The sequence below is a fragment of the Aythya fuligula genome, chromosome 1 (assembly GCF_009819795.1).
Source record: "Aythya fuligula isolate bAytFul2 chromosome 1, bAytFul2.pri, whole genome shotgun sequence".
Classification (NCBI taxonomy): Eukaryota; Metazoa; Chordata; class Aves; order Anseriformes; family Anatidae; genus Aythya; species Aythya fuligula.
In genome coordinates, this window is record NC_045559.1 from 43,029,256 (window position 1) to 43,094,441 (window position 65,186).

A 65,186-nucleotide genomic window follows, 5' to 3' on the forward strand; every position below is an offset into this window, starting at 1 on the left:
CCCGAGCAAACACCTCGGGGTACGGCTGGCACAGGCTGGGGGGCGCCCCGCGGGCGGCAGCCGCGCCGCTCGCCCCGCAGCCGGGCGGAGCGGGACCGGCACCGGGAGCGGGGCCCCCCCCCGGCGGTCCCGGAGCGGCGATGCCGGGGCCCGGGGTGCCCGGGGCGGGGCGGGAGCTCAGGAAGTGACACGGCGGGGCGGGGAAGCGGCGGCAGCGGGCATGGCAGCGCGGCGGGCGTGAGCGAGCGGCACCGGCACCGGCACCGGCACCGGGCACGGCACCGGGCAGCGGGCAGCGGCACGGCCCGCAGGTGGGGGGCCAGGGGCCGGGGGGAGGCTGCGGGGCGGCGGCTGCGGGTCTGGGAGAGCCGGGCTGGGGCTGAGCTCGGCTCGGCTCGGCTCGGCTCGGCCTGCTCCGGGCTCGCAGCCCGCTGGGGTCGCCCCCCTCGTGGCGGTGGCATGTCCCCACCGGGGCACCGGGCGCCCCGGGGGTGCAGGGGGCGAGGTGTCCCGGCTTCCCCCCGCGGTGCTGCCGCAGGAGAATTCGTGAAGTGGTTAGAAATGACTTAACGGGGGCTGCTAACCCGTATCCGTCACGCCGTTAGGGAAAGGGGGCCAAATTCGGGGACCGGGAGGGGGGCTGGGGGCTCCCGGCTGCAGCCGGGCACGGGGGGGCTCGGGGGAGCCTCGTCGCGTCCCTCGCGGGGTGCGAGGACACGGGGAGAGCTCTCGGAGCCAGGAGGGACATCTGCAGGGGGTTACTGCAGCCCCGATCCCAGGCTGGCCGGCCCAGGGCTGGATCCTGCTGTTACAGTGGGGTGCGGTGGGCAGGGGGCTGGGAGAGGGGCTGGGGGGGTTAGGGTGGGGTGGGGTGGGCCAGGAGGGGAAACTTGGTGAGGGTGAGCGTGGAGAGACAATAAAAGTTGTCTGGGTCTCCTCACGACCTCGTGGTGGGGCCCCAGCTGGTGTTAAGGTTACCTAAATTGGGGAGGATTCAGCTGATTTCAGTTCTGTAGCAAGGTTTGCGTTGGGGTATGTGTGGGGTGAGCGGCTCGGCTGTCACAGAAACACAACAGGCTGCAAGGGAGGTGGAGCTGTCGGCCGTGGGGTGGGTAAGGGACAGGGTTGGTGTCCCTGGGGCTCGTCTCCTCGCTCACCACGGGGTTTGTCCGTGTGGTTCCAGGCTGCGGTGTCCCACATGGGTCTCCTCGTGTTCTGCCCCTTTCTGCTGGTGCTGGTGCTGCCCGGGGGCAGCCGGGCAGACCTGGAGAAGCAGAGGGTGGACTCCGGCTTGGAAATCTGTATCCTTCCCCTCAGGCCCTCGCCTCCATCCTGCTCGGATCTGGCGGGGCCGGAGAGCGCTCGCACGCGTGAGGAGGGTCAGAGACGGCACAAAGGGGAAGGTGGGGACGGAGGGGAGAGGAGGGAAGGGTCTTCAGGCTGTGATCAGTGCTAAAAGAGCTCTGAGGGCTCCATCTCTGGGTGGGGAGATGCGGTGGGGCCAGGCTGGCGCCGTGTGCCCTGAGGAGCGGGAGCGCTGTGGCGCTGGCAGCGTGGGGCCCTTGACTGCGCTGCAGACAAGAAGCTGTTCGAGGTGAAGCGCAAGGACCAGATGAATGCCCTGAAGAACCTGATCGAGCTCAACGACGTGAACCAGCAGTACAAAATCATCGACATCATGCTCAAGGGACTCTTCAAAGTGAGCGTGGGGCAGGGGACGCGTTTGGGCTGCCCGTGGTGGCGCTGGGGAGGGCGGGCAGGGTGTGAGGTGACAGCAGGGGGCAGACAGTCGGGCTGGGAGCAGAAAGGGGGACGCAGTGGGGCACCCCCGGGGTTCAAGGGCTGGGGGAAGGACAGCAGGGCAGGGAGGAGTGGGATGGGGCAGTGACCGGGGGCTCTTGCAGGTGCTGGAGGACTCGCGGGCAGTGCTCATAGCTGCGGACGTGCCCCCGGATGGGCCTTTCCCTCAGGACGAGAAGCTGAAGGATGGTAGGTAGGGATGAAACCCCCCTGTGCAGACACCAGGCATCCCCTGGTCCCCCTGTTTCTGTCGGGGACCCTGTTGCTGTCTCCCTGACCCGTTTGCACTGGGGGTGCCACCCCTTCAACCCCGACCTCCCCATCTCACCACAGACGCGCTCAGGACCCTGTCCTGTGTGGGTGGACCATGTGGGTGGGTCAGCCCACAAAGCCCCCCATGCAGCTCTTCCTCTCGATCCCCTTTTTTGGGTGACACCATGAGGATCTAGGATCTCACAGCCTGCATCACCTCTCCCTTACCCCGTCTCCATCCTCAGCATCTCATGGCTGGCATCTGCTGGCAATGCCTGGGGCTGGGCCTGGCGTTTTGGGGTTTTGGGGTGTGGCGATGTGCAGGACGGGCTGCTGACGGGGCCGGTGCCTCTCGTCCCCAGCCTACTCCCACGTGGTGGAGAACACGGCCTTCTTCGGGGACGTCGTCCTGCGCTTCCCCAAGATCGTGCACCACTACTTCGACCGCAACTCCAACTGGAACAACCTCATCCGCTGGGGCATCGGCTTCTGCAACCTGACGGGCGTCTTTGAGCGAGGGCCCCACTCCCAGCTCCTGGGGCTGGTATGGCCCTGAGCCCCCCACCACTGCCACGTCCCTTCCCCACTGCCTGGGGGGCTGCGGGGAGAAAGGGAGGAAAAAAAAAAAGAGGGAAAGAGGAGCTGCTGGGGGGCTGCTGAGCACACCCCGTGTCTGAGGGGGTCCCATGTCTTGGGTTGGGGGCAGAGCAGAGGGGAGGGGGGCAGGAGCTGGTGGCAGCAGTCTGTGCTTTGCCCCGCAGATGGCTCAGGAGCTGGGCATCAGCGAGAAGTCCCCCGATTACCGCAATCCCTTCAAAGCCGACCACTCTGAGGTAAGGCAGCCGAGCTGCGTGGGTCCCCCTCGTCCCCTCATGGATGGTGGCAACTCCAGTGGGATTTTGGTGGGCTGTGCTCCACGGGGGGATGCGTTGGGGGATGCCAAGCTCCAACTCCACTCTGCAACAAAATGATGAGTTTTTAGTACTTTTTACAACGCCATAGCCTGTCCGCATCCCTTCCTTTACTGAGCAGGCAAAACACTCTCCGCATCCGTGCTGAGTTATCCTGGCACCTCCCTGGAGCCAAATTGTCCCGGTGTAGGAGCGGTGGGTTCGTTAGCAGCCCCCCGGCTGACCGTGCTGTCCCCCCCAGTTCTTCCCCAGCGCCGACACCTTCCAGAAGGCGCTGCGCGAGGAGGAGAAGCGGCGGAAGAAGGAGGAGAAGCGCAAGGAGATCCGCAAGGGCCCGCGCATCTCGCGCTCGCAGTCGGAGCTGTAAGCACCGGGCTGCACCTCCACAGGGCCGGCTGTGGGGCGAGGGCCGGGTCCTGTGCCCGCAGGGCTGCTCCCACCCGTGGGGCCGTGCCGCCTCCGCCCGCGGGTGGGCCGGGGAGCCCGCAGTGCTGCTGCTTGTGAGTTTTGGGGTGGTTTTTTGTGTTTTGTTTGCCCCGGTTATCCCCGGCCGCTGCCTGGTCGCTACCTCTGCCCGACCCCGTGTCCTGGGGGCTGTTTTCCCATACAGCCGGCGTTCCCGCTGCAGCCCCACAGTTGGGAGGCCGGCTCCCAGCCCCGCTGGTGGTGCCTGGCGGGGACATTGGGGTGCGGGGCTCCCCACCGAGCCCCCTCGGGGACCCCAAGCAGCAGCGGGCGCACCGCCGGGATGGTGCTGGGGCACGGGCTGCGCCGCGCTGCCTTCAGGGACGGGGAGACGGCCTTCAGCGCCTCGAGCAGGGGCAGCTGGAGCGGGGCGCGCCTCGTTTCTCCCGAATAAACCCCAATTATTGTTATTGTTTTTTTTTTTTTTTAACAAAGACGAGCCCGTCTCTGGGTGCCGTGTCCGTGGGCAGCGGGGCTGGGAGGGGGGGGCAGGAGCCGGGCCCGTGGGCGCCGCGTGCGCCCCACGCGCGTCCCGCCCGGCGCGAGGCGGCGCGCCTTTTCCGCGCGCGGCCACGCCCCCTCCCTCATGAATATTCAAACGCGGGGGGGGGCGTGGCGCCGCATGCTAATCGCAGCTGCTGATCGGTGACGCGCCCTCACGCCACGCGGCGCCGCGCGCGCCCATTGGCCGGCAGCGCCCTGGTCTCACTGACAACGCGTGGGGGGCGGCCGGGGGCGCGCCAAGATGGCGGCGGGACGGCGGCGAGAGCCGGCAGCCTCCGCCTGACGGGACGGGACCGGGACCGGGACGGGGGGGGACCGGGGCCATGGAGGGCGGCGGCGAGCTGGGCACCGACGGCATGGACACGCTGACCGAGCTGGGCGACGAGCTGACGCTGGGAGACATCGACGGTGGGTGCCGTGCCACGGGGCACCGGGGGGCATGGGGACACCGGGGGGACACCGGGGGACACCGGGGGGACGGGGTGCGGGTGGGTGGCGGGGGCATCCCGTTAAACCGGGTCCAACGGGGAAGGGGAAGCCTCGGTGCGGGGGGTGAGCCCCTGCTGTGGGCAGGGTACGGAGGGGGCTGGGAGCCGCTCGGAGCCCCCCCGGAGCTGCTGGGGGAGGTGGGATGGGGGGGAGCTGCTGGGCGGCTGCCCCAGCCCAGCGGTGAGCGGGCAGTGCGTTCAGAGAGAAAATAAAAATAATAAACAGGGGGGTTCTGGTCAGACACACGCAGGCGTCTCTCTGCTGAAGTTCTGTAAAGCCTTGTTTCCTTGGGGTGTTTCCCCTGTTTTCCCCTGAACTTGGAAGCGAGGCCAGGTTGAGGTGAGCCTTTACCCACGCCTCTTCGTGCCCCGGCTGTGCTCAGCGGGGAGGGACAGGGACGGTGACGGTGACGCGCAGCCATCGCAGGGAGGCTGCGTGGGGGAACGGCTCCTGCGTGGAGCTGCCCCTGTTCTTCCTTCCACAAGCGTTGGGCTGGAGCAGGGCTTGAGCTACGTGGTGGCACTTCCAATATATTAGAGGTGGGTTTGTGTCCTGGTCTCTGCCTGGATCCTGAAGCCCTGCAACACGTTGTCAGAGCGTTCTGCCTTTTGTTCCGAGGCGCTGGCCACCTCTTGGCTCCTGCCCGGAGGTGTGAGGCTGGCGTCGTGCTACCCCTGGGGCTTCGGGAGCACCCGCGGCTGCCTCGTGTGTGTGTGTGTGTGTGTGTGTGCGCTTCTGTGAGTCCTGCCCCGGTGATTCATGCAATAAAAACGCCCCGAACGTTTCCCTCCTTGCAGAGATGCTGCAGTTTGTCAGCAACCAGGCGGGGGACTTCCCGGACCTGTTTTCGGATCCCTTGTGCGGCACCTTCCAGGGCGGCAGCAGCAGCAGCACCACCACCAGCAGTAGCAGCAGCAGCAGCAGCGGGACCCTGGACCCCCCGCGCCCGTATGGCCAGGCGCCCCTGCAGCCCTTCCCACCGCCCGCCGCCTCCCCGCAGCTGCAGAGCGTCCCGGTGAAGGCCCCCCCGCAGCGCCCGGCGCCGCTGCTCCAGCCCCGGCCCCAGCTGCAGCCGCAGCTCCAGCAGCAGACGGTGATGATCGCCCCCACCTTCAGCTCCGCGCCCCAGACCAGGATCATCCAGCAGCCCGTCATATACCAGAACACCGCCACCAGTTTCCAAGGTAGGGGGTTGGGGTGGGGCAGCGCTCGCAGCACGTGCGCGGTTCTGGTACCTGTAGATGGTCCCACAGGTGGCCTTGGCCATGGTGAGCCTGAAGATCTTGCTTCTGCGGGATCTGTGGGGTGTTTCTTCTCCTGTGTATGTGGCTTTGACGGAGTGAGCATGAGCAGCTTTCATAAACAAGATCGTAAACTGTCCTGTGCCACCTCTTGGTGTCCTCTGTTGTGGCATCTCCTATGGCTGGGTTGGACCCCCCAAGACCCAAGCAGGGAGGTGCTGGTTAGGCGTGCTGTGTAACCTAACAGAGGTGATGGGCCCTGAGCTGCCAGACCCGCAGGGTTTTGGCTTCATTTTCTCTCAGCTGATGCTCTGTGTGTCTTGGCAAGCTGCTGTTTGAGGTGCAGCATCCTCACACAGGAGCTGGGTTCTGAGCAGCCTGTGGGAAGTGTTAGGTGGGCTCTGCCTGGGGAGAAACTTTGGGAAGAGGAGGAGTGAATCGGGGAGCATTTACACTCTCCAAAATAAGGACCTGGGCGTTTGCGGGCTGTTCCTGACCTCTCCCCTGCTTTGCAGTCCTCCAGCCTCAGGTGCAGAGCCTGGTGACGTCCTCGCAGGTGCAGCCGGTGGCCATCCAGCAGCAGGTGCAGGCGGTGCAGGCGCAGCGTGTGCTGACGCAGGCTGCCGGTGGCACCATCCAGACGCTGGCGCCGGCCACGGTGCAGACGGTGGCTGCGCCGCAGGTCCAGCAGGTCCCAGTAAGTGCAGGGGGCGTGGGGTGCTCCTGTGGGTACGGCCGGGAGGGCCCTGGGGGGAGAAACCTCATTTAAATGAGCTTCCTTTGAGTTTTCCCTGCTACTTTTTGTCCTGCTCCTTCTTTTTCAAGTCCGCTGCCACTTACTGAGAGACTGACAAAAAGGGGATGCTTTATTTTGGTTCTTCCACCATGGTTTATTTCACTTTTTTGTTGCTACGCTGTCATATGATCTTGTTTTAAAACCCACGTGTGAGGGCAACAGCTTTGTGTTTCTGTGTTGGATAAAAGTGGTTTTGGCACTCACCATGGAAAAGTTACTCTGGTTTAACCGTATTAAGTCATCCGTAATGTTCTTTACGTGTGAGCACCAACAAGGTACTCGAAAAAGGAAGCACAAGTTGTGTTATGGCAAAATAACTGTTGGTTTGATCTGCTTGACATCCTGTTCAGACCCTCTCATTTTGAGGGCTTGCACCAGGTTCTGGCATGTCCAAAAACCGTCCCAGTGATACAAGGTGCGAGGTGGAAGAAATTTGTAGTGGTTCTGCTGGTAGTTCACCCACTGAGATGTGGCATTACACTTCTGCCATCGCCTGCCTCTGCCTACCAAGATCAGCAGAGGAACGTGTGCCTACTCGTCCCTTCATCCGTGGCTGTTTCCACGCAGGTTCTGGTCCAGCCCCAGATCATAAAGACGGACTCCCTCGTCTTGACCACACTGAAGGCGGATGGCAATCCCGTTATGGCTGCGGTGCAGAATCCGGCGCTCACAGCGCTCACCACTCCTATTCAGACCACAGCTCTGCAGGTACCACCCTGAATGTTTTTTTTTTTCTTCTTCCCCTTTCTGGCGTTATTTCCCCTGGTAGGAGAAGGCGGGTTGGAGTTTAGTGTTCATCGGTGATGCGGATGGGAGGGTTTCCAAGTGCTGCTCTGGTCGTGTCCAAAGTGAGTAATACCCTGCTTCTGCCAAGGCTAAATACACAGATTGTACATTTTTGGCAGCCTCCCATGGCCAGTAAGCGAAGACCAAGGGCACATTTCTGTTTACCTTTTTCTGGTATTACAAGGAGGAGAGCGTGACCTAAGAATTCCATGCGGTTTTTAACCTCTGTGGAAGACACTGAAAGGTAGCTGACTTGGAATAGCTGTGGACCTTCTTTTCTCCCTCAGTAGCAACTAATAGCAGTGTGTTGAACATAAAAACTAATTAAACTACTCCTCAAAGGGCGTTTGCAGCGAGGATTCAGTATCATTCAAGATGGCTCCTGTGCTTCAGGGTCATAACTTGTTACTCACTCGGAGAGGCTTGTGCCCCCAAAGATGCTTTTATCATGGTCCTCTGCGTCCTGCACAGATCCTTCTGTTCAAATATTTACTGCTGGAGACAAATAAGCTTGCAAGTCTGGACTGAAGTTCTGACTTCCGCATAACATAGTAGGCGTGCTGTGTACTTGTTAGCAGCCAGCCTAAAATTGCTGATTTGCTTGCTTTTAGGCGGCACTTTCACATGGAGGTGAGGTTCATGTGAGTGTGTCTGTCAGACGCACAATCCACAAAATGTTCTGAACACATTGAAATTTCCTGGAGATTATCCAAAGAGAGGTGGAAGACTTTAAGCTGAAACTTGATAAATAAGTGAAATGAAACAAAATTAATTTCTACTATCCCAGTTAGAAGACCATTTCAGAGTCAAAATTGTTCCTACATTTCTTTGTGGCTAGTTTATTCTCATTTCCATCAGTCTGACTTCTAGTGTAAATAACTCTTCCTCTCCCTAACAGCTTCTCTGATCCTGGTTGTACTTTAGAGGCCAGTTGTACCTTATTTTACTAGTGTAAGTCATCTAAATTCTTTTCTTCATGCTGATGATCCTAGAAGCACCTCTGTGCAACCGTTCTGGTGGGATTCATCTTTTATTGTGGAGCACATACTGCTTTGGTTTGGTGGAGATGCTCTGTCTACACTTAGGTGACCAAGTCTGAACTTTTCACACCAGCATGTAACACTTGTTGCCTTATTTTCTCATCTTAAGGCATTTTTGTAGCTTAAAGTCGTCAGGGATCTACTTTTTTCCTCATATAATCTAACTCAAATTAACTGCATCACTCAAGCCAGAGTTTCTTTCCATAGTTAGAACCTTTCTAACATCATTGGTTCAGAGGTAATGTTGCTTGTTGATGGTCTAACAACTTCCTTTGTCCACGGAAGAGGTGGACTTGGAGAGGTGGGGCAGAAAGATTTGAGGAGCAAGAAAGGACCTTGGTCCATTTCTCTGTTTAGTTAGTGGATGAAAAGAGCATGGTATTGGTAAAAGTGTTGGGGTGATGGTATCCTTGGAGAGGAAGAGGTCCTTGGGGAGACACTGGCCTGCCTCTTTGTTTTTGAGCTCTGTAAACTTTGCTGAATTCTTTTTACTCATTTTGCTCTTACCATGGTACATCTCATGTATATCAGCTAATTGCTATTGACACTTCTTATGCCTTGTCCCTGTAGACCCTCGTTGGGAGCAATGGGACCATTCTGACCACGATGCCAGTGATGATGGGGCAAGAAAAGGTGCCTATCAAACAAGTTCCCGGGGGTGTCAAGCAACCAGAACCACCTAAAGAAGGCGAGAGGAGAACAACTCACAACATCATCGAGAAGCGTTACCGGTCATCTATAAACGATAAGATCATTGAGCTGAAGGACCTCATTATGGGGACAGATGCCAAGGTAAAGATGTGGAACCTGGTGTCATGAATACTTGTGTCCTCGGGTGCTTGTTGCTCTACCAAATGGAGCAGCTGGGTACGTACTGCTGTTAGTGGTGTGCATGCATGTGTTGGGATAAGACTTGTGGAATACTTGTGCAATGGAAAGCTTAATAATTGCACTCAGGAAAGGTCACCTGTAAAATGTTGTTAGCAATACTGTTTCTTGGAAATCAGAACAAACACATAAGGTATAGCTTGCATTAGGCCTAGCTTATATAGGTGTTCTATGAAGAATGTCAAAGTGAGCGTCTTGATAACTCTGCCAAACCAGAACTTGCATCATCTATGTTTCCTTTTCCTTGTAACTGCACTAGGGAAGTAGGGTTGAGGATTTTTTGCTTCTGCTGCAGTTATGGTTTTTCAAAAAAAATAAAAGAAAGGTTGAATGCTGCTATAAAATCTAAACCAGTGTCTTGCACAGAGCTTTCCAACTGGATTCCAGTAGATACTGAGTTGGAAAAGCTCCTGTTCACTCAAATGTTAGAAACTTTCTTGCACCACTTGTGGCCTGTGTTCAGGGCTGTGCTGTTCGCTTTTCCCATATTGGCAGAAAGAACGGTGATGTTCTTGATACCCATGTCTTTACATGGCCTCTGCACAAGCACGTGCATTACTGAAGTCACCTTCTGTTGCTGGGTCAAAGCTTTAGGTTTTAAAATATTGGTTATGTAAAGTGGCTTCAATTCAAAATGTTAGGGCTGTTTCCAAGGTAGACTTGTCAGCCTCTTCTGGAAGGGTGTTTCTTCATGGGAATGGACAAAGGACTGAGGCAGAGATAGAACTGGTTATCTCAATTAAACCACGTTATCTCAGTTGACCGTGGTTAACTGGCAGCAGCTTGCTCCATCCCAGAAGAGAGCCACTTCTTCACTTCAAAACTATGGTATTTCTAAGGACTATTTCTGTTTGAAGTTGAGACATGAACTCTTGTAATTTGAATATTTATCTGTTTCCACTCTACTGTCTTTAAAAAACAAATCAACAACAGCACCTTAAATCTGAAGTTGAGATCTCTCTTCTCATAGAGAGAACTTAAGTAAAAACTTAGAGATCCCAGGTACAGTGACTCAAGTCCTGTTGTCCAGTCCTTGTGTGCCTTTCCAAGTAGGATACCTTGCCATTATTATTATTTTTTCTGCTGCCAAGAGGTTCTCAACACCTTTTTGTTTGTATTCATGATATGAAGGGTTGTGGTACCCTTATGAGCATGAGTGGGCCTTTGGGAGCTCGGAGGATAAACTGCGTTCTGCTTGTCTGAATTCCTTGCAGATGCACAAGTCTGGTGTCCTGCGCAAAGCCATCGATTACATTAAATACCTGCAACAGGCCAACCATAAACTGAGACAGGAGAACATGGTTCTGAAGCTGGCTAACCAGAAAAACAGTAAGTTGTGGAGGCTGCACAGGAGGGAGGCGGTCAGCAGGGACGTAGGCTGCCTCTTACAGTTTCTTGTCGTTGGCAAAAGTAGATGGGTGCAGACTGTGGTGAGGGTGGCAGTATTCCTGCAGGGGCAGAGCCAATCTGAGCGAGACTGGCAGCATGCAGGATGGAGAACCATGTGCATAATGCGCTCTGATTCTTGCAGAGCTGTTGAAGGGCATTGACCTAAGCAGTCTGGTTGATAATGATGCAGACCTGAAGATAGACGACTTCAACCAGAACGTTCTGCTGATGTCTCCTCCGGCCTCTGACTCGGGATCCCAGGCTGGCTTCTCTCCCTATTCCATCGATTCGGAGCCGGGAAGCCCGCTCCTTGACGATGCAAAGGTACTTGTGACTGGATTCATCAAATTCAAGGCGTCTGCTTCAGGGATATGTAGGGGCCAGAGTTTGAATTCTCCTAACTCTCAAGAGTGGAGCTGGCAGATATCTGCCAAGCAGAGCTATAGGTGTCAGAGAAACATTGGAAGGATGAGGAAGGTGCATGGGTGTGTTTTTTGTTTTTATTTTTTTTGAATGATTGAGATTGTTGCCTGAGCTGTATTGTCTGAACCATACTGTAGCTGCTAGAAGAACTTAGATTGGACTTTAGCTCCTGTAGCTTCTCTGTGGACTCATGGTGAATAAGTCCCAAACTCCTGACCTGAAACGGTCCATGGCTCTCAAGAGATGCCCTATGATTACAGCAGGAGAACTTGGAGAAGAGAATGCCGGCTCAGCTGTGGGTAATGGGACTGTGAATAACCACAGTTACAGGGATCTATTAGCTACCTTCAGTTGATGGACTCATTTTGTGGGTATCACAGAACTGGGTCCTGAGGGAGACCCTCAGAAGAGAAAAATTAGTCCTGGCCTAAAGCAGGGATCCAGTTAATGGTAACTGGAATGATTGGGAGCAGAAGGAAGGTGAAGGCATTCCGGTACTTCAGTCTTTTCTTACTAGGGCAAACTCCACCAGAGTTCTTACCGATCTTGGTCTTAAACAAATTTTAAAACTTGTTCTCTTTCCTTCTTCTCTACCCCTCCTTTTGCATAAGCGTTTTTTGTTTTAAAGAATATTAAGCGTTTTTTCTTCTTCCTTTTTTCTCTACTACAAATTCTTTGAAGGTTAAAGACGAGCCTGACTCTCCTCCTGTGGCCCTTGGTATGGTGGACCGCTCTCGAATCCTCCTCTGTGCCCTCACATTCCTGTGCCTCTCCTTCAATCCTCTAACGTCCCTTCTGGATGCCCGAGGAAGCCCAGAGTCTGACAGCCTCGTGCGCCACGGCTCTGGCAGGAGCGTGCTGACCATTGAGTCAGGTAACGAGTTAGGGTGCTACGAGTTGGGATCTCTCTGAGGGATCTTCACCTTTAGTTTGTTTTTAAGGCAGATAACTGATTTTTGTAACTTATTGAGTATTGCCTGAAGAATTACTTCAGGAACGTGCTGCTGTAAGGTGTTGAAGCTGGCTTGTTTCTTGTCCTTATTCCATGCCATTTGCAGTTGAGAGGACAGCAGCTTAGGTGAGCGTGGGAGGTTCTGCAGGCATCTTGTCACTTCCCCAGCTGGTCAGCGTGCTTCAGTGTTGCTTTGTAAACTTAATTAAGTCTGGAAAACAACACTGAGATATTGAATACCCATGGGTGGATCTGATAGCTTGCCTAGGATGTCTTGCGTTAAGGTAATTTTAGAAGTGCTGACTCAGTTTTTGTAAAACAGTCTTGTAAAAATAACAGTTGTGATTTGGTTAGGAGTGCTGGGGCTTGGAGTTGCTGAGGAGGTGTCGATGCAGGTGTTCTCTGATTAAGATACCGCTTGTAGTATCAGGTTTTGCAAACAGAGCAATACATCCTTGTTGGTCTGGGTGAGCCCACGCTCATCCTGTTGCAAGCCTTTCAGTGTGCGGATCAGCTTCTCACTCTCCTTTTGGGATGCCCGTTGCAGATGCCGGTGGGTGGTTTGGCTGGATGATGCCCACGCTGATCCTGTGGCTCGTGAACGGAGTGATTGTCCTGAGCGTGTTCGTGAAGCTCCTCGTGCACGGAGAGCCGGTGACCCGCTTGCACTCGAGGTCGTCGGTCACCTTCTGGAGGCACCGCAAGCAGGCAGACCTGGATTTGGCACGGGTAGAGCTGGGCGCGGGCAAATGTGACCTAACGAGGCAGTGCCTGACACTTGCAAGAACGTGGTATTTCTGGGTGGTAGCCGGTCTGATTTTCTGAGAAGTCAGTGGAGCTTTTTTGTCTTGAGCAAGTTGCTCTTCTCCCTCGGCCTGAATTAGTGAGGCGCAGGCATTGGGGTTGTTAGAGCGGCCTGGGTTCTGTCCTTGTGCCTTGCTCCTGGGTCTTGTGGCAGCTTTTGGAAGCAGGGTTTTGGTTCCTGTCCCAATTCTGGCAACCAGTCAGTGCTGGAGAGAGTCTTTTCTGTAGCACAGGCGTGTTTTGATGGTAGCTCAGCGGAAGCTACCAGCTGGGCCAGATCTGAAGCTGGTGTAAGCTGCCCTCATGTTTACTGGAATTACGGTGGCTTCCTCATCTGAAGACATTTCCCTAGCTTGCATATCAGTTTGCCTTGCTCCCGATGCCGAGGAGGTCCCAAAGCGTGCCCGTGGCTGTGCTTTTTGTGGCTTCACCTTTGGCTGTGATGTCCGCAGGGGGATTTCGCTGCAGCGGCGTCCAACCTGCAGACCTGCCTGTCGGTCCTGGGCCGAGCGCTGCCGGCTTCCCGCCTGGACCTGGCGTGCAGCCTGTCGTGGAACGTGATCCGCTACAGCCTGCAGAAGCTGGCGCTGGTGCGGTGGCTGCTGAAGAGGACCTCTCACCAGTGGCGGGCCAGGGAGGCCACGGCAGGCTCTGAGGACGAGGCCAAGACCAGCGCCCGGGATGCAGCTCTAGCCTATCACAAGCTCCACCAGCTCCACATAACAGGTAGGGGCTGAGGCACCAGAAACTGGCCTCAGTGAACTAAGTGGAAAATCTCAGGGCTGCTCCTGCGAAGAAAGGGCTCTGCAGGAATGGCTGAAGCAACAGCAGTGTCCTGCTATGTGCTCACCAGCCTGCAGAGGTGGCTTAAGGTCTGTCCCAGGCAGCAGCTGATTGGATCCAGTCGTTTTCTGCCGCTTGGTTCAGTCCTGTCACTTGGGAATGTGATGTGAAAGCAGGGGCTAGGGTTAATTGTTTGGAAAAAAGTCAAATTTCTGAAGCTGTGTGAAGCGCAGATGGCCAGTTGGTGTTGATGCGCTTCGAAAACCTGGGCATGTGCACATGTACTGAGGAAGTGCTTGAATGTTCCTTGTGAACAGTTGTTTTTGCTGCTTCCTTGGCAAACTAATTTGTAATTTTAATAGGCTACAAGCCCATCGGAAATCCAGGTTAAACTTCCTACTCTTGCTGTGTGAACTGTAGTTATGCCGCCATGGACAACAATAAAATGCTCTTGTATTTAAGAGCGTCTGTGTAGATATCTGTAGAGGTGTGGACTGCAAAGGAGTTCGGTTCTGAAATGGTGATAAATATAGTGAGATAAAACTTATGGATGTTTTGTTGGGGAAAGTTTTAGCTATGGAGGGGCATTCTTGCAGAAGCACAGCTGTAAATGTCACCCTTAATATCTGTGGAGGGAAGATTTGGTTATAGCTGCTCTGTTGTGGGAATGCAGACTAGGTGTGGGACTTGGGGTATCAGCTGGTTCTTATTTGTCTGCCTGGGACAGTGCCCCTACAAACTGTGTTGTTATCAAGTAGCTGGTGCTAGCGTGCCTCGGGTTAACCATTCTCCTGTCTCTTCTGGTGCAGGTAAACTTCCCTCCAGCTCCGCTTACTCTGGCTTGCACATGGCCCTGTGCGCCGTGAATCTGGCCGAGTGCGCGGAAGAAAAGATCCCCCCCAGCACCATGGCCGAAATCCACCTGACGGCCGCCGTTGGCTTGAAGACCCGCTGCGGGGGCAAGCTGGGCTTCCTGGCGGTGAGTGATGGAGTCCCCTGCACCTCCAGGCAGAGCTCTGGGAAGGGCTGCGAGCAGGCACAGCTCCTCTGTTAGCGCTGCTGTTCTGCAGCCCTGGTCCCTGGTGGTGTGTCTTTCCCTGGGTGCTGTTCTCAGCCCTCGTCTCTCCCTTCCCTAGAGCTACTTCCTGAGCCAGGCTCAGAGCCTGTGCAGCTCGGAGCGCAGCGCCATCCCTGACTCGCTGCGCTGGCTGTGCCACCCCCTGGGACAGAAGTTTTTTGTGGAGCGGAGCTGGACGGTGAAGTCTGCTGCCAAGGAGAGCCTGTACTGCACCCAGAGGAACCCTGGTGAGAGCCGCTCGTGCTCTGTCTGCATGACCTCTCTGTGCTGTGTTTGCCCTGATAATTAGTAAATCTGATGGCTGATAGTAAAACCTGTTGTTAAAAAGGCCTTCAAAACTCCCTCTTCAGAAGTCTTTGCAGTAATTCCCTCAGGAATTTCCCTCTACCGCTCTTCCTCTTGCTCCTAAAATGGGATTCTTCGTTACAGCTGCCCTTGTCTCTATCAGGAGGCGTGGCTGCCACTACAGATAAGAAAAACAGTTTGTTTTCTTTCTCCGTAGCGGATCCCATTGCACAAGTTCATCAGGCGTTCTGTGAGAACCTGCTGGAGAGAGCTGTGGATTCACTTGTGAAACCTCAGACTCGGAAAGAGGTGGTGGGACAAGAGGAGGAGGAACAGTGGTAAGTTCCTGTGCTGGGGACTGCTTGGGGCAGCTGTAGACTCTGAAAACCGAGCGGATGATCGTGAACTGAGTGCTCTGAGGCCAGCGGAGTGGTTAGTCTTTAACCAGGGCTTGACATGGCAAGCTGAACCTGACTGCCACAGCTTATCAGCAGGGTGAGCTCTGCCTCTTTGTATGAAAACCCCTGCACTCACAGGTGCAGTTCTGACTCGTTACCAGCTGTAACGGGGATTTCTGCTGCTGTCCTGATCGATTCTTGAACTGGGTGGCACTTTCTCTGCCGAGAGCACAATGTTCAGAAACGCTAAAATTAGCGTGGCCCTATCGCTTCGGTTGACCAGAGCATGTGTCCAAGGCTGTGGGAGCATAAAGGCTTGGCATGTTAGAGAGTGACCCAGCTGGCTGCCCGCGTTACGCATGAGAAGTGTTTTCGTAACTGAACAAAGTGCTGTGTTTACCAGCAGTGAAAAATCAGACTAACCTCCGGCAGGAGTGGGAGAGCAGATGCTGGCTGAAATTGTCGGTGGCTTCTGCCAAGTGATCTCGCCCGATGAAAAATGAAAATCTGTGGGGATCGGAGCAGCTTTTTGTGCTGCGCCACGTCTCCCAAAAGAGCCGGGGTAAACGCCTTAGGTGGGAAGGTGACTTATTTTCTCTGGATGTGTAAGAGAGAACTGTGTACATTTAGCTTTATTTTCCATCTTGCATCTGTTTTCTAGCGTAGTTGCAGACAGGGAGCAGCAGTTCAGTCTAATTGCTTGCACAGTACAATTGCTTGTGGTCACATGCTGCTGGTGGTGAGAAAAGGTAGGAGGACTCGTATGATTGACGTGGGTTGTCAGTGTGCTTGTGGAAGTCCCGTCCTGTCCCTGGGAGGACTGTCTGCACCTAACACAGCCAGCCGTTTTTCTCCCTCTAGGGGCAGGAGCTCAGGATCCTCCTTTGTAGCATGTCCAAGGAAATCAGATCACCACCACATACTCCACTTTCTCTGACCAGCACTGTGAATGCATTGTCACTTGCATTCAGATACATTTGCATATATGCAAATAGTCACTAGCAGGAGCGTCGTTCGGCCTCTTCTGGAGGCAGTGATTGAAAGGGAGCCCGTAATCAACTCGTAACATATGTCATGTCCGTCAGCAGATACAAGGCACTGGAGGGGATGCTGGCAGCTTCTGTTCAGTGCTTGTGGAACGTGGGGTGCTAAGTGCTAACGTGGATCATCTTTCACTTGAAAAGTCTATTACATGCTCTAATCTTCTTGGTGTGCTCAGACTAGTCCCTCCCTTGGTAGTGGTGCCCCCTTTTTCAAGGACTTAGGGACGGGGGAGCAGGCTGTGCCCTGACTAGGGAGGGTAAGTCCAGAGTGGCAGCAGCTCTGGAGCAGCGGTGAGATGCCTGCAGGCTCCTCGCCAGGATGATCTGCTGGTGGTGCTCCTTGAACTGGTCTGTGCACTTCCACTCTGGGAGGTCTCTTCAGGTCCAACAGCGTTGCGTTACCTGTAGAGCTTGAAATTTCTGCCTCCACCTGCTGGCTTGCTGGGCCAGGCTTGTTTAAAAGCTCATCGGCTGCTCAGAAACAGCTTCAGGCTTTGGTGTGTCCTTCCTGATGTCACAGCGAAGCTCTGCCTTGCTTCTTGTTCCAGTGAGTTCTCCAGCGCGATGGAGTACCTGAAGTTGCTCAACTCTTTCCTGGACTCGATGGGAAGTGGAGCACCGCCCTTTGCCAGCAACTCTGTGCTCAAGTCAGCCCTGGGTAAGTCTGCCCAAACCAAAGCTCTGCCAGCTGCAGGAACTACTGCTGATACCCGTCCCCTCCACCCCACCACCTCCCAGGCTCCAGGCATGGCAGAAACGCAGTCTGGGGCGGAGTAGGGTTTTTGGGGGGATGCTTAATGAGTGCAGGAAATGATGGTTGGGGGTGATGAGTGCATATCCTTGTCGGGAGGGAAGTTGGGGTTTTTCTAGACAAGTAGACAGCGTAAGTTCTTGCTGACCAGAGGCAGTCTCAGCATCCCAGCCTGTTCCCCCCGTCAGATGTGGGGTGTTTGCCTGCTGCCTGGTGGCTCTGTGCTCCCCCAGCACAGCAGCTGCATCCCTGTGGGATGGGCTTGGCCTGCAGGCTCCCTCTGTCCCTGTGGTGGGGGCACAGGGTGCCACCCCGTTCCTCCAACCCGTGACTCTGCTCTCGTAGGCCCGGACGTGGTGTGCAGGTGGTGGTCGGCAGCAGTTGCCATGTCCATCGGCTGGCTCAGAGGGGACGACGCAGCTGTGAGGTCACATTTCACAGAAGTGGAGCGTGTGCCAAAATCCCTGGAGATGTCCGAGTGCGTAGGCTTCATACCACTCCCAAACTCCCCCCTCCTCCTTCCCTAGCCGTGGGCTGGCACTGGAGCTGTGCACTAGGAATGACTGGGAGGGGGCAGAATCACTTCGTTAGGGGCATCTTGGTTTTGCTCTAATTACACCTCACTGCCACCACCAGAATGCAGAGGTGTCCCAGCCCTCTGATCTCCAAAGAGAGCAAAACCACAACTTGGTTTCTCACAAAAGGGTGGTGAGGCCCTGGCACAGGCTGCCCAGAGAAGCTGTGGATGCCCCATCCCTGGAGGTGCTCAAGGCCAGGCTGGATGGGGCTTTGGGCAACCTGGTCTGGTGGGAGGTGTCCCTGCCCATGGCAGGGGGTTGGAACTGGGTCGTCTTTAAGGTCCCTTCCAACCCAAACCATTCTGTGATTCTGTGAAAATCAAAGCTTGCCCGCTGATGGAAAAGACAGTTCCACCTTCTTGATTCACATCGCGTGAAAGCTGCTTAGACAGTTTCCTTCCCTTTCTTTGTGTAGTTCAAGTAGGTGAGGAACAACTTCCATCTTTTGTCTCCCTCCCTAAGAAGCTGTGATCTCTGCTCCTGGAGGGGGGAGGCTGGCAGCTGATGCCAGCTGCTGTGTGAGCTCAGCCCTTGGGGCTGCCCCGCGGCACCGCTCGGCAGCAGCGCCCTTTCCCTTCCAGGAACGCCCTGGTGAAAGCCACCTTCCACCTGTGCAAAGCCATGCAGGCCTCGCTGTCGGGGAAGGCGGACGGGCAGCAGAGCTCGCTGGGTCACTGCGAGCGGGCCAGCAGCCACCTGTGGAACAGCCTCAACATGAGCAGCGGTGCCTCCAGCACCACCCTCAGCAACGTAAGGGCCGTGAGCTGCGGGACCGCGTGCGCTCTGTCGTGGCTGCGAGGCTGGTCCATCGCTTCCCCGTGTGTGTCTGCGTCCTCTGCTCATCCCGTGTCTGATAGGAACAAGGGGGATGCTTTCTCCTTTTCTGTCCCAAGGGCATTTAATATTTTCCCTCCCTGCTGCATGGAGGAGCACTGCATCACTACCCTGCCAATACCCGTCCCCCCTTCTGTTTGTTTCTTCTTTGGCCACTTTGAAATTGGCCCACGGAGAACCTCCATCTCTGTCCTCCGAGGGGAAGATGCTGACACCTGTGCGACAAGGACCTCATTATGTCAAACCCGCTCTGTTTCAAGAGCGCTTGAACCCTCTCTCCCGCAGAAGTGGGACTGTGCTGTGCTATTCCTGAGCGCGCGTGTTGCTTGTTTCTTTTTCTCCCCAGGGTTACCTAAAGCTGGAGCCTTCCTGTGCGGCACACGGGGGACGGTTCTGGTCCCTTCTGTCGCTCCTGGGTGGCAGCTGTAGTGCATTGTAGTTGCATTGCATGTGACGCCAGTAACTGTGCAATGTTTCTGCAGTGCAGTACAGAGGCACTCTCCACCTCCCCGGCACAGGTAGAGTCTCCCAAGGGCACCTAAAATACCGAGTGATGCTAGGGGGCAGCAACAGCTGGGGAAAAAGGGATCGGGGTGGGAAGGAGGCGCTGCTGCGGGTGGTGCGGGCAGCGGGTGGGCTGCCCTAAGCTGTGTGTCTGCCCCGTGGCTCTCGCAGGTGATCCAGCTGCTGGCCTGCGACCTGCTGCTGTCCCTCCGCACCAGCCTGTGGCAGAAGCAGGCGAGCAGCAGCCAGGCCCTGGGCGAGACCTACCACGCCTCGGCCTCCGAGCTCACCGGCTTCCAGCGGGACCTCGGCAGCCTGCGCAAGCTGGCCCACGGCTTCAGGCCCGCCTACCGCAAGGTGAGGCTCCGTCCCTCGCCCCTTCTTCACCCAGGGGGTTCACCATCGGCCTCTCACCGCCTTCCCTTTTCCTCCAGGTCTTCCTCCACGAGGCCACGGTGCGGCTGATGGCGGGGGCCAGCCCCACGCGCACCCACCAGCTGCTGGAGCACAGCCTGCGGCGCCGCACGCCCCAGAGCAGCAAGCAAGGTCAGCCCCACGGTCGGTCACTCACGTCAGGCAGTGCCGGGTGTCGTGGCAGCAGCTCTGGTAGCTTTTTGTCCCCTCTCTGTGTTTAGGTGAGCTGGACGCGCTGCCAGGGCAGAGGGAGCGAGCCACGGCCATCCTGCTGGCCTGCCGCCACCTCCCGCTCTCCTTCCTCTCGTCGCCCGGCCAGCGCGCCGTCCTGCTGGCCGAGGCCGCGCGCACGCTGGAGAAGGTGGGGGACAAGCGCTCCTGCAACGACTGCCAGCAGATGATAGTCAAGCTCAGCGGGGGCACGGCCATCGCCGCCTCCTAACGCCTCGCCAGCCCCCAGCCCGGACTTCTCGGAGTTGAGAAAGGAATTGGGGGATAAAAGGGGAAAAAAAGAAAGGGGAGGGGGGGTTAAAAAACAAAACAAAAAAAAGCAGTGCTAGGTTAGGGTTGTGCCAGTGGGATCACGCCGGGGTGGGAGCAGGAGGGCATTTTTGTTGTGTTTTATTTTTTTAATCTTGCCCCAGGTGCAGCTTTATTCGCACTTGTGCTTGCCTGGGGTGCTGCAGCGGGGCTGGGGCTGGCAGCAGATTGGTGGCGGTGCCGGGGCCGTGCCCCCCTCCTCGTGCTGTGTGCGTGGGGACCTGGCACCCCGCTGAGCCCCCCGGCCCCAACCCCAGCCCCGCTGGTGTGCTCCACCTGGGGCCAGCACTGCCTGTCGGGTTTCTGTACTGTTTTTATACTGCTTTTTTTTTTTTTTTTTTTTTTTTTTAGGAGTGTTTGTGACTTTACCAAGTGTAGGGAACGATGCAGGCCTCCCCTTTTTGGCAGGGGCTGGGTCTGCAGCCAGCTGTGACAAGCAGCGTGCTGCTTGGGGTCCCCCTGGGGGACCTGGAGCTGGGTGGGGGCCGATGAAATGAGCTCTGCTCACCCCCCAAGGTGTCCGTGTGCCTTTTTGTTGCGGATTGAACTTTTAGAAACAGTTTATTTTATTCCCTTCCCCATCCTATATGGCCCAAAGCCCCTGCAGGCCTGGAAGGCTGGGCTGAGGCTGGGTGGCTGAAGCCCCTTCCCACCTGCAAGTAGGAAATCTCCCCTCAGGAGGCGTGCAGCCCCCTTTTTCCCTGTGCACCTCCCTGCTGGAGGATTATTTTGCCCCAAGGCATGCTGCCCTGTGCCCCCCGAGTGTGGGGAGCACGCGGCGCTGCCCTCCCTCCCCATCCCCCTGGGGCACCCCGTTTTGTCCTGTGAAGCCCAGCCTGGGCTTTCCCTCTCCGTGCTCCTGCCGGGGGTGGGTTGTGCCCTCCTCCTCCTCCTCTCGGTCTTCCTCATCCTGTTAATTTTATTAAACCACAGCAGCTCTTCACCCCTAGCGCCCCCCTTATTTCCCAGTGCCCCGGCTCTGCCCGCAGGTGGGGTGGTTTTGTACTTCAGTAACCGGCGCAGAGAAGCCGAGGAGGAGAGACATCCTCGGCCTTCCTCTTGTCCCTTACCCGTGAGCGGGGCCAGCACTTTCCCCCCCGCTCCGGGGGCCTTTTTACCCTGTTTTTCTACTCTTTCCAACCTCTCTGCCCATCTGTCCCTACGGTTTTTTATATGTGTGTACATACTGTAACTCGGGGTGGGCGGGAGGCTGTGAAGGAAGCCTGCTTCACCCCTGGAGCCCAGAGGGGTGAGAGGTGTGGCGGGGGGCTCCTGGCTCCGGGCCCCCTGCACATCCATCTACCCAATAAAGTCGAGTGTCACCATGTCACCCTGTGTGCCCGCTCCTGTCTGCCGAGCCACGCGGGAGCCGTACACCTCAACGTGTTTATTACCAAGGGGGAGGCCGGGGCCGTGGGGAAGGGGTGCCCGTGGGCAGCACCGGGTCCCGCTGCCTGAAGTCCGTTGCCCGTCCTCGTGGTGGGCTGAGGCCGGTCCCAACTCCTCTCCTTGGCCACGGTGTCACCTCCTTACTGGCTGGCATCAGACGGTGACCTCGGTCTTGCTGTTGGTGGCCAGGTGCCGCGAGCTCTGCCCGTACAGCGGGGTGGCGGGGCCCGGCCGGCGGGGGCCGCGCTGAGGGCCCCCCTCCCAGCCCCCCGACGGCTTGGGGGGGCCCTTGGTCTTGGTGGCCCCCAGTGGGGGGCAGCCCTCGGGTAGCCCTGGCCCCTCGGCGTGCGGGAAGGGCAGGGTGCTGGGGGGGGGCACCTCTGGCCCCCCGAAATGCCTGTAGAAGTCCTCGGGGATGCTCTCTGTGGGGACAGAGACACCGGTGGCACCCACTCCGGTGGCACTGGGGGCACCGACAGGGGGATGCAATGGGTTTAGGGGGGCTCCTAGGTGCTGCCCCCTTCCCTCCATGTCCTCACACCCCGTCCCCACTCACCTCCAGCCGTCAGCGTGGCGTAGGTGCTGTAGCTGGGAGCCGTCGGGGGCAGGCGCTTGCCGTGGCTGTGGGGCCGCCCCAGCGGGGGGATGCTGGCACTGGCCACCGCGTTGTTCAGGGGCAGCTTGTCTGGGGGCAGAGCCGAGGTGGGGGGCTCAGGGGCGCTCGGAGCCCCTCACGCTCCCCCCACACCACCCTTTGCCTGGGCACCCACCCGCCCAGCGGCGCCCCAGCACCGGGGGGATGTTTGGGGAGGGGGCCGGGGGTGGCAGGGCCTTACCTGCGCTGCTGCGGGGGGACCCCCGGGCAAGCCCCTCACCCAGCTGCACCTGCACGCTGCCCATGAGCCCGTCGATGTGCTCGGAGGGGCCGTGGCCCGGCTGCTTCAGCAGGTCGGTGAGCGTCCTGCAAGGGGCAGAGGGACGTCAGGCCGTGCCCCGCTGCCTGCATCCCCCCTCCTGTCCCGCTGTCCCCCCCGCCTGCCCCACGCCACATGCAGCGGGGCTATTTCAAAGCGGGGAAGACCCCGAGGAGGGGATGGGAGAGGGGTGCTCGTGCTGCTGCGGGGAGGAGGCTGCACAGGTGGCTTCGGCGCAGGCGCTGCCGTTTGCGACTCCTTCCCGGTACGCGCCAGCATGAAACATTAAACGCCATTACATAAGGCACAGCGCTCCCCCGTTCAGTGTTCGCACCCGGGGCCACTGCAGTACCGCCGTGGCACACCAGCCATCCCAGAGCAGGGCACACACAGCGGCGTGGCCTTCAGCAGATTTGTCCGTGTCTACAGGTACCTGAAGGCATGGTGCAAAGAGGACAGAGCCAGGCTCTTGTCAGTGCCAGGACAAGAGGCACAAACTGGGACACGGGAGGTTCCCTCTGAACGCCTGGAAGCACGTCACTGTGCGGGTGGGCAGCCCTGAGAGGCTGTGGGGTCTCCCTGCTTGGAGAGCTCCAAAAGCCACCAGGACGTGGCCCTGGGCGGCCTGCTCTGGGTGGCCCTGCTGGGGCAGGAGGCCTCCAGCCATGCCTGCCCACCTCAGCTGTGACCTGAGCCTACGCCAGTGCTGGTCTTTGCACAGAGACCTCCCTACCCCATAACTCATCTCTTCCTAAAGCCCCAAATGCAATCTCCCCGCTCTCTATATGCTCCCACATCACAAGCAATGCTTTAACAGCCAACCCACCACGGCCCCACAGATCCCCCAGGGACCTGCCCCAGCCCTGCTCCCTGCCCACAGGACCATCCCGGAGCAGCTCAGGGAGCCCAGGGCTCGTGCTGGGCAGGGTGCGGGGCCGGCAGCTCCCGTGGGGCCGGGGGCAGAGGCTGTCAGGGCGGGAGCTGCCGCGCCATCAGCCGCTGCCTCCCCAGGGCCCCGCTCCCCCACGTGTCCCTGGAGGCCGCCGCTCGCCGGGCTCGTTTCACCAGGAGGTCCGATGCGATTTGACCTATTTCTTTTTTTTTTTTCCTCGGGTCTATTTACCAAGCTCGAGCAGTCCTTTAGCTGCGACTTTTCCTCTCCAGATAAATCCATCAGTGCTCTTTTCCACACGCCTGCCCCCGGCCGCAGTCACCCGGACAGTAACAGCAAGAGCGGCTCTGTCCCTGTCCCCGAGCCCGGTGGCCCAGGGGGAGGGCATGTGCCAAGGTGCTGCTGGCTCACTGGATGTGTTTTTTTGGGGGTGAAAGCGCTAATCTGGGGGCTTGGGGAGGGCTGGGGAAGGTCAGGCTGCATTAAATCAGCTTATCCAAAGGTCTGTGGCTGTGAGATGGCTCCGGGGTGTGGAGCAAGGTGGGGAACATGGGGCACATCAGCGGATCAGCTTTAAACCTGCACTGCAGCAACATGGTAAAGAGCAGTGCCCCCCAAACCAGCCCGGTGTGAGCCCAGGAGCGAGCGATGAGGGAAGTCCTGGAGCCGTGGGGAAGATGAGAAGGCAGCGACAGCTCCCCGGCAGCACCCAGCACACTGTGCTCAGTGCCCCCGGACAACGCGGGAAGCCACCAGAGCAAGAAAATGAGGTGACAGCGTGTCCCCAGCCGTGCACGGGCAGGTCACACGTGGGTGTGGACGGGGACGGGGTCGCTTCGCTCCCGTCCCCCACAGCGCTGGGGCGGCAGGTGGCAGCTCGCCGGCTGCCTGCAAACACCTTTTCTGGGTCTTTGCTGTGCCTGCTGCCGTGGGCATCACCCACGGAGGAGCACCCATCGGGGTCAGGTGCAGAACAAAGATGGGTTTCGGGACCCCAGAAAGCGTGGGGAGACCCAGCTGCTTCCTCTCCTTTCCCTGCAGGGTCCCCAGAGCTCTCGCCTGTAGGTGTAGGTCTTTTTGGGGGGATACGAACAGATCCCCCTGCCCTGAAGGGACCTCACGTCCTTGGAGATCGGGGGCCTGAAGAAAAACACGGGCAGGTGTTCCTGACTCAGACAGGGCCTGGGCACGCTGCGCGAGCGTGGGGACGGGTGCCAAGCGAGAGCCGAGCAGGAAGGAGCAGGCCTGGTGGGAGCCACCATACGGACCTGCGGGAGGCACGGGGACGGGAGGATGAAGTGGCCACAGCGTTTTGGGTGCCTGAACCTCCTGCTGGACCAGCCATGAAGGCAGGAGGCGACGCGGTGCTCAAGGCAGACCGTGCTGAGCTGGAGCCATCCTGGGGCACCGGGAAGTGCTCTTTGGGAGCAGAAAACCACGGGCGGGATGGCAGGCTGGATGGGAACGGAAACCAGAGCGGCCGTGCAACGGGGAGCTGGCCCGAGGCCACGCTGCAGCTCCCGAGGAGCAAATGAGAAGCTCCAACCTGCGGCACCGGGCAGGACGCGAGGTCGCACTGCCCATGCGCCGGGGCTGAGGCACGGCACCGGGCACGGGCCGGCTGCGTGCACCGCAACGGGGGACACGGTGCCACCACCGCACTGCCCTGCCCTGGGCCACCCCGCTGGGGATCTCCAGCATGGCAGGCTCCTGGTTTTGCCCCAAAAAGGCACCCGAGGGCAGCTTGCCTTCTCCTGCTCCATATGGGTGTGTCCAAAAAATCAGTGGCTTCGGGGGAAAAGGGAGGTGCTGGGCAGTGAGCTGCGCGTTTGGAAGCGTGCTCGTGGGGAGCAGGGTGAATCGCTGCCCTGCTCCTCGGGAAGGGTCAGCCGTGCAGGAGAGAAAGAGGAGGGGAATGTGGAGATGTGCGGCCTTGGTAGCACGGTGCCGAGGCCACCAGCAGAAAACAAATCCCCTCGGTGGCCGGTGGGATGAGAGGGGCAGCAGACAGAGCTGGGGTCAGGTGTGGGCACCCCGGGGCTGCCCCTCCCCAAGCACAGCACCCCCTTCCCGGGGAGGGGAGGAGCAGGGAGGCTGGCGGGGCCGTATCGATCCTGTCAGGGTGCCAGCGCTGCCTCAGATGACGCGGGAGGGGGACATGGGCACACAGAGACACCGGGCTGGGCTCCCCGCCAAGTGCAGGGGGGGCACAACATGCATCCCCCCAAAAAAACTGCCTTGCTGGGTTCAGGAAGGCGCTGGGGCCCCCATTCCCATTCTGTCCCATGCCCAGCCTCCTCCAAACATGGGGTGCAAATATTGTGCTCAGTAGGGCCTGGGGACAGGGCGCAGGGGTGCAGGAGGGGGTGCGGCACCCAGCGGCCACCCCAGCCCCACGCGGGCATCCCATGGGAAGGTTCCTGAGAGGGAGGATGCAGCCAGAGCACCTCCCGCATCGTCCTGGTAGAATTATTTCCTCGGGCTCTGTCTGCCTGCTCTTATTATTATTAATTTTAAGCTGAAATCCCTGAAGAAAACGGCACAAAAAATGGGTTCATTGCCAGGCTCGATGTCCTCGCTAGGAAGACCTTGCCGATCGGCAAGGGCTGCGGCTCGATGCCCAGGGCAGCCCCCAGCCCTCGCCCTGCTCCTGCAGCCCTCCTCCTGCCACCACGTCCATGTGTCTGTGTGTCCGTGTGTCCGTGTGTCCGTGTGCCGGGGGGAGGACGAGGAGGGACAGCTCTGAGTCAGAGCCGCAGGGGCAGGGCTGTGCCTGGGAGGCTGGAGCTGCCGCCAGCCGCTGAGAAGTGTTAAACTCATTTAATGTGATCGTTCGGGGGAAAAGAAGTGAAAGGGGAAAAAAAAAATAAAAGAAAAGGAGGGAGAGAAACGGCTTGCTAAGAGAAGGAGCTGCGGGAACCTAACACCGAGGGGGAAGCAAGGCAGAGGAGCCGCAGCCACTGTCCCTGTCCCTGTACCTGTCCCTCTCCACCAAGCCAGCCATGCTGCCCCACACCAAGATTTGGGGCAGAAACGGGACCAGAAGTGTTTGCCTGGAGCCACAGCTCTCAGGGGAGCCCAAAAGGAGACAAAAAGCGAGGGGCTGGAGCTGGGGGCGAGGGGCAGCTGCCCAGCATCCCAGCGGTGTCCCCTGGGGGGTGACGTCCCAGCCTGGTGCACGGTGCCACACACACACACACACACACCAAGGTGGTGCAGGGGCGATTTTTTTTGGGGGGGAGGACAGACAGCGAGCGGGGGGGCCGTGCCCCTTTACCTGGAGACGGTCATCTCGGTGGGGGGGCCCTGCGCCTTCTCCAGGCCCAGCTTGGTGAAGATGCCCACCAGCACCATGACGGCCACCACGCCGCAGATGATGTAGACGATCATGTTGGTCCTGTCCCGCGCGGGGTCCACGGGGGGCTCATCCACCCGGGCGGGGGGCTGCCCGGTGTTCACCCAGTTGGGGGTGTCGTAGTTGGAGCAGCCGCTCTGGTCCAGCCGCCCGGGCTTGAACTGGCAGCAGAAGCGGTACCCGCAGGTCCCGCAGCAGTACTGGTAGATGCCGGCGTTGCAGTTGAAGGGGGGGTCCCACTGCCCCATCACGTCGTAGTAGCCCCGGCAGCGGTCCCCCCCCGGGCTGGGCTCGGTGGGCGCGGGGGCCGCGTCCTCCAGCGCCGGTGCCTGGCTCCCGTTGCTGCTTTTTTCCCCGGCCCCCCCCGGGCTGGGCTCGGCGCCCCACGCCCGGCCGGGCTCCAGCAGCACCAGGCAGCAGATGCCCACCACGTAGCTCCTCTGCAGCCGCCCGCGGCTCCTGGGGGCCATCTCCCACCCCCTGCCCGAGCCCTTTTCCGTGTCTGTGTGTCCGTCTGTCCCCTCCCCGGGGGGTTACAGCCGCTCGCCCGCCCCGCGAGGGCCCCCCCGGAGCAGCCCCATGGCCGCGGAGATGCCCCCGAGGAGGAGACGAGAGGGGGGAGGCAAAAAGAGAGGGGGAAAAAAAAATAAAGAGAGAAAAAAGGGGGGAAAAAAACAAAGTGCGAGGGGACGGACCCCCGCTTCTCGCCCCCCAAAAAATAAAAATAATAATAAAAAAGGGGTCAAGGGGGTTCAGGGCAGGAGCCGAGGCTGGCGGCGGGGCAGAGCCCCCGGGTGCCCCCGGCCGGGGCGGGGATGCGCAGCGGGGCGGCCGGGAGGGCTAGGGGCTCCGGGCCACCCCATCCCCGCCTCTGCCCCTTGCTGCCGGCACCGAGCTCCGGCAAGGAGAGAGGGGAGGGCGAAGAAAAGCAAAAAAAAAAAAATAAAATAAAATAAAATAAAATAAAAAAAATCGGGAAAGCAGCAAAAAGCCGCGGCACCGGGGAAGGAGGGGAGGAGGAGGAGGAGGAAAAGGGGAGGGGGGGGGAGGAGGGAAGGGGGCGGCGGGGCGGGCAGGGCTCGGGGCTGGGTGGCGGCTCGCCGAGGAAACCGGAGAAGCTCCTTCAGCAGTCCTCTGCCGCCCGCCCCGGGCCCTGGCCCGCCGCCACCGGGCGCCAGGCACCGAGCGCCCGCCCCGTCGGGCGGGGACCGCGCCGGGCAGCCCCCGCGCCCCTCCCGCACCGGGCACTGCCGGCTGGGGGGGGTTGCATCCATCCCCCAAAATTGTACAGCCCCCCCGGGGGGAGCTGGGGGGGTCGTGGGGGTCGGGCTGGGTGCCGGGAAGGGGGCGTCGGGGGGAAGGGGAGAGCCCCGCAGCCTGGGGGTCCGGGGGGAGAGGTGTGGGGAAAGTGGGAGTGGGGGTCGCCAGGTCTGGAGAGCATCAGGGCAGCGCCCCTAGGGAGCTGAGACCCCTAAGTGTGGCCAGGGTGAGGGGCAGGCACAGGGCCCCGCATCCCCTCCTGGGGCTCCCCGTGCCCCCAGCATCGCCCTTGTCTCCTCGGGCAACATCGCTGGGAAGATGCAGCCGGAGCCGGGGCAGCCTCTGATGGGCCCCGAGTGCCGCAGTCTGATGAGAGACCCATTTTGCAAGGTAGCTGTGAGCCCCCAGAGCCTCCCGAAGAGATCCAGAGGCAGCCAGGCGGCAGAAAGCCGCGCATCGCCGAACCCACCAGCCCTCGGGGGGCTCCGCTTGGAGGCACCAGCCCTGGGAGGTTGCAGGCCCGGGGGCTGTTAGTGCTCATGGCCCGTGCCAGCGCCTGCCCGGGGAGAAGCTGTGCAAGAGAAGTTTGCTGGTGCCCGGGTGATGGCAGGAATCGTTTCTGGGAGATTGCTCGCAAGCAGAGCCCCCCCCGGGGCCGGCAGGCTTATCAGGCTGGTAGCAGGCTGAGCGAGAAACTGGCCAAAATTGGGGATTTTGTAGGGAAATGGTTGCCTGGGATGACCTGGGAGAAAGGGAATATTTCTTTTTGAGGGGGAGGAACGCTCACAGAGCGTGAAACAGGCGCTTAAGGGGGATCTCAGTGCCTGTGGCTTGGAGAGGGCAGCGCGCGGGCAGGAGCCGCAGGAAATTCAGGTTGGTGGGGACCCCAAGGGAGAACCCAAAGGACGTGCTCGTGGTGTCCGCTGGCACCTGTGGGGATGCGGGTCTGGGAGGGGAGCTCCAGCAGGCTCTGGCCACGAGCCTCGGAGGCTGTGGTGGAAGCAGTCCCGCGGTGACAACGCCACCCGGAGCACAGAGCGGCGTCTGCGCGCCTGCAGAGATGCGATACGGCGGATAAACACCGAGCGGGGAGGGGGCGAGCGCCGGCACCATCAGCAGATTGTTTGTGGCAGGGCACGGCCATCCGGAGGAGACGTCGCTCTCCGTCACGGCCCCAAATCCCCGCCGGCCACCGGGGCTGGTTTGCTGAGGCAGAGCCTAGGCCGAGGAGGAAGAAGAGGAGGAGGAGGAGGAGGAGGAGGAGGAGGAGGAGGAGGAGGAGGAGGGGGAGGAGGGAGCGTGCTGTCTGCACCAGTGCTGTCAAAGCCTTGGGTGCCGGGGGGCTTGGCCACAGCCTGGGGGCTGCCCCCAGTGGGGCACGGTGCCACTGCCGGAGGGATCCCACAGCACGCGCTGTAGGGCGGCCCCCAGCTGGGGACAGAGCTGGGGACACGTCAGGGGACATCAGATGCGCCGGGGGGGCACGGGGACGTGGTGGCAGAGCCCCTGGCTGCCCCGCTCCCGGCGCGGCACGCACAGGGGTTTTATTCCCCCGCCTGTGCTCGGTGCTGTGGCTGGGAAATGGCCTGCCGGAGAAGCCGTGCGCCGTAATGGCCTATATAAAACACAGGAGCATATGTGCGTTTACCATTAAGATTATAATTGCAAACATTCAAAAGTTGAGATTTGCGAGCTCCCAGCTTCCCAAAGGCGGCTGCAGCTGAACCCAAACGACATCCAGAGCAACGAGGGGAAAATGTGTTCAGAGCGAGAGCCTCGCTGCTGCTGCTGCTGTTGTTGAATGGATGCGGTGCTTGCTGCAGAGGGACGCTGCGTGTAGGGCCAGCCCCGGCTGCCTTGCTGGTGATGCCCACCCTAGTGAACGGGGTGGGAGCAGCCCCGTCCCTCCGTGCCAGCACCAAGCCCCACAGCAATCCCAACACTTTCTCCCGTAATGCAACTTCCCCGCATTTTGGGGCTGGCAGCAGCAGAGCTCACGTTATCTAGGGGGGTGTTTTTGAGGCTCAGCCTGCAGGAGGAGGCCATATGGCCGGGAACAGCGGCGTGCTGGCCCCGTGGCAGCCCGGCACAGCATCCAAGTGCCAAGCGGCCCCGGCCGGCAGCCAGCACCACGGGACACCCCCGTGCACAGCCCTGCCCCTCCTCGGCCCCGGGCACTGGGCACAGGGGCACAGGGGTGGGCTTGTCCCCCCCTTGTGCAGGGTGCCCTCCGAAATGGGGTGGGCTGCAGGCACCTGGCTTAGCTGCCTCAGTTTTGGGGTGGCCGTCATGCTGTGTTATGCCTGCTCCGTGGCCGTGCTGGCAGCAGATGCAAGCCTCGTCCCCTCCCCGAAATGCCCCGCTGGGGGCACTCGGATAGACGTGGTTGTCCCACAGCCCCTCTCCCCCGTCCCTCCCCGCCGTGCTGTCCTGATGTGCGGCACCTCCGTAGCACCGCCGGGCTTTTAATGAGAAGTTAATTGGAGCTGACGCCGCCCGACCGGCGCACGGCTCTCCTGGGTCTGCGGGTCCGTGGCAGCGCCATGAGGTGTGAGGAGGGACGGAGCTGTGGGTAGATGAGCTCTGAGACAGGGGCTGCAGCGCCTTTATTCCCTCTTGACCCATTTAAAGCGAGCATCGGTGACTAAGGGAGCTGGCGGGAGGATAAAAATACCTCCCACACGCTCCCTGCGAGGCCGGGGATGGAAACAGGGGTGCCGTCACCTCTCCAGGGACTGCCCGGGGTCACTGCTTTGCAGTCCCACAGATCGAGGCCGTGCTGGTGGGCTCAGGACACCGACGCTTTGCTGGTGTCTTGCAACTGCTCCTGGCTCCCTCAGCAACAAACCCACGGGTTCGGGGTCTCCTGCCCCATCCCACCCAGCCAAGCCCCATCTCCAGGGCTGGAGGAGGTTTACGAAGCAGTGAGGAAAGAAGTCTCCTGCCCACAGACCCAAATCTCTCAGCTTTCACTCGCTTTGGAGAAGAAAGGGGCGAAACCCGGGCAGGTGCCGGTAGGAGGCTGCATTTAGAGGCAGAGGTGTTTTTGGGAGCACGCCGGGTGCCTGCTGCTTGCAGGGCATGTGGGGAGCTCAGCACCAGACATCCCAACACTGCTGTCCCCGAGGGACCCAAATATCCACCTGGACTCTGCGGGGCGATGCCTGGATGTCTGCCAGGGTGTAACTCAGCTGCCTGGGGCACCGGAGCTGTGGGGAGAGCAGCGTACGCCCGACCTGGCAGTCCTGCTTCCTAAATCTGCAATTCCAGCCCGGCTGTATTTTCGTCTTTCTAATAATAAGTGCGAATACAGTGGGGATGAATCACAGGCTGCAGGCTGCAGGTTTTGCCCCCCCCTCCCTTTGCTGCGAATCCGTCCTGGTTGGGAGCAGGGCTGCTGGGGGCAGGGGCTGGGACACAGAGGGGACTCAGAGGGGACACAGAGGGGACTTAGAGGGGGCACGTAGGGGATGCTGTCCCAGGCCAGCTCCGACCTCCCCTTTCACCTCCCAGCTGTATCCATCATGTCCAGGAGGCGAGTCCCCTCACACTCCCATTTCCACCAGTATTTCGGTGTGCCACAGCAACATTTCAATCCCGAGGGACTCCAGGGACATCCCCGCAGCACCCCTGCCCCGTGGCTGTTTGCACCCTGGGGTTTGGGTACCTCTGCCCCCCGACTGCTCCCGGCCCAAAGCACAGAGCAGCCCCCCTGGTCACTGCTGGCTCTGCCTGCTGGGAACCGCTGGCTTTGTTGCGAGGACCTTTTGCAAATGTTAATGCTTTCCTTTCGCTGGAGAGCTCTGCGGATGATCTGCCAGAACGGATTTCACACGCTTCTCCTAAAATTACGCCCTTTGCTTTCCCGGCGCTGGAGACGAAGCGCAGCCCGGCGCGCCGGCGGCATGCGAGGAGTGCGGCTCGCTGCTGCGCGGGCGGCAGAGCAGGGCTGAGCCCTGCCCGGGTGGGCTCTCCTGGAGCCCACCGCAGCTTGCACGCAGCCCCTGCAGCCCCTGCAGCCACCTCCTGCGTTGCCAACGCTGCCAGGGAGGTGCCTGGTGGGCACTGGCTGCCCCCGTGCCCTGCACCTCCCTGGGGACCCCAGGTGCCTGTCCCACATCCCCGGGGGCTGCCCTCGCTCTGTCTGGGCTGGGGGTGATTCCCGACCCCCGAGGCATGTGTGTGGTGTTATGGGGAGCTCTCATTTACCCCTGCAGCCACCCTAAGCTGTAAAGGAGGACATTCAGGGTTTGCCCTCCCCCAGCAGGAGCCCCCCCACCTATTCATATTGGGAAATGCAGGGGGGGGATCCAGACCCGGCCCTGTCCTCCCCAGCAGTGAGCAGCTACTCATGAATATCGTGGCTGTGGTTAGAGCTGATTTAATACATCTTAAATGACTCATTGGGGAAATTTTTTATTTATTTTTTTTTTATTTTTTTATTTTATTTTTAATAACTCGCGGTGTCACTACAGGGCACGAAGTTTGCTTCGCTGAGTTTGTTTCCCTGCTTCTCGGCACAGATAAACAAGCGAGGAGCTGGAGAGCGAGCGAGAAGCCCACGGAGGACGTCCCCAGGCGAGCAGCGTGCCTCACCTTCCCCCATCCCTGCACATTTAGGAGGAGAGCACTCGCAGCGTCTCCTCCATCACCACCTTCATTGATGGTCCTGGGCCACCAGTGGTGGTGACAGGGGACTGGTGACAACAAGCCCACAGAGGACACCCCCGGGGATGCTCCTCGTGGCTCACCGGCCGCAGAGCCTCCCAGCTAGGGAAAACAGTGCTAAAAAATGGAAAGCGACCCAGGTTTATCAGTAGGGCCATGTTTAAAGCCCCTGCTGTAAGATTTCTGACTTCACAGAGCAGCGCACAGCCTGGTAATTCCCCCCGCCGGTACTGCTGCTGTCACAGAGCACGAATTACAATATTCTGGCGGAGGAGGGAGGCGTCCCCGAAGGTGTCGCCACCACCGTGAGCTCCTGTTAGGATTGCTAAACCCGGCTTTTGCTTGCAGGTGCCTTCATCCTGGAGCTTCACCCTTTCGGGGGAGCGGGGTCAGGAAAGGATGGGGGAACCTCCTGCAAAAACCCCACACGCTCCTCTTCCCCATTCCCTGCTTGTACAGTGCTGAGAGCGTCGTGCCTCAGCCCCCGGCACCCTGTGGGGTTTTTCCCCGGGGTGCCCCGGCCCCGCAGCCCAGCTGTGCTCTGTCCCCGCTGCCTCCTGTGCCGGTGCCGCCGCCTGCCATCGATCCAGGCCCAGAATAGCTGCTGCCAGCAGCCGGCCGACGCCGCAGCTGCCAGGGGAAGGGCACGGCCGATGTCCCCCTCCTCGCCCCGTGGCCCCCCGCTGCTGGTACTGGCGCTGGGCATGCTGGAGGCGAGGGAGAAGGGAAATAGGGTAATGGGTGGAAGGGGGAGGACGCAAGGGAGGGGCTGTGCGAGGTGCTGCCGGCACCGGCCGCCCCGCTGGAGGGGCTGGAGCACTTTGGGCAGCTGCTGGAGGCAGGTCCCCTTCTGCTCCATGCCACTTCTGCTCCACTTCCATTTCAATTTCCATTCCCACTGCCACTCCACTTTCACTCCACTTCTACTTCCACTCCATTTCCAGTCCCATTTCCATTTCCACTTCCACTTCCATTCCCGTTCCCATTTATTCTCCAATTCCATTTCTCCACCCACTCCCACCACCCCCTGACCCCCCCGATGTGCTGGGGCTGCAGCATCACTTTGCCACCCCCACCTCCCGCCCAGCCCCTCTGGTGTGCACCATGAAGCCAGGATCTGGCCCCTCCTGTGTGCACCCCTCTCTCCCAACCTGAGCTGGCTTTTCCCTGAGCTGCTTTTCCTGCAGAGAAGAACTCCCCAGGCTGCTGGGGGCACTTCTGCATGATTTTATCCTGTGGGGAACAGCTTGCTGAGAGTTGGACTGAAAAGAAGTAGCTTGGGGCTTTTTCTTTTCATTTTTTTTTCTTTCCCTGGGCACAGCCTTGGGGGTGCATGTGGAGAACCAGAGCTGCTCTGGAGCAGTGTCCGAGGGCCTGACCCATGCCCTGTGCCCACTGGCACAGCCCTGGAAGAAACAAACCCTCAGAGATGAGATTCTTCCCCCCGGTGTGTGTCCCCTGGCTGCACCCAGTGGCAGTAGGGGCGGGTGGCATTGCCCAGGGGAGCCCCCAGAAGCGGTGAGGAAGGAGGTGGGGTGAAGGGTTTGGAGGGGCTGGATCCAGGGGAAGACCCACTCTGCGCAGTGGGTACCCCCTTTCAGCATCTCCCCAGGTGCCCTTCTGGAAGCCACATGGGACCAAAGCGATCCTGACACCCAGTAAAGGAAACGGAGGCTGATTTAAGTTGAGTGGTTTTTTTTGTGTGTTGGCTGTTTTGTTGTGTTTTTTTTTTTTTTTTTTTTTTTTTTTTTTTTTAATTCTTTCCTTAAGTGCGAACACCATCTGGCTCCCCGAACTCCGTCAGCGCTTCCAGTCCCGAGGCGGCTTCGCTCCTGCTAATTACTGTCATTACGCGGTGGGGTAGTGATTAGGGACGGATGCTGACGGGCGGCGGCAGGAGGGCCGCGTCCCCCGACAGACTCGGCCCACGGAGCCGGGCAGCCTCCCCTCCTCAGCCGGGAAGCAGTCGGGGCCTTTTCCAGCTGGGGGCCGTCGCGTTTGCTTGGGAGGGACATTTTGGTACCCAGCAGGAGGGATAGGCACCGGCACCCAGGCACCCAGCCGGCAGGAGTTTTGGGGGGCTGAGGGCAGGGGTTATGTCAGGCTGGTGCAGCTGCTCCCATGGGTGAGCGAGCAGGAGACGAAACCTGCTGGGGCTTTCCCCAGACTTTCCCCCCACACTGCTCGCTCCAAAATCCTGGGTCCCCCCCCCCGGCAGGTGAGGCCCGGCCTCGGCAGCCTTTCAAGGAACCAAAGCGGGAGGCTGGGAGGCCAGAGGGAAACCCAGCCCCTGCCCCATGGGGGAAGAGAGAAACTGCCACGGGGAGGCACCGGGGCTGCGGGAGGGCTCCCAGGAGAAGGGCTCCGCTTCGCGCTGCTGTTTCTCCCCTTTCCCTGGGCTGTCCCACAAAGGAAATGCATGGTGAGGCACCTGAAGAAGTAAGAGCAGGAGCCCCCGCCTCAGCAGGAAGAGGGCCTTTTTCAGCAGGATTTTTACAGGATTTCCTTTTCCAAACCACCACACCACTGTGGGGTGGATGCCACACAAACAGGGCTCAGCTGTGGAAACAGGAGGGGGATGCGTGACAGTCCCACTCCTGCCACCTCCCGTCCTGTTCTCCATGAAGCAGGTAGCTCTGCCTCTCACAAGCACGCCCTCTGCCAGTGCCAAAATGTCCCCAGCTGGGCACGGGCTGGTTCCCAAAGCACTTGGGTTTGTTTGTGTCCCCCAGTGACGGGGACACATCGTGTCTTGAACTGCGTTGGGCATTAGCCGGATCGAGGCTCAGCCCAGCCAGCGCTTTGAGGTTTGGGAGAGGACTTGTGGTGAAGAACTTGGTCCCTCGTGCCCTGCGGCAGCTCGTGTGGTTCCCCTGATGGGGTGAAGGCAGTGAAACTAGCTCCAGCATCTATGGCTGGGGGAGGAGGGGGGCATCACCCTCTAACAGCACGTGGTCCTGCACCCCAGAGGAGCCAACGTCACCCGGCAGTCACTGGTTGATCCCACCACAATCTGCAGACCTACATGGTCCATGGGGTGAGCACGGCAACATCCTCCAACTTCTGAAGACCACAGTAGAGAGGAGAGCACTCTAGGTGGGCCCAGCCTCCATGACCGGCCATCCATCAATGGTGACATCGGGTCCCAGAACCGGTGGTGGATCGGGAGCAAAGCTGGAAACATTGAATGGTGCTCATCCTGCACTGACAACTTCATTTCCAGATCTGCTTGCCCAGGCGGGCCACCGGCATGTGTGTGAAGAAGGCCATCGACAGAGAGCTGCCTCGGACCGGCGCTGCTGGTCAATTCTCGCGCGCAGCAACCCCCCGGAGACACGCACATAAATTAAGTCATCCCTCCCACGCTCACATCACTCCCTGCCTGGTTGTGTGCAGCACGGAAACATCCATCACTGGGAGCCCTGTCACCACGAGTGACACGCGGTATTTTTGCAGCCACCGTGAGCTGAAGCGGTGGTTGTCTGGGGCCATCGTGACAAGCTCCTGCGGCCAGCGCGCCTCTCGACCAGCAGGCTCCATTGCCTGCCCCTGGTCCTCGCTGACTGCAGTCACTGTAGCTTGGAGCAAAGGCAGATTTCTCCATCCTCCTTCCCTCGCTCCCTGCTCGGAAAGGCGAACTCTCTTCCCAGCCCCAGGGCACCCAGATGCAGGGGGGGGTCCCACCAGCGCCCACGGGTGCCTGTCGCCCACGGGAGCACCCCGAGGGAGCGGGGACCTGGGTGTCACGGCGAGCAGGAGATGGGGAGGCAGGACTGTGCATGGAGAAAATGCTGGATGAGCTTTGCTCCGTTTGGCCCCATGACTCGTTTTATTGAGGTCAGGAGCAAAAAATCGAGATAACGGCAATGGGTTTCGTCTTAATGTACCCCTGCTCCCCCCCTTTCTGGTTGCCCAGCCCCATGTCCCTACAAGTCCCCCCCTCCAGCAGCAGACCCATCCGGGCTCCCCAGTTCACCCACACCCACACTGTGGCAGCCTGGCAGAGGCAGAGCAGCCCCCGCGATGCTCCCTCCTCACCGGCCACATCCCTGCCTCTTCCAGGCGTGGCTCCTTCAGCTTCCTCCGGCGATTTCAGGCACGCAATCCACAAAAATGGCAAAGTGGCAAAAGTGACAAATGGCAAAGCCCAGTTCTGGTGCAGCTCAGGTCCACGCCAGGCCTTGCTCACCCAGGGAAGGGCTCTGGCTGGCTGCAGGGGGCAGCCGGAGAGCCCCGGCCCTGTCTCCAGTCCATCACAGTCTCTCCTTGCCCACGCAGTCCTGGGTGGTTTTGGTGGTGACCAAGGCGGTGGCGCCCAGCTCGGTGGCCGGCAGCGGGAAGCCGTGGCCGTGCTCCTCGTGGCGGGGCCAGGGGGCGGCCAGCAGCACCACGTCGCGCTCGCCATCGCCCTGGCAGCACGGCCGCCGCTTCGCACTGTCCCTCCCGGGCGGCCCCGCTGCCTTCAGGCCGCCGTTGAGGTGCGGGCAGGGGCCCCGAGCCGGGTCGGCCTCCCCCAGTGGAGCAGCGGGGTCCGGGTAAGCGGGGCTGGGCAGGGGGCCGGTTTCACCCAGGCTTTCTGAGAGAAGGGCAAGAGAAAGGGTGAGGGGCTGTGGAGCAAGTCCCAGGACACAGATCTCCCCCCCGTTTCCCCTTAAATGTCGCTTCGTAGTGCTTTTCCCCCTCCGAGTGCAATAGGGGAAGCGCAGCTGCGCACTTGCACCTCGCGTCTCCCGTGAGCCCGTGCTGGTGAGCAACCGGCCCGGCCGCTTCCCTCTTAAAAATAGACTTGTTTACAGCAGCACGCGGCCCCGCGCCGCCCCATGCTGGATTTCTCCCTCCCCTGTCATTTCTGACACTGCTCCCGGCTGTCCCCGGTGGGCACCATGGCCTCGCCCCCTGGAGATGCCCTGTGGGGAGAGGCACGGCCTCGTCCCTCGTCCCTCGCCCCATCCCCGGTGCCTTTGGGGACGCCCCTGCGAGATGCCCAGAGCCCGGGGGTCCTGCTGATGGGGGCTGGCTCCAACACCGTCACCTCTTTGGGGTGGCACGTGTAGGAGGGTGCTGGGAGCTCCGAGTGGGGTGCTCAGTGTGGGACACCATTCGCACGGCTCCTGCCATGCGTGGAGCCCTTCGTGCATTGCCCTCTGGCCTCAGGGCAGTGGACCAGAGTCTGCTGCACCTCACTGACGAAGTGGGACATGAGTGGGACGGTGTCATCTGAGGTGACACTGAGGGACCTGCCCTGGGGAGCTGGGGACTGGGCCAGGGTGAGCACGAGGTTTCCTACCTTTGGCCTCCTGCTCCGTCTTCCTCCTCTTCCTCCTCTGCTTGCTCGCCTTGCAGCCCAAGAGGCCGCAGAGGGCGGCCAGAACCAGGAGGAGCACCACCAGCGCGGGGACCCCGAAGATCAGGAGGGTGCTGGGCAGGTCCACGGAGGACAGGGTGGGCGGCAGGGCCGAGGTGGGCGCCACGTGGACGGGCTCTGCTGTGGTGCGAAACGCCGGCGGGGTCAGGAGGGGGAGAGCTGGGGCGAGGGGCAGAGGGCGGTGGCGTTACCCACCAGGCCTCCTGGCCTCTGGATTTGGTGGTGGAGAGAGAAGGAGCAGGACCTTCATCGCCATCCACCTCCAACCCCATCACCACCACCACCACCCGCGGGATAAGGTTCCCTCCAGCCCAACCCTGGGGCGCCCTCCAGCCCCTTCGCCCGCCAGCGCCCGGCCCCGGCCGCCCTTACTTGCGTTGTCCTTGAAGAGGTCGGAGCACCTCACGCAGAACCTGGTCAGGGGGTCAAAGCACTGCGGGGGGAGGCAGGAGGCGACGGCGTCTGCTTTTCCCGAGGAGGACATGGCCGAGCGCTCCCGCATGGCGCAGCGCAGAGCGGCCGCCCGAGTGTGAAATCGCCGAGCCCCGGGGCGGGTGGCAGCGGGAGATGCAGTCTGTCGAGCCGCCTCGGCTCCCTTGGGGCTCCGCTCGCTGCGCTTCCCCCGGGGCGGATCTTCGCTGGGGAGGAGGAGGGTGCACACCGAAGCCCTACCCCTGGCCACCCGTGCAACACACCCTCCAAGAAGCCCTCTCCTCCAAAAAACATCACCGAAATCCCCATGGCCTCTGGTGTACCTCCCCGTCCCAGCCCTACGCTGCCCCAGCCCCTGCAGCCCTCAGCCCTCACCTCCCTCGCCTGCTGGAGAGAAGCCCCTCAACGGGGTGGGCTGTGCCTCTCCGAAATCTGCCCCGGCCTCCGGCATCAGGGTATTTGCTGGTCTCCCTTCGGTGAAGCCTGTGTGTGGTGGGCCCTGTGTCCACGCGGGTGTGAGGCAGAAATCAGGCTCGGGTGGTGTGGTTTGCTCCAGGACTGACACAAAAAGGCCGAACTCGCTCTCTGCGTCCTGTGCTAGACCCTTGGCACGGAGCCTCCAAGCCCCTTGGCTCCACGTCCCGTTCCTCAGGGGTTCAGAGCTGGTCCTGGTCTCAATGATTCCCCAGGGCATGGACAAAGCCAGTCCCACCAGGCAGGTCTTGCCCCATACTCTTGGAGAGGATTAAACACACTGTGAAGGGCCTTGGGTGTTCCTAATCTTGAGCAGGAGAGATTTCCTGCCACCACATGTATGCCAAATCCTGGCGGCTGAGGTCTGAAGCAGATAAGCGATTGATTTCAGCTCTGCAGGTGGCTCTGCTCCATCCTTACTAAACAAGCACCTCGTCCCCTTCTCCTTCACCCCACAGGAAGGAAAGGGACCCCTGTGGCCACTTTACAGCCGCCTGCCCCGGCGAGCCCCTCGCCTCGCTGCAGCCTTCGGGCTCCTCCCAGCACAGCCACGGTGCTCGGGGCATCTCGTCTGGGCGAGTGAAAGTCGTGACCAAAACCAGTCGCTGCCCACCAGCACAGCGATTTCACTTCCCCTTACGCCACTGCCGGGCCCGGCCACTGCCTCGCTCGCCCTTGCACGCGCGCACGTGTGCGTGCACGGCCGTGCCGCCCCGCTCCTCGCCGCTCCGTTCTCCTCCGAGGAGCGCGGCCCCAGCCGCGGTGACTCAGTTCTTCCACCCCGGCCTTACTCAAATGAAAACTCCCCGAGCACGCCGAGCACTTCCCTCTCTCTTGCTTCGAGGCCGCAAGTGCCAGGCACAGCGGTGAACTTGGCACCCTCTGCCTCGCCGCTGCTGCAGGCACCCACAGGTGCTGCTTTGCTGTCTCGCCGCATGAACCACCAGGGCTTGTGCCTCCTGTGAGGTATTTTTCCTGTGAAGTGGTAAAATCCGGCTGTGCCCTTCTGGTTTCCAGGGGGCTGAGGGTGTGCAGAGCATACAGCTGATTCCCCGCTGGTGCCTGGGGGACCTGTGGGCATTTAGGGCCAGCACCTGAGAGGCGGCTTGGTGGTGCGGGGAGCTCTCCGCAGCTCCTTGCTGCTCCCTTCCCACCCCGTCTGCTCCCACCCGGGCCAGGGAGATGATGTTTGAACTCACACATAGCAGGGCTTACTCATGGAGAAAATCACCGCTGACTTTCCCGGCAGCGCTCACGTGTGACCAGCGCACCCAGGGCTCCCCGCACCGGCCCCCGCTGCCTCCCCGCCTCTCTGCCCCCCGTAGCAGCATCGCTCTTGGAGCAGGCAAAGTTGAGGCTCAGCGGCTGGTTAGTGTTATGGAGTGCTCACATCTAAAGGCTGAATACGCTTGGTACTAGCACAAATGCATAATTAAAGAGCAGGAAAAATGACTCACTGGATAAGGAAATGCGCTTTTCTTATCTTCTCTGCAAACGAGAGCCCCAGGAGCTTGGGAGCCTAGCTAACCAAGTGGTTTTATTAAACAAATAAAACAGCAAAAAAACATCAAAAGAGCGATTTAGGAGTTATGCCTCAATCCTGGAGCCAGAGAATGCTCAATCCCTGCCGCCACCTGCCCCAGACACGCAGGAGGGGGGCTGCCCACGGCCGGGATTGTCCCGCCAGCCCCATGGAAAGCCCATAAGCAGCACGGGCAGCACGCACAGCCCGGGGAGCGAAGGCAGGCCCTTGTCCCACACGTGGGGAACGGGTCCCACGTGAGCAGTTCCTCCAGCCTCACGGTGGGTGAAGTGACTCACACGTGCGAGCAGCACTGGCTGCATCAGAAAATATCCACCGAAAGTTCACCTTGTGCTCGTGTGTGCCGGAAACACAAAGGCGTGTTGATCGCAGAGGCTGCAAGGTGTTTATCTGGCAGACCCGTGTACTTCGGGACGAACCTCTAGCACGATGCACCAGGCAGCCCTCAGCAATGGAAACTGAGCTGTGGGGAGGTTTGGGCTGGAGCCGACCCCGCAGCAGCTCTGCAGAGCCAGGGAGGGGGCCCAGAGCCAGACCCACCCAGGGCACAGACACGTCTGCCCCAGCAGCGAGGGGCACGGAGCTGGTCTGGAGGCCAAAGCTGAGCTAAGCAGCCCAGATTGAATTTTGCATAGCACTTACTTGTGGCCAGCTACTTGCGGAGCTGCGAGCTCATGCACGGGAAGAGTTCGGTGAACACATTTGACTAGCAGATCACCCTGGGAAATAAGTGTGCCCTCACGAATGATTCCAAACCAGCAGAAAAAATGTTTGCCCAGGGAACTGATTTGCTGGCAGGGTGCATCAGGGTCCTGCCACACGTGGACATTTACCTTTGGGTAGGTGCAAGGACGGCCTCCCACAGCCCCGCCAGCATTTTTGCTTTTGGCTGCTGCCCCGTCAAACGGTTCCGGGCCGGTCGGGTGCCGAGCTCAAGCCGGGTTCAGCCCCGCAGCACTGCCACGGGCTGCTGTGTGGCAGGAGGAGCGAGCCGCACGTGTTCGGGCAGGAGCCCGGGATGTGAGGCAGGGAAGAGAGCGGCCGCCCTGCCGAAATGGGCCCTGCAGCAGCGAGCTCGTCGCCGCCGCACGGCCGGCCGCGAGGCTCCGGCTGGCAGCATCCCCTCTCCTCGCTCTGCAGACAGCAGCACGGCTGCCTTTCGTGGATCTGCACTCCTATCTTGTGCTCCCCCGAGCCAGCACCCCCGGCAACACAGGGATCAGTTGCCACAGGGTGCAGGCTTATAGGAACCATGCAGCCATCCAGCATCGCCCCCCCCCCAAAATGCAGAGGATGAGGATAGATACAGCTTTTTAGCCCTCTAATCATCTTGTCTCTGAGCTAGATAACCAGGACTGTAAATCCCTGGTGATAATCGCAGACACCATGCCTGCAAGCTCTCCCCCGGACCATTCATTTCGCTTGATGATGCTTTAAAGAGACATCTAATGAGGATAATCTGATTCAAATCCCCTCTGCTTTTGGGTAAGCAGAGCAATTTAGTCCCCCTCAAACTCCTTCTTCCCCCATGGCTCTCTTTATTTCCCCTTCTCATATGAATCACTCTGGGGTTTCCTTTGCTCTTTGCATTGCTATTTTGATTCTTTGATATGACCACCGCAATCAGCGTTCACTCTGTTTAGAACCTAATTAGCATGAAATCAGATTCACTTTTTACTCACATCCTCCCGGCGCTACGATGCTGGCCAGTGCTCCGGCTCCCACTTTGGGCGCGGGAGCACCGCAGCCTGCTTACGAGCCTCCCTCCTCACCTGATTAGATCAGGAGCACTCAGAGGAGAGCCGCACGCTCAGCCCGGCAATCGAGCCGAGCTTTGGGAAGGGGGGAAGGTCTCAATCACGCTCCGCTTTCAGCGCCGAGCAGATGGCGACCGTACCGACTCCATAATTTATAGGCCACCATCACTCTGCATCAGTCCCATGCCGTGGCTGAGCTGAGCCAAACGGCGCGGGGAGCAGCCGGGCGCAGGTGAGAGCCCACGTGCAGCGGGGCCGGGGAAAGCGCCAGCCTCACGCGGGGCCCGGAGCAGGGGACGTGACACCCCAGAGGGGTTACCCCGAGCAGGACGAGCGCCACGCAGCCCCCAACCCGTCCTCAAAGTAGGTCAGCGTTATGCAACAGCTGCACACAAGCAGCTCCGCTGCGTTTCCCCGGGAGCAGGAAACAGGAGGGAGAGCTGCTCAGGACGGGCACGTCAGGCTACAGCACGGGAACCGGGGGGTGGCAGAGACTGAGGCAGGGCACCAGGCAGTACGAATGCTCTCTGCGAAGCGAGGCGAAGGCTGTGGGTATGCTCATAGGAAACACCACGCTGCTCCCAGAGCTTCCACAGCTCTGAAGCCTTTGATCCGCTGCTCAGCATAGCAGCAAGAGGCCTCAAGTCATGGGGAGGGCGAGGATTAATGAGGCAACGTGGGCACACGGCTGCGGAGAGAGGTTCTTGGCTGCAGCAAGAGCCACAGGTAGCTCCAGCCGGAGCCCAGCGGAGCGCAGCACAGGCTCCACATCTGTCAGCTCTGCGCGAGTTAGGAGAGGGAACGGGGCAGGGGAAAACAACCACATACGTCCGTGCTGGGGCGATGCCAACACTGCTGTGACATCGGGGCAAGCGGCCAGCACCAAGGGTGGGGAGAGCTGTGAGCTGAGGGCGTGGAAGGGAAAGGGAAATACACCAAAATGCCAAAAACTGGGGGGAGCCTCTGCGCTGTGTTCAACAATCTGGGCTTTTTAGGCACTGCCAGCGCTCACCACAATGCCTCTGCCTGGCTGCTGCGCCCAAACCGCCCGCCCTCGAGCACGGTGCTTCAGCTCCCCGGGCACAGCACGGAGGTGACAGCGGGAGGATGCGGAGGACAGAGGACACAGCAGCCCCCGCACCACAGCAGGGCCCCGTTTCCCAAGGGGAGGCGGCTCCTCGCTTTGTTTTCGTCCTCACCCCACCTCAGTGCTCCTTCCTGTGACGTGCAGAGCCCCCGGGGCTCTCGTGCCTGAGCCCGCAGCTGCACCTGGGCCGGCGGCGGGGAGGCGCACGTATGTAAAGCACGGGCTCTTTCACACACCACTGACTTCCCCCTGCCAAGGACACGGCGGGGCAGGGGGACATCCACAGCTCCTTCCAGGGCTGCCTGCAGGGCTAGGCGTGTCACACAAGCCCCTCGCGATGCGGTGAGCCCGAGGGGGACCGCAGCACCGCGGCATGTGGTGGCTCCTCCTGCAGCCCACGTGCCACGAGCTCGTGCTGCTCAGCTGTGGGGGCTTTTGGGCAAGTCCCGTCGCCCCCTAAGCCCCACATCCCACCACTCTGGCTCATCGCATCCAAGCCGGCCCGAGGGGATCCGTCCTGCTTAGCATCTCCGCGCCATATTAATATTTAACGGTGAGAGAGAGCCAGAGGCTTTGATTTCTCCCCCCAGCCAGCTCAAGGACAGCTTGGCTGCGCGGGGAGTTTCAGCGCTCCAGAAGCTGGGTTTGCCCCAGTTCGCAACGAAACTCAGCCGTGTGGCAAGGCCCCGTGAGAAGGAAGGGAGCCTGGTGTCAGCCTCTGCGCCGCAGGGGCGGGCAGCAAGGGGCAGACGCGGCCGAGCTCAGGAGGGTCCCACCAAGCCCCCCTTTACCTTCCCCCAAAGCTGGGGGCCTGGGCCTGCCCAGGGAGACAGAAGAGCGGGGACACTCAGCCAGAGCAAATATTAGGGGTGGCCTCGAGTCTAGGTCTCTACCACCAGTTTCAAGGCTTGGAGGGCGGGCAAATCGCCAGGGCTGGGCTTATCTCTGATCCCCGTTGCAGGACAGAGATCATTTAGTCCAGGCCCCGTATCAGCACACGGGCTCTCCCCCCGATAGCGCAGACCGGGCACACCACGTGTCTCGCTGCACCTAAAAGTTGGTCTGATTTAGCTGCTGGTGCTGCAATGCCAGCAGGAAAAGCTTCTCTTGGAAAACCTGGGTTAACAGAGAGCTATAATCCAGCCAGATAATGCTAACCACGCTGATTTGTGCCGAAATCTCTTAGCACCTCCATAAGCAGCTTGGCAAGCACAGCAAGGGTACAAAATCTTGCTCCTGTGGGTCACGCTGCTGTAGCAGAGCCCCCGTTAGTTTGACTCAGCTCCACCAGCTCAAAAGCACTGCTTCGCCGAAGCTTACTTCAGTGCTACTGCTGTAAGTCCTACTGTACTAATTAAACTGCTTTCACACTAATTTTGCTGACGCACAGCTGACAAACAAAAACATCCACAAATTGAAGTAGTCAAACCAGCAAAGCTGAGTGCTCTTGCCAGAGAGAGGGGGATTTCTTTCAGTAGACCTCCAAACAGATAGGGAACTGAGGCACAGAGAGACGAAGAGAAAAAAACTCCAAAATATTTCTGGTAGTTTAGATTTTAGCCAGCTGGACAAGGTCTTTTGTGATGTTCAAACACGACAGAACCCAAGCAACTGGCCTTAATTCAACCTCAGGCCCTCCACGTGTCTGATCACAGCCCAAACACCACTTTCACAAGACCTTTAGCAAACATTAGTGCTGGCTCCCCCATCTAGATGCAAGGTATCCTCAGCTGCCTCGTCTGCTCTGCTTTGTTATGTCCTGTCTAAACTAATAGCTGGCAGTTCCTAGAGGTATTTACACAGTTGTAGCTGTAGCTTTAGATGTGTCCCAACTACTTTCGGTTGTAAAACATGATGGACCTGAGACACAGTGTCATATTCTTAGATACGCTCCGCTTCCCCTGCCAGTTCTATTAAAGACTCTTTCCTACGAGTAAGAAAAATATTTGCCCCAAGGTGGAGCGAGATGTTGCTCTGAAGGAACTAGCTTTGATTTTGTACCAGCTAGGATTCAGCCACCTGTAGGCAGCACAAACAGCATCTTTCTCATTTGAAAGAGGTAGAAGGAGAAAATTTCTGTATCTAACGCCGCGATGGAACACAGCCCACTACGTCGGAAGGTGCCAGGCAGTAGCGCACGGGGGTTGCGTTCCGGGAGAACCAAAGAAAGTTTCATTTTCACCAGTTCAGAAAGCCCAGCCAGAGAAATCACTCCTGAGGCTGAGGCCAGCAGTTCTGAGAGGCAACCGGAGCACGGCCTAGGTGGCGGAAGTTTCCCGGCCCTACCGCGGTTGCAGAGGACACGAAAGACTCGTTCATTTCTCGTTCCGTGCCGCAGGCCTCCCTCCCCTCCCCCAGGCTGCACCTGCACGTCGAGAGCGAATCGAAACCAGTCTGTTCTGAACCACGGTCTCAGTTTATTTGGAGGGACACAAAGTGAGAGCGAGGCCGAGCCAGCACAGCCAACGGAGAAACCGGTCTCTGGGTGCCAGTGGTGAGGTCCTGGCGAGGCCCCGTCCTTCCTACGTGGCCACGAGTGTTTGCACTTCTTTCTCCGCTGGGATTTAGCCAGAGTCCAGCCCTTTTGGACTCTAGCACAGCTGACTGGTTTGGCTTCTTTGTTCCAGCAACGCTACGTGTCCTCTGAGCAAGGAGACAGGCTTTGTGCCTTGCTGGGCTGTCTTCGCAAGGGCTGCCAACACTCACAGCTGATGAAGCCCGCAGTGCTGCTTTCTGCTCACGGGCAGATGTCAGAAACAGGCAAAGCAAAACAGCACGCACAGCCAGAGCTCCGCACCCAGGGATGTTAAAGCAGACTAGCAGGGATTCAATAAATTATACCAAAGGGGAGCTCAGCAGATTCTCTCGACTTCATTTCTACCTGGCGTGCAATTTTGGGTAAGCAACATCCCGGTATTTCAAGAAACACGATATTCTGGCAGGTGGTTCAATTCAGTTCACAGGAAGGATCAGATTTGGAAAGCTTTTGCCACCACCACGTGGCCAAAACGGTGACTGCAGCCCAGCAAGAAACTGAACTGAACAACATGCAAAATGCCAGCAAGGAGCAGTTTCACTGCCAGGACAAGCTGGAGAAACATGTTCGTAGGTTTTAGAGCCCACACCACACACCTAAACAAAAAAACACACTAAGAGCTTTTAAATATTATACATTTTATTAACTTAGAAATCAAAAAAATCACTATGGACTGACAGTAAGAATAAGGCATGAGTTACTGCTGATGGGAACCTGTTAGGTAAGGGACTATACACAGTATAAGCCCAGTTTCCAAGCCAACACCGTGTTTCCAGTATGCTGCTATAGTCCAGTTTGCTGTATTTCATTTCTGGCCAGCCCCAGAGTGCACAGCCTCAGCCCTAGGGATGCTGGAGGGACAAGTGCAGTCCTGCAGCTCTCTGGAGCTCTTTACTTTGGGAAGAAGATCTGATTTCTGCTAGAAGCTGCATGTTGCTCCTTCAGTGGCATGCCTGTCAGGGCTGTAACACAAAGTACTGCTATACTCTGAGTTACAGCCCTCCTCGTTTGTTGACTCGGAGGTTAGATCTCTCTGGAGAACTGCTCCTCGGTTTGCAGGGACTGACTTGCAGCAGAAGAGTCCACAGCTGTCCAAATCACATTATCCTGGGCTTAAGAGACAGAGTCTTTTTTCTCTAAAGATATAAAAGAAAGCTAAAGTGCTAGATTATCTTCTTTACTCCCTTCCTCCCCAATTATGTACCAGGCACGGAAATGCTGAGCCCTTCACTGGGCAGATGCTCACACAGCTGGATCATTAGCTGCCAACTGCAGTCTATCTAGAAGCTGCAGGATGGCCTTCCTCACCCTTTTATTCTCTTGGTGGGGAAACAAAATCTGGCACTGAGGTTTTGCATTAGTCCCAGGTACTGTATGCCAATTGCAAGGAAGCAATGCTGCCTCACCTCTAGCACCTTTGGTCTGCTGGAACTAAGATATTCAACCATGCCACACGGCATTTCGGGCAGTGGGCTGTTCTTCTGATATTCTCTCACTAAAACATGTAGCTCCTGGCCACTGGCAAATGGGTGAGATCTAAACTTCATCATGAAACGGGATTCAGATGTAGTAACAGTTAGCGGTCCCTAATTCAAACTATCCCAATCCAAACCATCCTCCCTCCCCACCTATACCTTATCCACTCAACAGGAATCAAGCGTTTTTGACAGGCTAGCAACTACAAAGAGCTCTGCATGAGTGTTTGTAATAAGTCAGGCAAGAAAGCTTCCTAATGTGATTCCAACAACAGCAGCAGCTTGAATGCCTGCAAGTAAAGAAAAGTGATGAACCTGTATGAGTTCTCACAACAAGAAGCTAGTCGTCAGCAGAGCTCCTCATCAGCGAGCCAAAAGTCAGGGCAGAAACTCCTGGTACGTGACCAGCACAGATCTGTAACATCCGGAGAAGTCTTTGAGCAGTGGTAGCTTGTATCTTTTCCGACTGCAAACAAAATGGAGAAGCTATTTAATCAATATCAGAAAAAGAAAAGCACTGCGTAGCTGTGATAAAGAACTGTAACCAGAGCTAAGTATGGTTCAGAGCTGCTAGATAAAGAGGACACCCATGAGATCAATTTACTCCCCAAATGTTAGCTGCATTCTGCCAGCTGAAAACCCTAAGAAAGTTTCAAGTGCCCAAACTCACTAATCCTGATTTGCTGAGAAAAGGGAGGGGGGGCAAACAGAGGAACTGGCAAAGGCACAAATGTTATCTGCTGATAGGGAAGCAGTCCCTGAGGATGGAATGATGCTTAAATGGGAAAGTAAGACGTGCCTCTGCTCAATGCCAAACTCTCCTGCCAGCTTTTTCCAGTTACCTGCTTGGTCTGAAGAGGAGCATATCAGACTGCAGAACAGCCTGTGAAGCAACAAAGCCCAGCTAACAGAAGAATTGTGCAGGAAAGTAAAAAAATAAAAATAAAAATCATGGAGCAAACAGCTCAGGGGCTCCCAGGAAGAGAAAATGCCTCAAGGAACAAGTGTACCAAGGCTTTCCGTATGAGACAAGTTTCTCATAAACTTAGACCGGGTTTTCTGAGGCTTTGAAGTGGCACGGGAAGGTGCAGAAAATCTAGAAGACCCTTTTCAAGGACAGTCAGACTCCTGTACCTGTTGAACCTGCTCTGGTAAAAAGAGTCTGGTCTCTGATGCTACTTTCGTGTGACAGTAGCATACGTAGATGTATTTATTGCTAATGTAACGGTGTTACTAAAGATCAGAGAGCAGTGGAATTTACAAATCCCTTCCGACACCAAACAGGCACCTTACCTCCAGCTCACACAACAGCACAGGACTGCAGTAGGTGTCTCTCAGTTTCCAGATGGCATTCATCTCTATGCTGCAGTTATTCACCCTGCCAACTACGGAAAAAGTTTTTCTGCATTACTAGCCCCATAATCATCATTCAGCGAAGAGAAGCACCAAGATATTCTGCATCTGCAAAATGAGCCGCAGCTAATTCCGAGAGCATCGTAGAAGGTAAGGCACCAGTGAGCAGTACAAACAGAATGGTACAAGATGTGCGGTGCAATTAGCACAGAAGTCTTTCGTAATGCCGACAGCAGGAGTAGTATCGCCACATTACTGGGTGCTGCAATGCTAGCATTTGGGATACGGGACCCGTCAGCACACTGTCAGCAGGAGCAGAACCTTCCACTCGTTAATCAGAAGCCCTCCTGGGGTATCGCAGGGTGTTGGTTTCTCCAAGGACTTCCCTCCACCAGGAGAGCCACAGCACAAGGCAACACTAAGGTTCTTCCTCGCCCCCAAATTAGGCCTCCTGACCCCCAAATTCCAGGGGCACAGCACCTGTGTTCTGACAGTGAGCAGGATGGGATGGCCCCTCCAGCTCCCCCGCGCTGAAGCAGGGAGGTGATGCAGGAAGCATCCTCTCCACTCAGGAGGCAGAGAGAAATATTAGAGACACAATGGGGCCAGACAGCACACAGCAGGGATACCAGTCTTGTATTAAAACTATACTTAATAGTTTAGTAGCTCATCCATTTAGGTTCATTTTATTACCAGAGGATCATATGCTGCTCACTGCTACTTGAGACTCCCATTAAGACTGATCTGCAAGAGCAGACAGAGCAGACTTCTGCAGTGGCACAGGAAAAAAAAATTAATAACACAATTCATATTCAGGAGCGAGGGGCAGACAAGAGAGGTCTGATTGGCAAAATCAAAATGTAGAGGTCAAGTGAGCACGAGAGAATAGAACCATATTTTAGCTAAGAAAACAAGAGCAGGCAGATGAGCTCAGATTTAATTTAAACAAAGCTCTGATAAAGCCACTGGCCACTGTTGTTTTGTTTCAAATTTAGCCACTGCTTTGTTCTAAGGAAAGCAATAGTGAGCTGTGCTGCTCAGAGAGGAGGGAGAGGGCAGATGCCATACGTACCCCCGGTGACAAGGAAGCATACTTTGCCCAGGAAGAAGCTGGCATCCACATGAGCTAGCGAAGCTTCAACATTCTTCAAGCTGTCAGAAAAGCAGAGACAATCCAGTTGGACAGGGAGGTAAAACCAGCACAGCACAAGGACAAAGGGAATAACGTTCAGAAGCGCAGCTGGAAACCCACCGATGTTAACATCTGCCCATCTGAGAGCCGGCAGAACCACGCTTTATGTTAAAAGCATGGCATCAGAGACCTCCGAAATACCCACAGCTGTTTAATAATCCATAAAATATCTTTTCTACCCGAGACTCAACAGTAAGACTTTAGTTTGAAAAGTGCCCTCCAAGGTTTGTGGGCACTAAGCATCCAAACTCATTAGCATCCAACGAGACTTCAGTACTACTTAGGCTCTTTCAGCAAAGGCAACCCACACACTTCTGCAGCACCATCTGTGCTGTAAGGATGCAGCTGGGCCTGTCATTTTGGTAAATGAGAGTCCAGGATCATCAGTCAAAAGTTAAGTAAGTAAGAAAATGCTGACTTCTCTGCCCAAGCAAGTCTTTACTTGCGGCCTGGGAACACAAAATCATTCCTACAAAGATGAGCACAAGATGTGAGAAGAGATCAGTCCCTGCAGGCCTCTATTTTCTGCCTGGGGACTTGTGCAGTGCTGTTGCCACTTGGCCAGTGGGGTGGGAACACAGGCACAGCACGGGCTGGTTATTAGGTAGCCCTGCCCAGCATGTTTTAGCTGCCAACATAGCACAGAACGTTAAAATTAGATAGAAATGATGGTGGGGCTGTAGAGACAGCATCTTTCCAAAGCTCAGTTCAGATCGCCCCCTGTCCAGGAAGAAATTCTGCCTGCTCTGCTGCAGCACAAGATGCACATCACTGGGCAGAGCAGTTCAACCCTAATCCTCTGCTAGAGGAAAAAAAACACTACATGCATCACCGAGCTCTTCTACCACAACAAGTCTTGGGTTTAATACCCTGTGATTCTGACACAATTAAAAAAAAAAAGGTAGATTTAGGCATCAATCCAAGAAGGAACATCAGCTTCCCCTCTCAAATTTTTGCCCTCCTTTTACCTGTATTTGCTCTTGATGTCGATAATAAATACGATCAGATCTATCCTGGGCCGAAGGTGGTCCCTCTCTGCGGGTAAGGGGAGGGATGCTGCCAGGTGGCTGAAAGATAACGAAATTTGCCAGGTTAAACAAATAGCTTGGCAAAGGAGCATCCGCATAACCACAACCACACTGCCACTGCTGTTCACTATATAGCATAGCTGGCTTCCTGCTAACTTGAAGTTCTTAGGCACCGAGGAGACACAGAGATTCTTTAAGTTAGATTCTCACCTCTTAAGCCTATTCATAGCTGCTGGCAGCCGTGGACTTGCTAATCTCAGATATTTATAATGAGAGGCTTAATAGAGCGTAACAAAACTCAGAGAAAGCTCTCCCCACAGAGGCAGATGATTGTCAGCGCATTTCCTTGTCACCAGACCTTTCTAACAAAGCGAGTCCCAGTGCTTTACCTCTGTCTCTTGCTAGGCAGTTTCAGTTAAAGTGTGTCAACGCCTGCACGTGCCTGCCAGTTAAGGTGCCCTCCTACACAGCAATGCCACCGCCATGCAGCTGTGGGAAGAATTACGGGGTTTGGCGTCTCTTCCACTGGGGTGGGGCAGAAAAAAAGGCAGCTGTAGTGTGTGTCTGGGCTTTCCACGGGGAAGAAAGTTGTCAATAACATGTTTTTGGAAGACCGCCCAAAATACAGATTGGAAAAACTGAAATTCGGGGATTTTTGTTCTTTTCCCAACCCACTTCATCTCTGGAAGCCAAAAGAGATGCGCTGCTTTGGGTCTCCTTGGAAGCTATTGCTTCTAGCGACTAATCTTAAGGACTCTGGCTTTCCCCAGTGGCCAGGCTACACCGAACGCTTCCTTTTCTGTGTCTTGCAGCTGGCTCTGCCAGTCTGTGAACAGAGGCGCTTTGTTTGGGGTGAGCGAGGAAGGCACCGGCGGACAGAAACCTGCAGAAACTACAGGAAGCCACGAGCAAGATACGCCCTGACACCAACACGCGTAGAAGGTTAAGGAGAAGCTGCGGCAGAGCGAAAGCTTTCAGCACTCACATGCTGATCTTGAACGCCTTGGGCTCCCTCAGGACGGCCTCCGCCAGCCGCTGCTGCGCGCTCCCGTCCGCGCCCACCAGCTGCGGGCGGCAGGCAGCGCGCTCAGGGCCGGCCCCGGGGGGAGGGGGCGGGGCCTTCATTTGCATACGGCCGCGACGCGGCCTATCGCGGCCGGGGGGGGGCGTGGTCAGAGGAGGTGGTGGGCGGGGAGCAGAGGAGGTGGGTGGGGCCGGGGGAGGTGGGCGGGGCCAGCGCGACCGTTGGCGCTGTGGTGGTTGGGGGGGGGGGGGGAGGGGCAGGGACCGGGGGTCGGCGGCGTTGGGGTCGGGGCTGGGATTGGGATCGGGATCGGGATTGGGATCGGGGTTGGGGTTGGGGCTGAGGGCCCGGGGCAGCCCTACCAGCAGGGCGGCGGAGTTGACGGCCGGCAGCTTGTCGAAGGGCCGCAGCGCCTCCATCCCGCGCCGCCGTTCGAAAGAGGCCGCGCGGCTCCGCCCCCGCCGTGACGTCACGCGCCGGGGTGGGGGTGGGGCGTGGCTTTCGGTCCTGGGGGCGTGGCTTCGGGTGGGGGGCGTGGCCTGGGCGGGCGCGCACGTGCGGCGGGCACGGGGCTGCGTCCCCCGCCCCGCATGGCCCTGGGGGGGGGGGGGGGGACCGGGCAGTGTTTGGGGGATGTTTTGGGGTCAAACTCGAAGATCTCCCTGGGTACGCGGTAAATAAACAGATAAATAGATAAATAAATGGATAAATAGATAAATAAATAGATAAATAGATAAATAGATAAATAGATAAATAGATAAATAGATAAATAGATAAATAGATAAATAGATAAATAAAATAGGTAAATAAATAAGTAGATAAATAAAGAAATAGGTAAATACATAAATAATTCGGTAAATAAATAGATATATAACTAGACACAGCAGCTGCGCTGTTCCCCTGCCGATGCTCCCCAGCAGCTGAGGCCCCCCGGGGCAGCTGGAGCATCCCTGCCGCTGCCCGGTGCCACGGCAGCACCCCCGGTGCCCGCTCACTGGGACCAGCCCCCGGTACCCGCTGCCCTAAGGGCGGCCGCTGCCCCCCAGCCCGGCCGCCCCGGGGCTGCCTTTGGCGGCGGAGCGCTCCCTCCCCCTGCAGGGGAGGTTTTGGGGGGGGGTTCCCCGTGCCCGCGCTGGGGGCAGCCCCCGGAGCCCCGGGGGGGCAGCGGCCGCCGTTATCCCCGCCCCCCGCCGCCTCCCGGAGCGGCGCCGCTCGGCACCGGCACCGGCAGCGGAGGCGGCGGATGCCGGGGGGAGCGGCCGCAGCCCGAGGAAGGAGGTAGGGGGGTGGCCGGGGCGGGGGGCGGCGGGCCGGGGGTTGTTTGGCCCCAAATTGCCCCCAAATTGCCCCCAGCAGGGCAGGGGGTGGGGTAAAGAGGGGCTGAGGTTGAGCGGCCCCGCAGGGGTTAAGGCGGCTGTGGTATCTGCAGCGATATCTGCTGCGGGAAGGTGACATCTTCCCCCGCGGAGCTCCTTCTTTTTCAACATTTGGGGTCAAAATCTGCTCATCCCCTCCCCGTGCCCCCACCCCGTCCCGCTTGGCCCTTATGGGGCGCGGGGCGGTGGGGCTGGGAGGATGGAGGGAGGATGGAGCGGGGGCTCCGTGGGGATGCTTCGCACTGCGGCGCTTTTTGGCTGACAGCTGCTTGAAAAGCGGGCGATGTGGGAAGGAAAGGAGCGTGCTGGCTTTTGTCCTGTCACCCGCTGCATCTCGGGGGGTCCAAGCCGGGGTTTTCTCCCCAGGCTGCTGCATTAAGGAGCCAAAACCCACCGAGGTCTCCGCTGTCGGGCAGGACAGACACACACCCAGCATCTGTGCCAATAAGTGGGAGGAAATCTAATTTATTTTTTTCCTCTGATGCCGACAGATTCTTGCTTATGTTAGCAAGAAGCGCGGCTCATTTCAGATCTAACCCCCCCCAAAAAATAAATGCTATCGGGAGGGCAGGAATAAAAGTCGGCTTCGTTCTCGCGCTTCCTGCTGGCGGTCTTTGTGCAGGCAGGGACGGAGGCTCAGCTGCAGCAGGCACGCAGCAGGCAAACGCTGCTGGGCACGTTTCGATCGATCGATCGCTGTGGTGTAAACAGAAAAAAAAATAAAAAAATAAATTAAAAAAAAAAAAGCCCAGCAAGCTCTGAATGAAATTAGTTACTGTGGCACCGAATTAACCAGTACCCATGCCGACGCAGAAATCTCAGTGAGGAGTCAGCTGGCAAGCAGTGCCCTGCTTCCTCCTCCCTGTGCCAGCGGGGATGCTGCAGGGAATTTGGCTTCCTGAGCGGGGACTGTGGGGCAAAGCAACCCCAAAAGCACCGGGCACTGCTTGTGGTTGAGGTGTTTGCTGGCAGGGGGCTCCTGCTGTGGGAACGTGCTGGCGATGGTCAAATGGCTTGTGCAAGGTGGGGTTGGGACATGGGGGACACAGAAAAGGTCCCAAGGGAGCCAAAACAGGGTTCAGGTGCATGAGACTACAATGGGGCACAAATCAGGAGGTGAGGAGGGGTGTGGGGAGGCTGGGTGCTGTTCCCACTGCTCGTGGCAGAGCCTGGCGGAGCTGCTTTTTGGGTGCTACGCGAGCTTTCTCCTCTTTTCTGCAGCAGCCATGCCCCACTTCCTGGACTGGTTCGTGCCCGTGTACCTGATGATCTCCATCCTCATCCTGGTGGGCTTTGGGGCCTGCATTTACTACTTTGAGCCCGGACTGCAGGAAGCCCACAAGTGGCGGACGCAGAGGCCGATCATGGAGCGAGACCTGCGGAAGACGCTGATGATTCGGGACAACCTGGCCTTCGGGGTGCCCGAGGTCTGACGTGCTGTCCGTGAGGGGCACGCTCTCGGCACCGCCAGGAGAGCCCCTCGGGGTGGCAGAAGGCTGGAGGTGGGGGGATGACAGCCTGTCCCCCGTCCCCTAGGCTTGTGCAGGCCACCAGCTCGGGGCTTTCCACGTGCTCGTAGCCCGTCCTCCAGCCAAGGACTCCTGCTCCCTGCCATGGACGGTGTCTCCTCGGGGAGGCTGACAAGCCATTCATGTGAAGGGTCCCACATTCATCACCTGAGCTGGGGCTGCCGGCTTCTTGACACGACCTCGAGTGGTCTCTGCAGGGCTACGGGAGCCTTTCTCTCCTGGTCCTGGACCAAAAGCTTTTATCCCTGCTGCAGGCACACCGCTTTTCTGTGTGGGTGTTGGAGACGGAGACTTCAGAGCTCAGCGCTCGCAGGCTGACGTTTCCAGGTGCTCTACATTCGCACTGAACTTCTGCTGAGGAGTTTCCTCCGAGCCCCACATCACACAGGGCCATTCTGTGGTTCTCCAGGAAGAGTCAAGGCCAGATTTGTCATGTGAACGTCTGATCTGCCCAGCAGGACATGTTTCTGCGAGCTGGCTTCTTCAGTCCTCTACACTCATAGTCCTGAGGTGGCATGGGCACCAGGCCCGCTGCCACTGTCCCCTAGCTGTCACCCCAACGCCAGCTCTGAACCATTCTCCACCTGCTCGTGGCTGACAAGGGACACTGCACCGTCCAGTGAGGTGGGCCAGCGGTGCTGCCCCTCGTCCTGGACCCAACCCCTACGATGTGGGTCTTGCACAAAACCCCACGTTGGTGTTGTTTGCACTTCCCCGGGACTGAACTTCCGCCAAAACCCTGCGCAGAGGTGTGATGCTGGGTCTTCGTGGGCATTCACATCACTCCTGCATGTCATGCTCCTGCCTGCCCCTCTTGCCTTCCTTCTTCTGTGGCCCCAAGGGATGAGGAGAAGGCACTGGGCTGATCAGTGATGTGCTGTTTGGTAATACTCCAGGGATGAGAGGCAATGTTTGGCTCTAAGGGTTTTGGCTCAGGAGAGCATGAGTCAGGACATCCTGTAAATACCCAGGGTCTTTCTGGGCCATCTCATCCCCGCTGAATGCAGTAGCACCACTGTTATTTTCTGCACCAAACCCAGGCACACTGGTGGGAGTTTTCTGTCTCTGTTTCAAGCCAGAGAAGTTGAGTGTCCTTCTGTTCAGACGAAACCCAGGGACCTTGATGTGAGTACCCTAACCTGGGAGTCTCACTCAGCAGGAAAGTGGAGCGAGTGGGATTTCTCCTGCACCAAAATTGGCACTTGCCCTCTCGAGCAAAGGCTCAAAGTGCAGGTGCAGCCTCAGACAGGTCAATCCCACGTATTTTTGTGCCTTGGTGACTCAGGGCTGTGAAAGGGACTGCACTGCTTGGTTCCAGGTGCCACCCTTGGCTGCATTGCTCGCACTCCTGCCCTGCCACACAGCACAGCCACAGCCACCAGCACCTTGCCCTGACCGTGCCACAGCTCACAGCCAGGGCTGCAACACAACTGGGCCCCAGCTGGAAAAATAAGGTAGCAATAAAAACCTCTGCACTAGGGAAAGGGGCTTGGAGAGGCCGGGGAGGGACTAACCCATCCCTCTGCAACCCCCAAACCCACTTTGATCGCTGAGTCAAAAGAGAAGAGCGAAAGCCACCAGCCTGGTAAATACGAGAGGAGCTGTGGCTCCGGGTGGGAGGTGGGAGCTAGCAGCCCACGCGGTGATAGGGCTCGGCCCCTCGGCACCTCTTCCCTCCTCCGTGGCACCCCTGTGTGAGCCCTGCCCGATTTCATCTCTGCTCTGCCCAGGACTCGCCGTAGAAACCAAGCAAAAAGCAGCAGCCAAACAGGATGAGGCTGCACTAGCAAGTGTTTATTTACCACCCCGGCTTACGTTTCACGCTGTTTGGCCCCGATGCGATCCGTGTTGAGCCAGGTATTTCCCACAGTCACTATGTTTTGCACTGTCAGTGGTGTCCCAGCCTTCCACAGTGGATAAAGGTGTGTGCAAACCATGCGTCCGCTGCTTGGTTTCCTTTCGGTTCGCCTGCGAGCTGCCTGCCTCCAGCCCAGGGCAGCCAGCAAGGAGCACGCTGTGCTTTGGCTTCTCAGGGCAGCTCTCCATCGGCAAGTCTCCCGTGCTGGGCACGCCGACGGGGTGTCTGGGAACAATTACGCCGAAGGCAAACTCTGGCTGAAAACTGAGACCGCGTCTCCTCTGTGAGACCTGTGCAGCTGTAGAGACCTCGAGGGAAGCGGTCTCAGACACTGAATTAAGCTGCATGAAGCACTGGAGAAGATACTTAGTGCTGGAAACAGCAGGCAGCATCAGGATGGTCTTTTTCTCCTTCTCTTTCTCTTTTTTTTCTGCGCGGTGCATAGAAATTGCACCGCCCGGGCCTCCTGCCCATGCAATTGATGAAACAGGGGCTGGCCCCAGAGATTGTTAAACTGGAATCTGCCATTTAAAAACAAAAAGAGAGAGAGAGAGAGAGAAAGGGAAAACATTTCAAAGATTCAACTTTTTAATTGCTTTTTTTTTTTGAGAGCCAGCCTTGCACCAGCAGGCCCACGAGCACTGAGGCGCTGCCACGCTGGACACGAGGCCGCGGCGTGGGGCTGCCCCCCAGCACAGCCTGCCCTCTCCCAGCCATGGGGCAGGCCTGGCGGGGGGCATGGGGCCAAGAATGCGCCGGGGCGGGGGTGAGAGCGGCCAGGGAGCCAGCGTGGGGGCACCTCGGGCCGGCCACAAGCGGCCCATTGTGGCGGCCGGAGGCGGGCACCGCTTGGGCTGCCTGGGAGGACGGCAGCCGCTCGGCGCAGAGGGCAGTGGCTCGGGGGGCACCCCGGCAGCCCCCAGCCCAGCGGCAGGCAAGGCCTGGCCCCTGCGGCCATGCTGGCCCTGCTCGGCCCGGCCTGATCCCTGCCCTCGTGCCTCTGCTCGCAGCCCGCCATGGAGGAGGACGTCACCCCAGGCCCTCGCCCCGCCGGCCCCAGCCGCATCCCGGGCCCCCCGCCGCGGCGGTACAGCCCCTGTGGGACCCCCACCCAGCGGAGCTGCCTCTGGGTCACCCTGCAGCACGGGGGGACCCCCTGGCAGCGGCTGCGGGGCCCGGCCCCCGTCACCCCCGTCCCCCCGCGCCCCCGGCACGCTCCGGGGTCTGGCGGGGCCGAGGCCGTCCCAGCGGAGAAGATGCCGGGCACCGGGGACCCACGCACCGGTGGGTCTGCGCTGCGGGGAGGGATGGGGGCACCCGGGGGCTCGGTGTGGGGCAGGATGGGGGGCACGGGGGCGTCCCCTCTTCCCCAGTGGTGCTGAGGAAGAGTGGAGGAGCCGGGGGAGAGTGGCATCTGGAGGGGAAATGTGTCTGTCTGTCCAGCAAGGTCTCAGAGCTGGCAATGTACCAGCGAAAGTTTGGTGCCCCAGCATGGTGTGGCCATGGCACCCGGTGGGGACTGTTGGAGAAGGGAAGGGACATCTCGCTCCGGAGCAGCCAGCCCGGGCAGGAGGGCAGCCAGGTGACCCTCGGGGCTCCCCAAACACAGCTGGCAGCACCTCACCCCGCTCCCTGCACACGCGTGTGCACACGCACGCACGCACACACCGCGGTACACGCGCAGGGCATGGCCGTGCCTCTGCACCCGGGGCCGGCAGCCAGCAGTCACGGTGCCAGGGGAGGAGAGGTTTCTCATGCCTCCGCAAGCAGAGCTGAAGGGCAAATCGGTCTTGACAAACCGTTCCCAAATTCCCTCTCTCCTGGAGACCTTGCCACCCCGCAACCCCCCAAAATACCCGTGGGGCTGAGTGGTTTCTCAGCCAGGAAGGGTTAAATATCCCCCTGTAAACAACGGCAGCATCCAGGGATGCTCTGCGGCCGCTGGGGAGCAGGGAGGCAGAGGGCAAGAAGAGCCAGTGCGGCATGGGGAGGGGGGGGCTGCACCTTGTGCCCCCGAGGGGGTCCCTGTGGGGTGCGGGGAGCCCACCCTTGGTGGCCCCCGGTTCCCAAAGCTGGGGCTGGATCCGGGGAGGGTGCGCGGGGGGAGATTTTGCAGCGATGTTTAATATTCAGGTCACATGACGGTGGCAGCAGGAGCAGCACCAGCATCCCCGCTCAGCTGAAATAGCCGCTGGAGAAGGAGGGGAAAAAAGGAGAGGGGGGGAGAGAAGAGGACAGGGAAGAAAGAGAGAGAGGTAAAAGCGGAGCTTCGTAGCCCACCGCGCTGCGCCAGCGTCAGGCTAGGAAAGTGGGGGGGAACCCACCCCCTTGGGAGAGCGCTCGCAGACAAAGGGAGCTTCATGTTCAAAGGTAGGATGCTCCGGGCTCGGCAGGGCTGGGCGATGCCGGAGGGACGCTCGGGCTTTTCGTGCACACAGCCTCTGCACGCCGCCGAGCTCCGGCTGCTGGGGCTGAATGGCTCTGAAGGGCAGAGGGGGAAATCGGTGCCGGCTTTGTGGGTTTTCTTCTTGTCTCTCGGTGCTGGCATTGCAGGAGAAGGAGCAGGGGTGGCGGTTGTGGTGCTGCTGCGGAGTAGCTGTCGCCAGGGGCTGCTCTGAAAGAAAGATATAATCCCAGCTGGTCCAGGGCTGGGGAAAGCCCACGAGCTGCTCTGCCACTGGCTTGTCCCTTGCCACTGACAGGCAGCCGCTGCCGGGGCGGTGGGGACGCCCTGCGCTGCTCCCTGGGCATCTGCGCAGGAGGCAGCGGGCGGGCAGGGGACAGGCAGCTCCGGAGGGATGGACACCCTGGTCCTGGGGTTCTCAGCATCCTCTGGCCTCGGGGTGCAGCCCAGGCCGGGCCAGCTGCCGAGGATACAGCCCCTTCGCCCCCAGCTCCTGCATCTCCAGAGGCTTCGGCACACGCTGCCCCGGGTGGAACCGCTGCGGCCCCGGCAGAGCCCAAGGAGGAATGGTGCTGCCAGCACGGCACGGCTGGGATAAGTTTCCCTGCTCAAAATGCCTGGTGATGCTCAGGCGGTGGAGTGGGACACGGGGCTGGGGCCACACGGGTGGCAGGGGCTGGATTAGGACTCACGGGTGGGTCGGTGCCCCCGGAGGGCCTTGTGCCGCACGGGAGGAGAGGCGCAGCGAGGCCGTGGATGTGTTACGGGGGGGCTGAGCAGCCTCGCCATGCTCTGGGAGATGGATTCGTGGTGCTGGCCGGCTGCTTCCAGCCCTCCCTCCCTCTTGCCACTCAGACAAAGGACGGAAGGCAGGGGGAGGGGATAAGACTGTATCTAGGTTATGGGGTCTGGCCTGCCCCAGGACACAGGGGATGGAAGTCTGAGCCCGCGGCCGACCCGCAGGGCTGCCTCCATCGCCAGCAAGCTGCTGCGGATGCCAGGGGCGGATGGATGTGGTGCAGCAGCACCGGCCTTCCCGGAGAGGTTTTGGGGTGGATTGGTGGATGCTGGAGGCCAGAGCCAGCTGGGACCCCTCCGGGCACCCGGTGCTGCTCCATCCCTGCCTGCCCGGCCCCAGGCACTGCGGCTCTCCTCTCCATGCAGCACCCGGGAGCAGAGGGATCACCAGCAGCCGCCCTCTTAAATCAGCTTCTCTCAGCCTGCAGAACAAAGCAGCAGGGAAACGGGTGGGAGCGCCAGCAGCGGATGCGAGTGGTTAACCTTGGTTAACCCCCTTTTCATTATCAGCTGCACCGAGCGCGGCGGGCTGTCAGGGGTTCATCGCGGGGAGCGGCCAGGGGGCTGCGGGGTGTGCCCAGGGTGCGTAATGCTGCCTCTTGACCATTCGGTCAGAGCTTTAATGAGGCTTCCGAGCAGTGCTAGCCTTACATCCCCTACAGAAGGAGACCTCTGGAGGTCTTTTTTCTTGCACTTGGGGTTTTTTATAGGTGCTCAGGCTGCTGGGACCTGACTCCAAAATACCTGCTTCGGCCACAGCAAGCTCCTGGCTCCAGCAGCGAAGCCTGCCAAGAAATGGCCAAGTGTTGCCATGTCCACAGCAGGGTTAGCAACATCTGGTAGCTCTGGGCAAATTGTTCCTCAGCACAGAGAGATCGAGGGATGGGTTATCAACCTTTTGGTGAGCCTAGAGGCTGGCTGCCAGCTCTGTCCTTCCGTCCCTGGTACAGGTGGCACGGAGCAGCTCAGGAGAGGACGAGTGGGGCCGGGCCCTCTGTGCTGCGCCAGAGCCATGGGCTTTCCTGGCTGGCAGCAGCTTTGAGAAAGCTGGAAAAAGACACGGGGAGCCTCGGGGGAGGCTGTGTCAGCAGGGGGGCGCAGGCCAGCTGTGACGGCTGTAGGAACGGATTGCAGCTGAGAAGCACTCGGCTAGGCGGGCTGCCTCCGCCGGCAGCGTGAGGAGCTCCCAGCTGCCAGCCCGGCTTGGCCAGCGCTTCGTCTTCTGCCCTGGTCCCTGAGGGTGCTGCTCGCTGCTGCAGAAGAGGGTGGTGATGGCTGGGAGAGCCCCTGCTCCGTGGGGAAGGGCAGGAAGGCATCCTGCTGCAGGCCTCTCAGTGAGATGGAGGTGGCACGAAGGCCCGACCCTAAGGACGTTACCTCAGGGCTGTTCACAGGCTGTTCACCTTCCAAGCAGCAAAAAGCTTATATAAAATGTGTTTTTTCCCCTGTGTAGAGCAGCCCTTTGTGTCTGCACAGACACTTTGATATGGCAGGCAGGTTCACCAGCCACCCCCACAGCTAACCCTGTCCAGGAACAAAATCTCCCTGCCCTCTACCCAGCCCCTGACCTGACCTGGCCGAGATTTTGGGACCCCAGACTGGTGCTGTCAGCGTCCCCAGCCCCGTGACCCCTGAGTTGTCTTCCTCCCCAGGAGGTGTCTGTCCCTCGCCAAATGGCAGTCGCCTGAGGGATCTGCTGAGAGGAGCGAAAAAGCACCACCAAAATAATGGAAAGGGGTAATTTAGTGTGAGGTACTTGAATGGGAGCGGCATACAGAATAAGAGGAGTGCTTAGCAAGCAAAAACACATGCTGTCTCTGTCCTGGAAAAATAAGCATCTAATGAGACAAAGAATGGGAGAGCCGAGTAATTAGAGTGGGAGAGGCTCCAGCTTGCAGCTGGGCTGTATGCGAAGGGTGCTTGGTTCCCGTCCCCTTCGTCTTCCTTCCCAGAGCCAGCCCTCACACTCCCCGTCCCCAACAATTACGGCCTCTCCCCCATGCCCTGTCCTCTCCCCACCTCGGGTTCCTCCTGCGGTGGGTGGGAGCTGCTCACTAACGAGGCAAGAGCTGGAGATGAATGGCTGAAGCCCGCCCCGAGCTGTGTGCGCTGTCATCCAAAAAGGAGTTGGAACGGCTGGAAAGCCCGAAGGCACTTTCTCTCTGTCAGTTTGTTTTGCATGGAAGGAGCAAGGACAGGAGGGGGGAGAGAAAGGCGCAGCTGATTAGCTTCTTGGTGGGCACGACACAACCCACCGGCCTGTGGGAAGGACAAAAGCACGGAGGTTGTTGCCATGCTTTCCATTTCCACCTTTGCCTTATTCTGTGGAGCTCAGCACAGAGTCATGCAGCCTCTCCCGGCAGGGGCCAAGCTTGCAAGCCCCCACATTAATTCCCAAACTCTGTTTTGATGCCAGAATTTGATAGATGACAATTTTTGAAAGTCTGTTCCATTACGAATTTTGTGCTGAAGTTGGAGGGGCAAGCCTCTAGTGATCCTGATGAGAACCGGGAGGCAAATCAAATCAAATCTAGGCCGAGAGGTACAAGAGTATGCAGGAAACTCGGGTGGATGTTCCTCCAAGAAGAGCCTTACTGCTAAAATCTTCCCATTCAATCCTGCTTGGCAGCCCTTGAAAAGGACACACAAAGCTGACCTCCACCCCTGGGACAGGGCAGCAGGGAGGTCCCTGTTATACCTGAGTGATGCTTTTCCAATCTCTCTCCCTGTGCAGGACCAGTGGAGAGCAAAACTGAAGCAGCCATGTCTGAGCTCGTCCCAGAGCCGCGACAGAAACCAGCCGTGCCGATGAAACCCATGGGCATTAACGCCAACTTGCTGGGCTACATCGGTATTGACACCATCATCGAGCAGATGCGCAAGAAGACCATGAAGACAGGTTTCGACTTCAACATCATGGTTGTAGGTAGGCAGAGATGGGTGCAGGTGCTGGGAGCCATGGCTGGGTGCTCTCCCGTGAGGCCAGAAAGGGAGGGCAGGAGGGAGCGGCCGGTGCTTGCTCTAGGGGAAAGGGCAGCTGGCACAAGGCAAGGAGATGCCTACAGCCCTTCCTCCTGCCTGCCTGGCTCCATCCCCTGGGCCTGCTGTCAGTGCATAAGCCACGAGCTTTGTCTTTGCAATCCTCAGGTCAGAGCGGGCTGGGAAAGTCGACGCTGGTGAACACCCTCTTCAAATCCCAGGTGAGCCGCAAATCTTCGGGCTGGAACCGGGAGGAGAAGATCCCCAAGACAGTGGAGATCAAAGCCATCGGGCACGGTAAGAGCCAGGCTGCTGGGGTGCAGGCCATGCTGATGCTTCAGCATGGTCCAGCAGAAGACCCCAGTACCCTATGCGAGCAGTACGTTGCTGTAAGGCAGCCCTTTCTCTGTGGGAAGCTGAAGGAGAAATGCCAGTTTTAGGTGACCTCAGACCCAGCCAAGGCTTTCCTTAACCAGGGATGCATGCCACTGTTGCCATAGACAAAAGGAAGAGGTAGAAAAAGTGCTACAGATATTTCCCCTGCCAAGACTTTAGTCTGCATGTGTGGATTAACCTTGCGATAAGTCATCCCCACCTGCAGACATTTACTGCTCTGTGTAAGGTAGCTTTTGTGCAGGGGGTACCAAAATTGGGAGTCAGGAGCTCAAGTGGGGTCACAACTGCTGAGCTATGACCCAGCCTGGTCTGGTCTTACTCAGTGGGCAAAGATAAGGGCAGAGAGCTCTTGTTCCAGTGTAGGGTACAGACACGTGTTTCATGCTGGAGCAGGCCCCCAGGGAGGCGTATGATTGTTTGCAATTTCTTCCCCAGTTATTGAAGAAGGCGGTGTCAAAATGAAGCTGACAGTGATCGACACCCCAGGATTCGGAGACCAGATCAACAACGAGAACTGGTGAGTTGTACCCAGTTACAGGACCTTGCAACCCCAGAAAAAGGCTGCAGTCAAGTTGATACCTGGAGTGATGCTCACCTGCTTGGCCTGGAACGTGGCTGGTATTCTGTTGTTCTGGGGGGGGTCAATAATGGGGATGTGCAATTGTAAGCTTATGTGCATGATCCAAATCACTGCCAGGAAACCAGGCAAAAAAACATAATCCCCTTCCCAGGATGAGTTCCCCCAAATTCCACATATAGCTGAAAGTTAAACTGTTCTGCCCCAACTCAGCCAATCCATTTTTTTCCCAGATTTATCCCAAAGAGCAACCTTCAGCAGCCCCCCGCCACAGCACCAACAGGTCTTTCCTTCCCCCCTCCACTGATTTAACTGCTGATTTCCATTGTGGTTTGCAAAAGCCCCTCATCACAGTCAGAAAGTCTTAAACATCTCTGCTGATTGGGAGATGCTGGTAGTGGATATATTTTATGCCAGAGCTTGCTTTGCTGCTGTCAGAGCTGGGAACGCTGTAGGAAGGAACATGAGGAGATTGTACCTGTCTTTTCATCTCTCTCTCCCACCTTAACAGCTGGGAGCCTATTGAGAAATACATCAACGAGCAATACGAAAAATTTCTGAAAGAGGAAGTGAATATCGCAAGGAAGAAGCGAATTCCAGACACACGAGTGCACTGCTGCCTCTACTTCATCTCCCCCACAGGCCACTCGTATGTACAAAGTCCCCTGTCCTTCCTCACCCCCTCTGTGCCACTGTGGCAGGCATACGCCCTGCACCGCTCTGTCTCAGCCTCACAGCCTGCCCACAGAGCTTAATTTAGGGTGCTGCAGAGCTTAAAGGAGCCTGGGATAAGAAAGGCAGGAGAAACGCCACTGTGTTTTTTGGGAGCGGGCAGGATGGATGGGAAGGAGGAGAAGCAACCACAGTGGCAGCAAGTGGGTTATGTGCAAGGGAGGTTTTGCTGATGCCCCAATGCTGGGAGAGGCACCAGGATGAAGGGCGAGGAGGGTAGAAGTGACGCCTTCGTGTTGTTCCTTCTTGGGCTGCAGCCTGCGGCCTCTGGACCTGGAGTTCATGAAGCACCTCAGCAAGGTAGTGAACATCATCCCGGTTATCGCCAAGGCTGACACCATGACCCTGGAGGAGAAGATCGAATTCAAACAGAGAGTGAGTATCTCCGCTCCTGCGTGGGGTCCCTCCCTGCCCCGGCTGGGAGATGGGAGACACGAGCTGTATCCTTCCTGCTGGACTGCAGCACAGCCCCTAGGGATGCAGTCCCACAGAGTCCAGCACGGGGTTGGCGTGTAAGCCCTGCCACTGTCCTGAAGATACAGCTGCCCATGGCTCTGAGGGCACTTGTTCAGGGGGATATCCCCGTGACAGCCCATCGTAAGCTCTGTCACGGGATCTGCAGAGCCAGACAAGTAAGCAGGGCTGGGGAAGGATGACTTGTCACTGCTGCCATGTGTCCTCACATTGCTGCACACTTCCCTGGGGACAACCCCTCCACCCTTTCCCTGCTGGAAGGGTCTCCCAGACGCATCTACCCTCAAGCTTGTGGTACTTGTGCTCCAAAATGTCTCTCTGCCCAGGTGCGCAAAGAGCTCGAAGTAAATGGAATCGAGTTTTACCCCCAG

General features: G+C 58.6%; 6 protein-coding genes and 1 long non-coding RNA gene across 13 annotated transcripts in view; 4 read left to right on the forward strand and 3 right to left on the reverse strand.

Annotated features, from left to right (window-relative positions):
• The first annotated feature begins 265 nt into the window (after positions 1-265).
• CCDC134 (coiled-coil domain containing 134) lies at positions 266-3,838 on the forward strand. The gene is made up of 7 exons (XM_032196609.1): positions 266-311; positions 1,184-1,301; positions 1,578-1,699; positions 1,905-1,989; positions 2,415-2,596; positions 2,814-2,885; positions 3,205-3,838. The coding sequence occupies exons 2-7, from the start codon at positions 1,199-1,201 to the stop codon at positions 3,328-3,330; spliced, it is 690 nt and encodes a 229-aa protein (XP_032052500.1). The 5' UTR covers positions 266-311; positions 1,184-1,198; the 3' UTR covers positions 3,331-3,838.
• Positions 3,839-4,245: 407 nt separating this feature from the next.
• On the forward strand, positions 4,246-20,301 carry SREBF2 (sterol regulatory element binding transcription factor 2). 2 transcript variants are annotated; one of them, XM_032199027.1, is made up of 19 exons: positions 4,246-4,340; positions 5,219-5,605; positions 6,178-6,359; positions 7,026-7,166; positions 8,855-9,076; positions 10,387-10,501; positions 10,704-10,885; positions 11,666-11,858; positions 12,484-12,665; positions 13,193-13,466; positions 14,333-14,502; positions 14,660-14,828; positions 15,104-15,224; positions 16,876-16,985; positions 17,424-17,556; positions 18,238-18,406; positions 19,166-19,351; positions 19,429-19,540; positions 19,630-20,301. In XM_032199027.1, exons 1-19 carry the CDS (start codon positions 4,256-4,258, stop codon positions 19,848-19,850), a joined length of 3,354 nt encoding a protein of 1,117 aa, XP_032054918.1. In that variant the 5' UTR covers positions 4,246-4,255; the 3' UTR covers positions 19,851-20,301. The 2 variants fall into 2 exon arrangements, with proteins under 2 accessions (XP_032054918.1, XP_032054927.1); XM_032199036.1 differs by having other exon boundaries at positions 10,752-10,885.
• A 1,189-nt stretch (positions 20,302-21,490) lies between these two features.
• SHISA8 (shisa family member 8) lies at positions 21,491-27,029 on the reverse strand. The gene is made up of 4 exons (XM_032208298.1): positions 26,421-27,029; positions 22,174-22,298; positions 21,894-22,022; positions 21,491-21,759 (listed from the first exon to the last, which is right to left on the reverse strand). The coding sequence occupies exons 1-4, from the start codon at positions 26,966-26,968 to the stop codon at positions 21,491-21,493; spliced, it is 1,071 nt and encodes a 356-aa protein (XP_032064189.1). The 5' UTR covers positions 26,969-27,029.
• A 9,650-nt stretch (positions 27,030-36,679) lies between these two features.
• TNFRSF13C (TNF receptor superfamily member 13C) lies at positions 36,680-38,293 on the reverse strand. Its single transcript, XM_032186124.1, has 3 exons — positions 38,164-38,293; positions 37,714-37,911; positions 36,680-37,002 (listed from the first exon to the last, which is right to left on the reverse strand). Exons 1-3 carry the CDS (start codon positions 38,291-38,293, stop codon positions 36,680-36,682), a joined length of 651 nt encoding a protein of 216 aa, XP_032042015.1.
• A 7,945-nt stretch (positions 38,294-46,238) lies between these two features.
• Positions 46,239-52,121, reverse strand: CENPM (centromere protein M). 4 transcript variants are annotated; one of them, XM_032207688.1, is made up of 7 exons: positions 52,055-52,121; positions 51,654-51,733; positions 50,609-50,707; positions 49,521-49,600; positions 48,389-48,480; positions 47,411-47,561; positions 46,239-46,727 (listed from the first exon to the last, which is right to left on the reverse strand). In XM_032207688.1, the coding sequence occupies exons 1-6, from the start codon at positions 52,109-52,111 to the stop codon at positions 47,436-47,438; spliced, it is 534 nt and encodes a 177-aa protein (XP_032063579.1). In that variant the 5' UTR covers positions 52,112-52,121; the 3' UTR covers positions 46,239-46,727; positions 47,411-47,435. The 4 variants fall into 4 exon arrangements, with proteins under 4 accessions (XP_032063579.1, XP_032063578.1, XP_032063577.1 ...); XM_032207687.1 differs by having other exon boundaries at positions 46,239-46,732; XM_032207686.1 differs by having other exon boundaries at positions 46,239-46,756.
• Positions 52,122-52,912: 791 nt separating this feature from the next.
• On the forward strand, positions 52,913-56,535 carry LOC116502008. The gene is made up of 2 exons (XR_004254536.1): positions 52,913-52,970; positions 54,290-56,535. It is a non-coding gene; the product is annotated as an uncharacterized LOC116502008 (long non-coding RNA).
• Positions 56,536-57,348: 813 nt separating this feature from the next.
• The window catches only part of SEPTIN3 (septin 3), an 11,537-nt gene continuing 3,699 nt past the window's right edge, over positions 57,349-65,186 (forward strand). The window contains exons 1-7 of one of the 3 annotated variants that reach the window (XM_032196618.1): positions 57,349-57,739; positions 62,392-62,583; positions 62,805-62,933; positions 63,468-63,549; positions 64,121-64,258; positions 64,599-64,716; positions 65,142-65,186. The exon at positions 65,142-65,186 is cut by the window's right edge and continues 51 nt beyond it. In XM_032196618.1, coding sequence (XP_032052509.1) covers positions 57,472-57,739; positions 62,392-62,583; positions 62,805-62,933; positions 63,468-63,549; positions 64,121-64,258; positions 64,599-64,716; positions 65,142-65,186 — 972 coding nt within the window. In that variant the 5' untranslated portion in view covers positions 57,349-57,471. Of the gene's footprint in view, positions 57,740-58,597; positions 58,826-62,391; positions 62,584-62,804; positions 62,934-63,467; positions 63,550-64,120; positions 64,259-64,598; positions 64,717-65,141 lie in introns of those variants that run through there. The other 2 variants (XM_032196628.1, XM_032196636.1) reach the window with 2 other exon arrangements.

Excerpts from the sequence above, each read along its gene's own strand:
- SHISA8 (XM_032208298.1), bottom strand. The coding sequence starts at position 26,968 with ATGGCCCCCAGGAGCCGCGGGCGGCTGCAGAGGAGCTACGTGGTGGGC. Across the intron at positions 22,023-22,173 it reads GTCCCCCCGCAGCAGCGCAG|ACAAGCTGCCCCTGAACAAC; the intron begins GTAAGGCCCTGC and ends CTCTGCCCCCAG. Across the intron at positions 21,760-21,893 it reads CGCCACGCTGACGGCTGGAG|AGAGCATCCCCGAGGACTTC; the intron begins GTGAGTGGGGAC and ends CTGTCCCCACAG.
- TNFRSF13C (XM_032186124.1), bottom strand. The coding sequence starts at position 38,293 with ATGCGGGAGCGCTCGGCCATGTCCTCCTCGGGAAAAGCAGACGCCGTC. Across the intron at positions 37,912-38,163 it reads CCTCTTCAAGGACAACGCAA|CAGAGCCCGTCCACGTGGCG; the intron begins GTAAGGGCGGCC and ends TTCGCACCACAG. Across the intron at positions 37,003-37,713 it reads GACGGAGCAGGAGGCCAAAG|AAAGCCTGGGTGAAACCGGC; the intron begins GTAGGAAACCTC and ends CCCTTCTCTCAG.
- CENPM (XM_032207688.1), bottom strand. The coding sequence starts at position 52,111 with ATGGAGGCGCTGCGGCCCTTCGACAAGCTGCCGGCCGTCAACTCCGCC. Across the intron at positions 51,734-52,054 it reads TCAACTCCGCCGCCCTGCTG|CTGGTGGGCGCGGACGGGAG; the intron begins GTAGGGCTGCCC and ends TGCCGCCCGCAG. Across the intron at positions 49,601-50,608 it reads GACATCAAGAGCAAATACAG|CTTGAAGAATGTTGAAGCTT; the intron begins GTAAAAGGAGGG and ends CTTTTCTGACAG.
- SREBF2 (XM_032199027.1), top strand. The coding sequence starts at position 4,256 with ATGGAGGGCGGCGGCGAGCTGGGCACCGACGGCATGGACACGCTGACC. Across the intron at positions 7,167-8,854 it reads TTCAGACCACAGCTCTGCAG|ACCCTCGTTGGGAGCAATGG; the intron begins GTACCACCCTGA and ends TTGTCCCTGTAG. Across the intron at positions 14,503-14,659 it reads GCAAGCTGGGCTTCCTGGCG|AGCTACTTCCTGAGCCAGGC; the intron begins GTGAGTGATGGA and ends TCCCTTCCCTAG.
- CCDC134 (XM_032196609.1), top strand. The coding sequence starts at position 1,199 with ATGGGTCTCCTCGTGTTCTGCCCCTTTCTGCTGGTGCTGGTGCTGCCC. Across the intron at positions 1,700-1,904 it reads TGCTCAAGGGACTCTTCAAA|GTGCTGGAGGACTCGCGGGC; the intron begins GTGAGCGTGGGG and ends GGGCTCTTGCAG. Across the intron at positions 2,886-3,204 it reads TCAAAGCCGACCACTCTGAG|TTCTTCCCCAGCGCCGACAC; the intron begins GTAAGGCAGCCG and ends TGTCCCCCCCAG.